The following is a 72,089-nucleotide window of genomic DNA, read 5'->3' as shown; positions in this document are numbered from 1 at the left end:
TTACTCTGCTGAGAGTAACACCCAGTCGTCATGTCGCACTAATAATGAGAGTTCTGCGGGAATAACACAGGAAATACAAGGCTGGTCATGCATTAATTGATAATGCTATAAATTTATAGGGTATATGGGATTTGTTGATACATTCTCCATTCTAGGTAAATTAGCGAAGTGAAGAAGTATTCATCATTTTATTAGTGGATTTATCCTTTGCAGGATGTCAGCGCATAAATTTGGTTTCACAATTTTAGCCCTGAACTAAAATCCACCATCAACATATCAAGTCTGTGATTTTGGGTTGCAGCAACTCTTGGTTGTGGGTGAGATCATCTAAGGGAATCAAGTGCATAGTATCCTGCTGGGATCAGAGGCGTAGGAGTACAATTGTACCTTGGATCGGTGGGAGACTGATTGGGGTTCAACTATAGTCCAGTCCGAAGTTAGTTTGCAGTAGGCTAGTGTCTGTAGCAACTTAATACAGTGTGTATTCAATCTGGACTAGGTCCCGGGGCTTTTCTGCATTTGCGGTTTCCTCGTTAACAAAATTTCTGGTGTCTGTGTGATTTCTTTTCCGCATTATATTTTATATAATTGAAATAATACAGGTTGTGCGTTCATGATCACCAATTGGAAATCCAACCTTTGGTTGTTGATTGATATTGATTGATCCTTGGACATTGGTCTTTGGTACCGTCCAAGTATTCCTTGTATTTATAAAGACTCTCTATTATTTTTAGCTTGAGTAAAAATCAAATCAAGAGAGAGATATTAACTCCTTGATATACTTTTATCTAGATCGAGTCTGACTGTCTAGTTGATTCTCTATCAAAGTATTTCGGAGTTAGTCCATACAGATTGCTAAGCGAAATATTGGGTGGTGTTGTTAGACCCCCGCTTTTTCAATTGGTATCAGAGCAGGTAAACACTTCAAAGACCTCAAAATTCTGTGTTTGTAGCGATCTGACTAGATGGACTATAAAGTCTCAATTGACGCTTCACCAGGTTTAAAAAACAACCGCAAGAAGAAGTTTGACAAACTGGTATCTCTTCAAAAAGGGTTGGATGAACAAATTCGGATCAACCATGATATTGTTGAAGAAATTGCAATTCTTAAGGATTTGATATCTGGAAATACTCCCTTTAGGAAGTTGAGAAAACTCAGTTGTTCCTCTTTCCAGAAAATTCATAGGTCAGATAGTAATCAACGACGGGATGTTGAGAAAACTGATATGACAAGGAACCATTCAGACAATCTTCAAAGCATAGGCTAATGTTGTGATTCATCCAATCATATACAACAAGCGTGTATGTCCTTTCAAAAGAGTCTTAACAATGCAAGTAATCTTAAGGTCCATACAACACTACCAGGAAACTCTAAATTGAGAAGTACTAGTAGTATGGGTGCCTTTGCTTTAAGATCTACATCTCCTTTTCAATGGTTTCTTGATAGTGGATTTAGTCGACATATGACAGGTGATCTCACTTGGTTTGTTTCGTCTGTTGACTATGAAGGAGGTCCTGTAACGTTCGGAGATGGAAGTTGTTGCTACAAGCAAAAAGGGAACGATCAAGCTACCCGGTGTTCCAGAAATCACGATGTGGTATGTTAAAGGTATGACGCTAATCTCTTTCTATTAGTCAAATTTGCGACAAGGGCCATCGATTTTCTTCAATGAATGGATGTGACATTGTTGACAAATCCGGGAAAGTGATTTTCAAGGAACTCGTGGTAAAAACAACTGTTATCTTCTTGATACTCAGTTAGCAACCGCTGCAATTTGACTAAGGTGGAATCTACACATCTTTGGCATGAGCGTTTTGGTCACATCAATTATCGCCTTCTAACTAAGATCATTAACAAAGAACTTTTAGAGGCATTCCCAAAATCAATGCAAAGATTGAAGGTGTATGTGGTGCCTGTCAAAAGGGTAAGCAAACGAAAGTTCACCACAAATCATCACGAGATATTCTCACTAAAGCTCCACTTGATTTAATTCATATGGATCTCTTCGGACCAATTCAACAACCCACTGTTGCCGGTAAGAAGTATGCTTTAGTTATGGTAGATGATTACACCAGATTTACTTGGGTTGCATTCCTATCTCATAAGAATGAAACCCTTGGTGAATTCAAGATTATTGTTAAAAGGATCCAGAACGAACAAGGTCGCAAACTAAAGAAAATTAGAAGCGATCGTGGCACTGAATTCAAAGACACCAAGGTATTTGAGTTCTGTGATGAACTGGGATCATTCAACAATACTCACCACCAATTACTCCTCAAGCTAATGGAGTTGCTGAAAGAAAGAATAGGAACATCCAGGAAATGGCCAGGGTAATGCTCCACAACAAAAACTTACCTTTAAGATTTTGGGGAGAAGTTGTCTTTACACATTACTTGATCAACCGTGTGTATTTGCGGTCTAAAACCCTTAACACTCCTTATGAGTTATGGTATGGAAGGAAACCCAACCTACACTATCTCAGGGTGTTTGGAAGTAAGTGCTATATTCTGAAAGATCGAGAGAAGGGAAATTCGACACCAAAAGTGACGAAGGTATCTTTCTTGGCTGCTTCTGATAGTCGTGGTTTTCGAGTTTTAATCTCAAACACAAGTCATGATGGAATCTGCTAATGTTATCATCGACGACATTAGCAATTTTCGTCAAGTAGTCCTCCTGCTGAATTCCTCCAACAGAGACAATTGAGAAAGTCAAAGAAATTCCAGAATCAGTTGAAGTTATCCCAACTGTTACTGATCCTGACATTTCTAGTGACGAGGAGAAGAGCACTGATCAAGCCATTCCTTAGGAACAAGAACGTGTCCCTCCACGACATCTTTGGGTTCAAAGGAATCATGACCCCAACAGTATTATTGGGGGAAGGGATTCTACAACCAAAACAAGGGGTCAACTTCAAAATATATGCAATTTTGGTTGTTATCTTTCGCAGGTGGAACCAAGGAATATTGATGAAGCTCTGAAACATCCCTTCTGGGTAAATGCGATGCATGAAGAGTTAAATCAATTTGAAAGACAAGATGTATGGGAACGTGTACCTTGTCCTCCAAACGTTAATATTGTTGGTACTAAATGGATATTCAAGAACAAGTCTGATGAATTTGGCACAATTGTCAGAAATAAAGCTAGACTTGTCGCTCAAGGATATTTACAGATTGAAGGAACTGATTTTGACGAAACTTTTGCACCTGTGGCACGTCTTGAGTCCATTCGACTTTTATTGGCTCATGCCTGCTTTCTCAAGATCAAGCTGTTTTAGATGGACATAAAATCAGCGTTTCTGAACGAAATTTTAAAAGAGGAGGTCTATGTCGCTCAACCTAAGGGGTTCAAAAAACCTGATTTCCCTGATCATGTGATGAAGCTCAAAAAGGCATTATATGGATTGAAGCAAGCACCAAGAGCTTGGTTTGAGAAACTCACTACCTCTCTTATTATAAAAGGATTTTCAAGAGGAGGAGCTGATAAAACATTGTTTACCAAATGGAGTGAGAAAAATGTTGTCATTTCTCAAATCTATGTAGATAATATCATCTATGGATCAACCTCTGAAAAATTTTCAAAAGAATTTCAAGTCTCTCTTGCTAAAGAATTCGAAATGAGAAATGTTGGTGAATTAAAATTCTTTTTAGGATTAGAGATTCAACAACATAAGGAGGGTATCTACTTATCCCAAGAGAAGTACGCACGTAATCTTGTGTCAATATTTGGTCTGGATAAGTCGTCTCCTAAGTTGACTTCTATGCCTACTACTGGTAAATTGCACAGGGATGAGAAAGGAGCAAAAGTAGATCAAAAATTATATCGATTTATTATAGGTAGCCTTTTGTATCTTACAACTAATAGACCTGATATTTCTTTCAGTGTTGGTTGTTGTGCCAGGTTTCAGGCGGATCCAAGAGAATATCATCTTGCAGCTGCAAAGAGAATCATACGATATATAAATCACACTGCTGGGTATGGTCTCTCGTACACTTTTGATACTAATGCTGATCTTTGTGCTTATTCTGATGCTGATTGGGCAGGTTGTGTAGAAGACAGAAAAAGTACATCGGGGGGCTTCTACTATGTAGGTCTCAATCTTGTAGCATGGCATAGCAAGAAGCAGAATTCTCAATCCTTGTCTACATGTGAAGCAGAATATATTGCTGCCGGATCATGTTGTACTCAACTCCTATGGATGAAACGGATGCTTGCTGATTATGGAATTGATACTGGAATAATGAGGATCTTTTGTGATAAATCCAGTGCGATTCGAATTACTGAGAATCATGTTGAGCACTCAAGAACAAAGCACATTGATATAAGGAACCATTTGATTCGTGATTTTTATGAAAATGGTATCATCAGTATGGAATTTGTGCCTTCCGAACAACAATTGGATGATATTCTCTCCAAACCCTTAGACACTGCAACGTTTCAACACCTGCGGAAGTCTATTGGTGTTGTTTTGGTTCATTAAAACATTTCATTGACTCTTTACCCTTTTCTTATCCTTTTCTTTTGGGCAATTGAGTCTGAAACTCCAGTAGGAACATTCCAGTTCAGTTTCTGTAGGATTGTCGTTTTTGTCTTTTTAGTTTCTATAGTGTTTCAAAATCCTTATTTTCTTTCGAAATTAAGGTCGCTCTTGTTGTTCTCTCGGGAATGAAATCAAATGGGGGAGAGTTCTTTTGAGCTTGTGCTTAATGGTAATATCTTGCGGGGTGTGCGGCTGTGGAATTTTATAGGGGTTATCTTGTATCTTAAAACTCCTTGATGAATGCATTTAGCTTCGGCTTTATGATTTCATATAAATTAAGTTGGTATGTATTTTTATTTTAGTCTATGAAATATCTCTTGTGGAAATTTCATTATGATCCCGTTCTTGTACCTTTGCCAATTTTATTGACAAAAGGGGGGAGAAATAATGTAGTTCACACTACAAATACATATGGTTTTCGGATCATTGTGTAAGGGGGAGTGGTTTCCATGATCGAGATGGAGTATTGACTAAGGGGGAGTCATACATATAACCGTAGTATTATTGTTAAAGTCGTGATACAATTGGACTTTGATATTATATAATAATACTACGACACTGTATAATAATGATCGAGAATCTCGATTTCTCTCATTGTTATAGCTATGGATCTTCAACAACGGTGATGCTAAACTTACAACCTTTGGGATCATTGGAGTACTTGGAAGGACGAAGATTTCAGGGAATGTTGAAGATTAGACTATGGAATATGAGCCACTAAAGTTTATCTTTTTTGTATTCGATATGTATTAATAGTTTTGTCACTAAAATTGACAAGGGGGAGATTGTTAGAGCATAGCTCGGTCGACCTCGCATGCATTGCTATCTCAAGCATGTTTGTCAATGTTAGTGATCAAAACTATAAGTCTTGATTTCTAGCCTACATAGCTAAGTCTCGTACTAGGATAGAAAAGTGTAGTTGAGCTCAAGGAATTCATGACGATTCATCATACAACGACGAAGATCTATACAAGGAACCGTGGAAGTTCATCAACAAAAAGGTATGTGGAGACTTGAACTTATCTATCACTCAAAAGTCTATCTATTCTATCTCCTACTTCTTATGAGACAAAAGTCGTATGCTATATAGACTAGTTCATACACATTTGATATTTCGAGCTGAGCATTCATTGCTTATATTTTATCTCGGAATCGTGTGTTGGTAAAGCGTTTCGCTTTGATCAAGTTTATCTTCACCTAGTGACGAAAGTCATGAAAAGTTTCAGTCACTTTGAATTGCTCTGACGTGAATCGGTCTGTGAATAACGGCTACATAGCGTCCTCTGAGAATGTATCAATGATTGAAATGAGAGTTTAGATTACATAACCATGTATTCCTTGAACCGAGGTTTTCGAACTTTGTTGATCAAGAGAAATCGGGAGGATTGTGGAATTGGCTTGCTAAGTACGCGAACTTAGTCCTGGAACTGTCGGAAGTTCTCGACCGAGAATTTCTGCTGGATTTTCCAAAACTCGTTTGTGTGCTAAGTCCGCAAACTCAGTCCGCGAACTGGCTGAAGTTCTCTTTCCGAGAATTTCTGCTGAGTTTGGAAAACTCAACCGATTAACTTAAGTCCAGCTAAATTACTAAGGAATACTCTGAACATGAAACATTAAATTACTAAGGAATGTTTTATGCAAACAGTGGCTATAATGTTCATGAGCCTATTCAATTGAATCGAATCATCTTTGTTTCAATTGTGTCTTGTGTAGTTACATAAGATCTCATAGCAATTGAACAACTCTTTAACTAGTTCATTTGATTAAATTGAACTAGTTATGGTGAAGAAGAACATGGTTGATATGAAATGCTCATATGGTTAACCTTTTTGGGTTACGATGTTGAACCAACATACACATACACGTTTGGGAATGGTTTTCACAAACCCAGTAAACGTCTACCCAAGTGTGTGTGACAAGCTAAGTTTTTGATCGGTTGATAAATATTAGCTTGAATCTAAATCAGGTTTTCATCTAACGGTGAATAAGGATTGCTTTGAACCTAAGGCAAAACCCTGATTTCAAGTCTATATGAAGGAAATATCTAGCATTGTGCAAAACTAATCCCCACACGTTTGTGTGCTACTAGTGCCCCCGCTAGAGTCGATCTCCATTAACATTTGATTTTCTTCTCTAAAATCATGTTAACGACTTAAAGACTTCATTGGGATTGTGAAGCCAGACCGATACTACTTTATCGTAGTTGTGTGATCTGATCTTGCATCTTCTATCGTACGAGTACAATCGATTGATTGGCTTGAGATCGTGAGAGTTCTCCGATAGGCAAGATAAAGAAGTCACAAACATCTTCGTCTCACTGTTTGTAATTCCTCGACAAACCTCTTGTGTGGTCAGGAAGGATTGTAGAGAGTTGATTGATTAATCTAGGTTGTTCTTCGGGAATATAAGACCGGATTATCAATTGGTTCCTGTTCACCTTGATTTTATATCTTAAGACGGAACAAAACCTAGGGTTTATCTGTGGGAGACAGATTTATCCTTCGATAGACTTTTTTGTGTGAGACAGATATGTTTATTATCAAATCTGTGATTTTGGGTTGCAGCAACTCTTGGTTGTAGGTGAGATCAGCTAAGGGAATAAAGTGCGTAGTATCCTGCTGGGATCAGAGGCGTAGGAGTACAATTGTACCTTGGATCGTTGGGAGACTGATTTGGGTTCAACTATAGTCCAGTCTGAAGTTAGTTTGCAGTAGGCTAGTGTCTGTAGCGACTTAATACAGTGTGTATTCAATCTGGACTAGGTCCCAGGGTTTTTCTGCATTTGCGGTTTCCTCGTTAACAAAATTTCTGGTGTCTGTGTTATTTCTTTTCCGCATTATATTTTATATAATTGAAATAATACAGGTTGTGCATTCGTGATCATCAATTGGAAATCCAACCTTTGGTTGTTGATTGATATTGATTGATCCTTGGACATTGGTCTTTGGTACCGTACAAGTATTCCTTGTATTTGATAAAGACTCGCTATTATTTTTAGCTTGAGTAAAAATCAAATCAAGAGAGAGAGAGATATTAACTTCTTGAGATACTTTTATCTAGATTGAGTCTGACTGTCTAGTTGATTCTCTAGCAAAGTATTTCGGAGTTAGTCCATACAGATTTCTAAGCGAAATATTGGGTGGTGTTGTTAGAACCCCGCTTTTTCAACATGATAATTCAAGTGTCCCTTATCAAAAAAAAAATGGGAAGTGACAAATTAACCCTCATAATTGATAACCTAGTTTAGTGAGGATAATCAAGTTTAGTGATAATGATTAATTTCACTTATACTAACTCAAAATCAAAATCAAAACCAAAAATGGGAAGTAACCAAATGCTCGATACCAACCATAACTGAGTTACGGTTCGTAAACTAAAATGGTTACCAACCGTAACTAAAGAGAATTCTCAGATATAAGAACATACGGTTGGTAATTGAACTATTACCAACCGTAACAACATCAAAATCTCCAGTTACGGTTCGTAATTGAGTTAAAATAAACCGTAACTCTGTGGATGGGGAAAATTTTTTTGTTGGTTTTCACGGGATTGAGGAGAGGACCGTACGGAGGAGACTCCTTGAACCGAGCGAAATGTTCATCCTCACACAGATGCACTGCAAGAAGGGAGTGCTTTAAATTCAAGAGATAAATGTGTAGTACTCCGGCCTAAACAAAGACAATGACCGTTCCATAGTAAATTCAGTCACAAGAGAGGATGGGTCGATTTGTAGGAGGGAAGCTGTGAAATGTGTGGAATCAATGGTAATCAAAGATTGTGGGTGTATTGTGTATTCTGAATAAGATAAGTTCTGAATGATTGAATCTCTGCTGAGAGTAATTACTCAGATGTTGAGTTAATCTCGTGTTGTCTGTGAGACGTGAGATTCTTGTATCTTCAATCATGATTTCAGAGACTTATTTATATTGCTGGAATTGTAGACACCATGATCCTATGAAGTGTGACAGTTGATGGAATCAAAGAGTGGGGAAATGGAAATCGTGTTTGAAACCAGTTGCTCATCGTGCAGAGACTTGGTCGATTTTCCATCCACTACTTTGTTAACTCCTTCAACTGATTGCACAACTCGCTCACATTCCATCGTGTGTACGAACACACGTGACGTAAACCGCCAGACCAAAACCCTAGTTAATATCCCCCATGTGACACGATTGACGTCTCGTGGTTAATTAGTCAGTTGTTGACTTCATGATTTTATGGGACGATGAGTCCATGTATTTGCTGAGTTGAACATGATTTTGCAAAATGTTCTGAAACTCATGAATTGAACGTGTCTGTTGAGACAAAAGTATAATTCTCACGTTGATAGTTGAGGCGAGCAAGTATTGCTCTGAATTTTTGAATATTGATAGTCGAACCAATGTTCCTTGATTTGAGCAAATATTGCTTATCTGAGCAAGTGTTGCTCGTCTGATGAATTATTGGTAGCGTGACCAAAATAAAATATTAATTAGAATACTGGTAGTTGAACCGAGCATAATTAATAAGAATACTGATCATGAGATCATCGTAAAGTTATTAGTGTTCGAATCTGGAATTATGATCCTTGGACTCAGAAACCCTAATTTTATCAATTGATGACCAATTGATGGTTTATTTCAAAATCAACCATGGAATGAAGGAGGGATCGGCTACATGGGATCATGGATCGACCATATAGCGCCAATATGCTCATGTGAGAAAAATACCAAGGTCTCTTGAAGAGTTGGTGATTTGTTGATGAAAGAATGATTAAATGCTGGTTTAATCATTTATTCGAAAAATGCTCGTCTGAGCCTTAGGTGATAAAACCTAATTAATTATGAAGAGGTGAGGGACCGACCAATGGGTCATGAAACCGACCCTGGGTGGTCACGGGATCGACTGACGATCACTCCATGAAATTCCAAAATTATTTGGAAGAGTTTTGGACCTAATACGTGCAATTGCGCAAATTAGGTCAAATCGTGAAAATACGTGGGACCGGCTTCTTACAAGCCAAAGAGCCAACCTTGGTCGGTCAAGGTAACATGCTCACATCGCCAACACGTCAGTCCTGAGAATTTTGATATTTTCTGGCATACGTTTGACCAACCATTCGAGAAAATATGACAAAATCAGGGTTTTGCTGAAACTGAGGAAACTTCATGAGATGAAGGAAAATAATTATAAAATGAAGGAATGTGAGCGTGGGACCGCTGAGCCAAGGCATGGCGGCCAGTGACCACGGTCCCTGGTGCTTTTCCTAATTTTATATTATTTTTCATGATTTATGAAAATATCATGAAATAAGGAATTTGTTGAAATTAAGGAGTTTCCTTGAAGTGAAAGTTTCCATGGGATCAAGGAAGCAAATAATATTAAAAAATAAAATAAGGGCGTGTGGGCCGGCTGAGGCATGGCGGCCGGCTTGGGCCCGGTCCCACGTTTCCCTAATTTTATGTTTTATGTATTTTTCCATGATTTGAAGGAATTTTCATAATTTGAGAGAAATACCATGAAATCAAGGAATTTCATGGGATCAAGGAAACCTTAAAATAATAATAATAAAATAAAGGGACGTGTGGGACCGGCTAGGCATGGCCGGCCGGCTGGGCCCGGTCCCACGGTTTCCCTAATTTTTATTATATTTTCATGGTTTGTGAAAATACCATGAGATTAAGGAGTTTTCATGAGATTAGGAAAAATAATAAAATAATGAGGAACCATGAGGTGTGGGGCCGGCGGGATCAAGGCATGGCCGGTTGGCCAATAATCACGGCCCCACAATTTTTTCCCAATTTTATATTATTTCCTTGGTGCGAAGGAAACACCATGAAACTGAGGAGTTTCCTCAAAACGAAGGATATTTGTTCAAATGAAAGGATTTTCATAAGATCAAGGAAAATAACAAAAAATATGATAAAATATAAAACTGGCGTGGGATTGGCCAGGCACGGCCGGTCGTGAGCCCAATCCCTCCCCTTGGTCAATATTTAATTATTTATTATTTTCCTTCCTATTTTGCATAGGTTCATCGTTTCGTCGTATTTTGAAATACTCGTTCGTGCGGTGATTGTTAGTGCATCATCGTTGAGTACACTTGCACCTTTTGAGCGGGGCTTACTCAGAGGTAGCTCAGATGCCCGTGCGTTGAATATTTTTACTAACCCATGGAATTCTGCTGGGAAGAACCATAGATTGAAGTAACGAAATATGCGAAAATATTTGAATATTTTCGGAAATTCAGTGGATGAATCCAAGAATTTAAATAATTAACTTATGGCTCTATACTAGCAGAGCAAGCTGTCTAGGAGCATTAATTATTCTGACATGAGCTTGCTGGAGCTTCATATCCTTTATATAGTCAGGGAAACTTGTTGTTTGTATCCTGAAGACGTTATCGCTCTATACTAGCAGAGCAAGCTGTCTAGGAGCCGTCAATCTCGTGATTCTATATGAAAAATTACTGAAGTGTTCAGTATTCATGAGATATGTCGTTGTCCAGCCGAGAGACTACATATCTGCATGTACTCTGAGAGAAAGTATTCTCAGTCAGAGGATTCGATGAGAGACCCGTGTCTCAATACTCACATCTGATTGCTGGATCAGGAGTTCGTATAATTATGGGTTTACGATTTTAGCCTTTGTCGAAAATCCACCATCTACATTAAGTCCCCTGCTTAGTGAGGAAAGCCGTGTTCCTCAGTCAGCATTGAATGGTGATTTTCCGGTCATAAACTATAAGTAATTGAACTTAGTCGTAAGTTAAGACGTTACCGGATTTTGATAGTGCGAGCATACCATGACTTGAATGAAGATCTCAGTGGCATGATAGAGCATCGTTTGATGAGCATAAAGTGGTAGCACCGCTGATTTGGTGATGGAACCTTGGTCGTTTAGGATTCGCGGGCCGGGCCCAAGAAAGGAATCCGTTTTAGCACGGACGCTCGTTCGTTCGTTAGTTTAAGAAACAACAAAATAGACCTGAGTCTAATGATAAAATTTTGTCTATGAGCTTTCACGAAAAACAAAATTTTATTTTTTAAATATGTGAGATTTCACAAAGTGGAATAAACTCTCGTTTCAAAGGTGGATGCTCGTACGAGAGAAAAGTTTTTTTTTTTAAATAGACGTGCGTCTGTTAGTAATAAAATTTTGTTTATGAGCTTTCATGAAATTTTTTTATCTCGAGCTTTCAGAAATCTTTGAGAATATACTCTCGCTTCAGAGACAGATGCTCGTGCGAGGGAGCAAAAATATATAGATATATTTTCCAAATTTACGTGAGTTTCACGTTAAATATTTATATAGTTTGTAAAATCATGTTTTGATTTTGAACAACTGTTGAATGTAGACCATTATACATGGTAAAATAATGTCTATATGTGAGTTTTCACAATCGTAGAATGGACGTCTGTCCAGATTTTGAGAAACCAGTGAATGTTCACATTGTAAAATTTACGTGGGTTGTTCACGGTTTTATGAAAATCATGTCAGAATTTTGCTCGTCTTAGCAGGTTTGAAGGAACGAGCAAGATTTGAAGTATTAACTCATGTACTGTTAGTGGAATCGTAAACAGGTAAGAGTTGAAAGTTACCATTTTTGCAGACGCTGATGTGAGCATCTTTATTCCATGATTCGTTGTTTTGTTGAATCCTGCGCTTTGAATGATGCGCTGAATGTTATGCATCTGTCACAGCCACTTTGCAAGAATGACTGACTCCCATGATGACACTTTCAAAGACGATGTTTCCAGGGATGACATCTCCGCGGGTGCAACTTCAAGAAATGGTACTTCTGGGACCTCTGAGTGATGGTGAGAGATCCTTCATACTGAGTTGTACTCCTGGTTATTTCATCAACTATACCACAGGATGATCGTGTAGTGAGGTTTCAGATCAATGTAGACTCCTCGGAAATGGAAGAAAGTCTTCGGGGCGGAGCACCCAGAAGTAAGGACTACATGATGTTAGCAAATGACGTGCAGTCCCCAGCCGTTTCTTTGGTGAGTTGTTAGCGCTCCTTGTGTCATGATTTTTTCCTTCCCGTGAAATTAGGATCACGAGACCAAGGTTTTTTTATTTCTTTTCAGACCTTTTCTCCATCGATTGACGGTCTTCAACTTGTTCCCAGGCGAACAATTCAGGAATCCAGTACTGACGAAGAAGTCGATGTAAATATATCTTTCGTGCAGGTGATCGCGACATCTCCTTGAATGAAATAATAATATTTTTGTTGATGAATCCAGGAATAAACCATTGTAGATAAGAAGCATGTTGATGAAGCGCACTCTTCTTTGGGACATGGGAATATGGAGAACTCCCGAAATCCCGAGCAGAATGGAGATAACGGTGTTGTCAACGGAGATTCTGGCATTGTCGAGGCTTCAAATGATTTAGAGACTCCCTTAGTAAGTATATCTCCTGTAATTTCTTCAAAGAAGTATGATATCGCTGATTCGTGAATGATGAATGAAAATCCATGTGAATTTATGGATAACTTTGCCGAAATACGTCACCAGAAAATTTCAGGCTTCAGATTTTACTAGAAACGCTGTAGAATCCTCGTCCGAAGTCAGATTTTCTCGGTTTGCATATGTATCTTCAAGCCAAGGAAATTTCTAAGCTTTAGCAAAGAAGCTCTTTGAAGTTTGAGCATGTTTAGGGCCTGAAAAAGGCGAAATAGTGAACTTCCGGGAGACCTTCAGAACTTTTCCAGATTGCATGTTGTCCGATGTTTTGGCCACATCTATTAGCTCGTTCATCCGATTGCTATGAAAGTTTTATATGTTGTATTCAACATCCGTACGAAGATAATGGTATATGACCCAACCTTAAATTCCTTATCAATTGCTCCCAGTTCTCCGTTGAATACATGGAAGTGTAAAATCTCTTCAGCTGAGCTTGTTTGAAAACGTGTTTCATGACATCTACACTATTTGCGCATGTCTTGGGTGCATAATAAGGAACTTAGATGATGTTAGTTCACTTACATTCTGAATTTTATGGTTGTGTTGGGTTTCCACGCTTGAATCATTCTAATCTCATGTAATCTTCACATTAGGTGCCAAATGCTGAAGTTGGGAATAATGGATCCAACAATTATGATTTGAGCAACCATGGAGCCGTTGATAATGAGACCTCCATCCATGTAACTCAAGTTCATGGAAAGCTTGTTGTTGATGCCGTGGAGGTGACTGAAACTCCAATTTTGCGTGAGATGGTGGAACCCGAATCGAGAATGGAAGAAGCTTCTTCAACCGAAGTTGTTCCTATGATTGCTGACGCTGCTCCAGCGACTGAGAACCGGATAATAGTGCATAAGTATCCCAACACGGGGACTGCTTTTACTCCTCCATTTGGTGAGATAATCCCATATCGCAGGTTTTTTGGTGGATTTAGCGTTCCCATTAGATATGCTGCTATGTACAAGAAACCGTGGAAGACGTATGGGCACATCGTCGTTACCAAGGATCCGGAGCATAGTTATTTCTTGACGAGGCAAGTATAAGCCATCTTGCGTGTTATAAATGATATCCGCATCACAGCTAGAAATATTGTCACCCGGGATGTACTCTTTGATTGGTAGTACAACTTGAAGAAAGCTGAAGAACTTGGCTTCAATCTGAAATGGCTTCGTCAAAAGATTGATGCTATCAGGAAAGCAGTGGAAGGTGACACTCCTTTCACCACCAGTGATGCCGTGTTGAAGAAGATGGATGAAGTTGTTGAGCTGACCAAGAAGCTGGAGGCGTAGAAAGATGCTTTGCAAGTCTTGGAGGATGCAGAAAAGCAGAAATCTTATTTTGCTGACTTTCTTTAGTTTTCTTTCCATGATATCTTGAACCTTGGACTTCTGAGAGATGTGAGGTTTTTATTCTGGTCTTGATTTTTTGGTTGGTTTTGGATTGTGAAATCGATCATCTTGACCAGTGGACCGTCAATCCCCAGTATTTTGTTGAATCCCTCTCTTTCGTTTTCCATTCTTCTGGCAGGACCTAAATAAAGGATCCGGGTAGAAAAATTGATGTAAAGGCCCAGGTAGTCGAAATTGGAGGTACCTTGATGAAGGACTTAGCGAAAAGACCTGGTGGATACCGATCGACTGTGGAAGTCATGAATCCCGTCTAAGAATTGTTGCTTGCGTGTTGTATGCTCAGGAAGATGTAGGAACCTCATACGACGTCGGAATCTGATGTTTGACCCCAACTTATTAAGCTGAGAGACTGAGTTATCACATGAGACAAGAATCACTCAATTTGGAGTTATAGAGGTCAGCCAACAAAGCGCGCACATTTGTAATTTGTAATCCCGTACAAATTTTTCAGATTTCGTAGACCTGACGTTAAAGGCCGTACCTTTTAGCTCGTATGTCCAATTTATGCTCCCTTTTGGTATGTTGTAGCAGAGATATAGACGAACATCTTTTGTTGAGGAAGAATTGTCCCATTCCTCACCCATTGGTACGTTTTTGTAAACCCATGGCCTGAAATGTGTTGTATCTCTTTTGTGGAGGCGATGAGAACATCCTGTAGAAGACTTTGGTTTGTGCTCGTATGTCATGTAAGCTTCAGGTCTAAACATTTTGATATGAATCCTTAGGGCTTGAAGAAGTACGTTCCATAGAGTAACGCTTCAGAGAATGGATAGTTGATGAAGCCGGATGTTGCGCCTGAGACTGATGAGATCACAATTGAATTTCCTCCAGAAATTCTTGTTGGTGCTGATACCATGAATGGGGTTCTTCCACATGTCCTTGTTGATACCGATACTATGGTTGGAGTTGCTCTAGAGACCGAAAATGATAATCTTTGCTATTCCATCCAGTGAGCTTTTACATGCACGAACTAGTTGGTGAGTTGAGCATTCCTAAGATGAAGATGTTCTAGGATTTCAACCCAAATTCTCCTGAATATGACTTTACTGTAAAGTGGGTTTGTCAGGGAATCAATGTTTTTGTAGCAGATAACATCGACGGTATCCATTCTGGATGTGAGGAGAAAGGTTCCTTGGTCGTGCAAGGCTTGTGATGTAGAGAGGTTTCGCTGATGAAGTTTCATCGAAATACATCAGATTGTAAATTCCAATAAGATCAAGTCCCTAGTGTATGTTGAAGGAGTTTGTGCCAACGTTGCATCTTCTCCAGAAGTATTATCACGGGATAATGAAGACCTATCGATTGAACTTTGATCGTGTCGGTGTTGAATCAGTGTGTCACCGTAGAGATATTGTTCTGAAGATAGAGGAGCTATTTGTACTCTTTAATTGGGAATACAGTTTGAAGGCTTCTGAAAAATGTAGCATTCAGAGATGAGAGTTTTTTGACTTTCAGTTGGCCTTGGAGAAGTAGGTGATTGACAGCTGTTGTAAGGATTTTCTTAGATGCTCGAGTGTTGAGGCTTCACACCCTTTAAGCGTCCGATGTCGTAGGTTTGATCTTCTCGGCCTCGAGTATCCTCTGTTGATTCAGCATTCCTTTCGTTGCAGTAGTGGGATTCAACACTTGTGCGGACATCAGAGATTTCTGATTTTGTGGTACGCAAGGACACTTGTACAAGGCTATGGAGAAATGCCCAAATTGTTCTTTTCCGTGCTTGAACACCATCTCATTAATGTATGTCTCAGTGAGATGCTCGTTTCGGAGAAATGTCAGATTCAACCACTTGGTAAAATATTGCTGAAGTGAGATTACCCACTTATAGCGTCTCGCAATAGCAGAGATGCCAGCAGAATTGAGTCCCCATGCTAGGATAGCATGTGAGGAAATAAATGACATAGACATGGGAGGGATGAGACTTGCCTGAGTGCAGGACCTTTGGATGAATGTCTATGCATCTTTTGAAGGTTCTTGTTTCAACCTCGCCAAAGTTCGAAATTCCTCCAAGTGCTCTGATGATGGAACGTCCGCCAAATCTTCTGGATCAAAACTTTCTTCTTTGGAGAGATGTGTAACCAAAGGCGCTTTGGAAGTACCCATATTTTCAGCATGGATCCACGCTCGTCTGAAGGACATGTCATATCCTGGATTTTCCTGACTATGTGAAACTTGGCTTCTGTCCAGGTTGAACTTATGTTCACTTTGAGAGTGATATAGCCATAAGTATTTCCGAGCGTTCCTTCAAGGTCTCTGATTGAGATGGGAGCATGAGTAGCTCCTTGTGGAGTGATGCCTGTGGATCCGATGGTTTTTAGTGGAATGTTTTTGATGGCGGTGCCAGCATCGATCAACGTTCTTCCAAATTCGTTTCTTCTGAGATTGACTGTGGTAAGAAGTCCCCAGTCGTACATATCTTGGTCTGTGGCTGGAGGCTCAAGAAGTATTTTCGGAATGGACTTCTTGACACGATGTGGTTCAGTACTGTGAACATGTCTGTCCTTTGTGCCTTCGACATAGAACGCAATAATGTTCGACCAAGGATTGAACTGCCTCTTTGATAGGTTGTTCATAGAGTGTAAAGGTTCTGACTGGGACAGGATTCTTGTGTACTCCTTCAGTCCCCAGTTGAAGCTATTGTGGATCAACCTTCTCTTTGAAAATGTGCTTCAAAACTCCGCAGTCGCTTGTGGGATGATTGACGAACTTGTGGAAGCAGCAGTAACGAGGTTTTTCCATGTCTTCTTCAGTTGGTTCTTTCTTGACATATGGCAACTTGATTGCACCATATTGGACCCAGGCATCCAGGATTTCGATCACTTCTTCAATGGAAAAAGGAAATTCAAGTGCTTCTTGATCAGGAACTCTTGTGTGTTGGTCAGAGGCTTGTGCATCTTGCTTATCCTTCCTTTGTGCTTTTGAAGGATCTGAGGTATGCTTGCACGGCGGTTTGGATTTCCGTTTGCTCCCTTATGCAACAGTGTTTGTGGAAGGCTGGAGGTTTTACTGCTTCTTGATCAGACGTCTGCTACCTCAAGTATCTCGCGGTTCTTCAGCCTTTGTAGCTTTTGTTCTTTCCAGTAAAGCGGGTGCAGTAGTTGCCAATCTCTTCGCCGCTTCATGAAGCTCTGAGAAGGTCTGGAAACAGATATTTTCCAATAAGTCTCTTTAGATCGGGATCATGCCGTTGATACACAAGTCTACCAGTTGCTGCTCCGTGACGTTCAGATCATGGAAATCCAACGCTTGAACTCTGAACCTTTTCACATAATCGTTAGGATGTTCTTTGTTCCTTTGAAACATCCTTCCGAGATCAGAGAGGGTAATTTGATCTGAAACGAAGAAATACTTCCTATAAAAATCATTAACCATTTCTCCCCAACCGTTGATAGTTCCTGGTGCGATGTTGTTGTACCAGGTGTATCCTCTTCCTTTCAAGGATTTTGAAAATTCTTTGAGGCGAACAACATGGTTATGCTCATGTTCACCCAAAGCTTCCAGGAACCGAGAAACATGTTCCCGAGCATTGCCGGTTCCGTCGTACAAAGTAAAGGTTGGAGAGATATAACCTTTTGGAAGAGGAATCCTCTGCGTGCAGCAGGGTATGGAGGCTGGTGACGATGGACATGTGGGGTCTTTTCCTTTCCACGGTTCTCCAGAAGGCGTTTCAAATCCTCCCGAGTGATGAAGTTTGATGACTCCTTCGCCGATGGATCGTCTGCAGCTTTGCAGACTTCATCATCATATACTGTATGAATCGGAATTACCTCAGGATCGGGGTCTGAGGATTTTTCCTTCTCTTTTCCTTTTCCTTGGGTCTTCCCTGACATTGTATCAGTGAGAGCCTTTAGTTGATTAAATAGCTCCTTCTGTGTTGTAGCCATATCGGTTTGATTCTTTGCAAGAGTCTCTTTCACTTTGATGAGATCAGCAATGGTAGGTGGTGGATTTCCTCCGACTTCCTCAGGGTGTCGGCCGAACAAAGGATGAACCTCCGCGTTGACGTGAGGAGGAGTAACATTACCAACGTCAGTGTTAGAGTCCGGAATCATTCCCGGGATATCCTCGTTGTCATTGTTGTTGTTGCTAATGCTAGCGTCGTTTGCGTTGGAACCTGTGACTTACCCATACCTAAGACCGGCCATCTTGTGAAATTGTGAGATTGCAACCGAGAGAATGATCTCCCACTGTGGTCGCCAATCTGTGGATGGGGAAAAACAAATTGCTGGTTTTCACGGGATTGAGGAGATGAACGTACAGAGGAGACTCCTTGAACCGAGCGAAATGTTCAACCTCACACAGATGCACTGCAAGAAGGGAGTGCTTTGAATTCTAGATATCAATCTGTAGTACTCCGTCCTAAACCAAGACAATGGCCGTTCCAGAGTAAATTCGGTCACAAGAGAGGATGGGTCGATCTGTAGGAGGGAAGCTGAGAAATGTGTGGAATCAATGGTAATCAAAGATTGTGGGTGTATTGTGTATTCTGAATAAGATAAGTTCTGAATGATTGAATCTCTGTTGAGAGTAATACTCAGATATTGAGTTAATCTCGTGTTGTCTGTGAGACGTGCGATTCTTGTATCTTCAATCATGATTTCAGAGACTTCTTTATATTGCTGGCATTGTGGACACCATGATCCCATGAAGTGTGACAGTTGATGGAATCAAAGAGTGGGGAAATGGAAATCGTGTTTGAAACCAGTTGCTCATCGTGCAGAGACTTGGTCGATTTTCCATCCACTACTTTGTTAACTCCTTCAACTGATTGCACGACTTGCTTATATTCCATCGTGTGTACGAACACACGTGCCGTAGACCGCCAGACCAAAACCCTAGTTAATATCCCCCATGTGACACGATTGACGTCTCGTGGTTAATTAGTCAGTTGTTGACTTCATGATTTTATGGGACGATGAGTCCATGCATTTGCTGAGTTGAACATGATTTTGCAAAATGTTCTGAAACTCATGAATTGAACGTGTCTGTTGAGATAAAAGTATAATTCTCACGTTGATATTTGAGGCGAGCAAGTATTTCTCTGAATTGTTGAATATTGATAGTTGAACCAATGTTCCTTGATTTGAGCAAATAGTGCTTATCTGAGCAAGTGTTGCTCGTCTGATGAATTATTGATAGCGTGACCAAAATAAAATATTAATTAGAATACTGGTAGTTGAACCGAGCATAATTAATAAGAATATTGATCATGAGATCATCGTAAAGTTATTAGTGTTCGAATTTGGAATTATGATCCTTGGACTCAGAAACCCTAATTTTATCAATTGATGACCAATTGATGGTTTATTTCAAAATCAACCATGGAATGAAGGAGGGATCGGCTATATGGGATCATGGATCGACCATGTAGCTCCCATATGCTCATGTGAGCAAAATACCAAGGTCTCTTGAAGAGTTGGTGATTTGTTGATGAAAGAATGATTAAATGCTGGTTTAATCATTTATTCGAAAAATGCTCGTCTGAGCCTTAGGTGATAAAACCTAATTAATTATGAAGAGGTGAGGGACCGACCAAGGGGTCATGAAACCGGCCCTGGGTGGTCACTGGATCGACTGACGATCACTCCATGAAATTCCAAAATTATTTGGAAAAGTTTTGGACCTAATACGTGCAATTGCGCAAATTAGGTCAAATCGTGAAAATACGTAGGACCGGCTTCTTACAAGCAAAAGAGCCAACCTTGGTCGGTCAAGGTAACATGCTGCCAACACGTCCGTGTCTCAGTCATGAGAATTTTGATATTTTCTGGCGTGCGTTTGAGCAACTATTCGAGAAAATATGACAAAATCAGGGTTTTGCTGAAACTGAGGAAACTTCATGAGATGAAGGAAAATAATTATAAAATGAAGGAATGTTGAAGCGTGGGACCGATGAGGCCAAGCATGGCCGGCCGTCCAGTGACCACGGTCCCGTGGTGCTTTTCTAATTTTATATTATTTTTCATGAATTTATGAAATCATCATGAAATAAAGGAATTTGTTGAAATTAAAGAGTTTCCTTGAAGTGAAAGAGTTTCCATGGGATAAAGGAAGCAAATAATATTAAAAAATAATAAAATAAGGGCGTGTGGGACCGGATGAGGCGTGGCCGGTCAGTTGGGGCCCGTTCCCGTGCGTTTTCCCTAATTTTATGTATTTTTATGTATTTTTTCCATGATTTGAAGGAATTTTCATAATTTGAGAGAAATACCATGAAATCAAGGAATTTCATGGGATCAAGGAAACCTTAAAATAATAATAAAATAAAGGGACGTGTGGGACAGGCTAGGGCATGGCCGACCGGCTTGGGCCCGGTCCCACGGGTTTCCCTAATTTTATATTATATTTTTCATGGATTTATGAAAATACCATGAGATTAAGGAGTTTTCATGAGATTGGTAAAATAATAATAAAATAATGAGGAACCATGAGGTGTGGGGCCGGCCGGGATCAAGGCATGGACGGTTGGCCAATAATCACGGCCACACAATGTTTTTTCCAATTTTATATTATTTCCTTGGTGTGAAGGAAACACCATGAAACTAAGGAGTTTCCTCAAAACGAAGGATATTTGTTCAAATGAAAGGATTTTCATAAGATCAAGGAAAATAACAAAAAATATGATAAAATATAAAACTGGCGTGGGATTGGCCACGGCGCGGACGGCCGGCCGGTGAGCCCAATCCCTCAGCACCTTGGTCAATATTTTAATTATTTATTATTTTCCTTCCTATATTGCATAGATTCATCGTTTCGTCGTATTATGAAATACTCGTTCGTGCGGTGATTGTTAATGGATCATCGTTGAGTACACTTACACCATTTGAGTCGGGGCTTACTCGGAGGTAGCTCAGACGCCCGTGCGTTGAATATTTATTACTAACCCATGGAATTCTGCTGGGAAGCACCATAGATTGAAGTAATGAAATATTGCGAAAATATTTGAATATTTTCGGAAATTCAGTAGATGAATCCAAGAGTTTAAGAATAATTAACTGATGGCTCTATACTAGCAGAGCAAGCTGTCTAGGAGCATTAATTATTCTGACATGATCTTGCTGGAGCTTCATATCATTTATATAGTTAGGGAAAACTTGTTGTTTGTATCCTGAAGACGGTATCACTCTATACTAGCAGAGCAAGCTGTCTAGGAGCCGTCAATCTCGTGATTCTATATAGAAATAATTACTGAAGTGTTCAGTATTCATTGAGATATGTCGTTGTCCAGCCGAGAGACTACATATCCGCATGTACTCTGAGAGAAAGTATTCTCAGTCAGAGATTCGATGAGAGACTCGTGTCTCAATACTCACATCTGATTGCTGGATCAGGAGTTCGTATAATTATGGGTTTATGATTTTAGCCTTTGTCGAAAATCCACCATCTACAGACTCACATAACCCTAGAAATTTCAATTTTCATCTAAAACCCTAATTTTTGATAGAAATTAAACTTAAATCGAACAAAATAAGCCAAATCGTAACTGGGTTTTCAAAACATACCTCATATAAGTCATTACACTACACTTGATTAATTTTCGAATCGTTGATTAATCGAAGACGATAAAATTTTGAGTTTTGATGGAGGTTATGGTTGATGGGAGGAGAAGAAGAGAAGAAGAAAGAAAACAAATTTTCAATTTAGCTTTGATTTAGGTTAAAAAATGGGGAGAGTAATCTAGTCAATTTACAACCCTTATAGGACATCCCCTAACCAACTAAAGGGACATTACTATCACACTGCCGCCCCCATGTCGCCCCTATAGCAGGCTTGTTCCAAAATGTATTGAATTGCATTAGCATTGCTCACATTAGAAAGCTTGAGAGTTTTCTGACATCTCCACTTGGATTAGGCGTGGTACAACTCAATTTAGCTTTGATTTAGGTTAAAAAATGAGGAGAGTAATCTAGTCAATTTACAACCCTTATAGGACATCCCCTAACCAACTAAAGGGACATTACTATCACACTGCCGCCCCCATGTCGCCCCTATAGCAGGCTTGTTCCAAAATGTATTGAATTGCATTAGCATTGCTCACATTAGAAAGCTTGAGAGTTTTCTGACATCTCCACTTGGATTAGGCGTGGTACAACTCATTTATTACCCACCGTTCTCGAATTTTATTCCCATCTTACTTGGTCCGGTCATGTCTACTACTAGTCTACCGTATACAGTGGCGGAACTAGAAATAAACGTTACCCCTGGCTTGGCCTTTTTTTACCCCGGGTTTAAGCCTAAAATTCCAATGAGTTTCATGATCCAACTAGAATTAGGCTTTCTAAAAATGGTGTTTTTGGACTTTTGGGATGGCTTCGGCCAGGGGAAGCCTAGCTGTAGTTCCGCCCCTGAGTCTACCACTCTACTGCTAAACTCCTTTGACTCGAAATGAACTAGAAATAAACGTTACCCCTGGCTTGGCCTTTTTTTTTCCCGGGCTTAAGCCTAAAATTCCAATAAGTTTCATGATCCAACTAGAATTAGGCTTTCTAAAAATGGTGTTTTTGGACTTTTGGGGTGGCTCCGGCCAGGGGAAGCCTGACCGTAGTTCCGCCCCTGAGTCTACCACTCTACTGCTAAACTCCTTTGACTCGAAATGAGTTGGCTCGTTTGGTGCCGGTTTGAATGACTTGACAAATGTCTGCTTCTTATTGCACCCCGAGGTTAACTTCAAACCTTGTAGCATATTATTTACATTTCTATTAACAAATGAAAATACAAAAAAAATCATCAAAATGCTAGCAGCTCCCAAAAACAAGAGTTAGTCCACATTGCTAGCTACAGTCACAAAACAGCTCCATATTCTTTTCAAATACATCTTTTGCCTAGTGCTTGTTTAGATACTCGTTCAAACAACTATTTGGTAATTGGTCAGATTTATTAAAAGTGAAAGAGATGATTATTGATGATGATATAAGATAGAAAGAAGCAAGAAAGAGTATGGGTGTGAGTAAAAAATTCCTGAAAAATTAAATGAAAATGATCTGAGAGGGCCTGTAATTTGTTGAGACTGATTTCTATCTTACTCCATAGCTAAGGTAGGCGCGATAGTAAAAAGTTCTATCTTACTCCGTCTCTATCTCTACTGCGTTAGGTTAGGCGTAATGCAACTCATTTATTACCGACCGTTGTCAAATTTAATTTCTATCTTACTCCGTCTCTATCTCTACTGCTAGTCTTTGATATCTACTGCTAGTCTCTATCTCTACTGCTAGTCAAAGATCTCTACTGCTAGTCTTTGTTTTAGCTAATGTAGGAGTTGAACGTCAAGTCAAGGGCCTGTAGGCTGTCGCTACCTTCTTCAATTCTCCGGATAGCTACCTTCTTCAATTCTCCTTAGATTTACAGCCAAAGGGGCATATGCCATTTATTTGGGGCTATCAAATTTTTTTCCCAACTCTACCAAAAGGCTATGGGGTGATAAATTTAACAAAAAGTCTAATTTAACCTGGCCAAATTGGGGTACACCCAGATTAATTGTGGTATACCAATTTTTAAACTCATCTAAGGTAATGTGTCAAGGGGTGTCTAAAAGATGTTAAAAGACCAAATTGTCCTAACTATTTTCAGCCAAATTTAAACCCTGCCGCCTAAAACCTAAAACCCAACCTCAAATCCCTTATGATTCAATATTTTTGCTAAAAGTCGGCAGGGTATCTTTTGTCGACCTTGTCGATCTTGAGGACTTTTCATCTCTGAAATTAACTCATCTTCTTTCCTATTTTAAAAAATATATCTTTTATTTTTTGAGAACGATACAAAAAGCAAACTCGTGAAATATACATATTAATACAAGGATAAAAAAAGTGTGACGGTTATTTCGCCTACCTAGTTTGAGGCCTAGGCATTTTATTTGAGGTCTGCCTCAATGACACAGAAACAGACGTTTAGAAGTAAAATGGAAAATTTCTTATCCAACTATTTTACTTAATGACTAATTCGCCCCTGATTGGTTCGCGTTATTTCGGGTGATTAATTGTTGTTTAATCATGTTAACCTAAAAATCAATTAATCTCAAATAATCATCAAAACATGAAAAAAATCTGAACCCAGAATCGGTATACGTTCATGCACTTGTAAACCGATTCTAGGAATCGGTTTTAAGACTTAGAACAGAGGCTGATTGTAAGAATGAAGAGTGTTTCTGTGATTTTTTTTTACTACAATCAGTTTGCATAAATCCCCAATAAACAGATTGTAGATCTGAGCATTTCTTCGACTGTTTTGCTCATAATTTCTTCGTTCGATGTCGGAATGACCTCATTCTTTTTGCGTTCACGTGCTCTATAATATAAAGACAAAAAATTTCAGGGTTTGTGAAAAATTCAAACATGGTTAATGAATCGGTTGATATATGCATCAACGTATACCGATTGTGGTTGATGTTCATCACATCAACCCAGAATCGGTTTATGTAGGTGTATTATATTTACCGATTTTGGGGAAAATCAACAACAATCGGTTTATGTTAATGTCTATATCAACCGATTCTAGTTGAGTTTAAGAAAATTTTAATGAGAGATTTCAGAGATTCATAGTTAAATTATTGATGAATCCCTCTTAAAAAGAATGGATTAAAAGGATTTGACTCAATCACTCGAATTGTTTGTTGCCGAGAAATATTATTTGAAAACCCAAAGAAATGGAGAATTGAATTGTTTTGTGATTATGTTTTAGTTTTTGATTATCATGGAAATTGAAATTTTTTCAGGTTTTTATTAAAGATTGTTAGTAAAAATGAGTTAGGTTTTTTATTTGGTTTAGATGATTAGAATTATTAAGTTTGTATAAAGGTAATTTAGTATGTTTAACACACTTTAGATACCCCTTATCCTTCTTTATTGGGTGGATGAAGAAATCTATAGGCCTCAAATACAAGCCTTACGCCTCAAACTAGGAAGGTTATTTCGGGGCTGATAGAATCGTAATAGAGATATCTTAGGGACATAAAAAGATGAAGTTACTCGAATAACTTTTCACATTATAAAAAATTCGGTTTCATTTAGATATTTTTATTTTATTTTCTCGTACATTCTTATCCTAGCCGATTCTTTATTCTTCTTTAGTTGATTAAGTTTGCTTCAAATAAAATAAATTGCATGTAGAATTGAAGACCAAAATACGCGAAATAAAGAACATATTATAATTTTCTGTTACGACTTACCCGACTTTCTCACAAAAGCTTATTAGAATTGGCTAAATTGTTTGAAATGCCTGTTTTACGTTTGTAATCGTCTAAGTTTTTGTTGGAAAATATGTTTTGGTTTCGGTTTCTCGGAAATCGCTAGCAAAAATAAAAGTAACAAAGTAAGAGTTAAAATACTTATCGAATTGGGTTGATCGAAGTGAGGATCACTCTTTCCTTAAAGACTAATACGTCCTAGCACACGGTGCTTACGGTTTCTCGGACGTAGCCTTCCAAGATAAAACGATCATACCTTATGATACGGCACAGCGGAAACGATTTAGGATAAACCGACACGCGGAGAATGCACTCCGATAAACAGGACCGAAGACATAGCTATAAGTAGACTAGAAATCAAGACTATAGTTTTGATCACCTAAACTTGACAAACAAGCTTGAGATAGCAACGCTTGCAAGTTCGACCGAGGAATGCTTTAAGTAAACTAGAAATCAATACTATAGTTTTGATCACCTAAACTTGGCAAACAAGCTTGAGATAGCAACGCTTGCGAGTTCGACCGAGCAATGCTCTAAAAATAAGGGTCACTCAAAATAGATCAAAGTATTGACGGGATCTTTATAACTGTTCGTAGATCGAAAGATAACTTGGATCATCCATTGTTAATATACTCCGTTATGTGCGTGATCGATCATAATTGGATTCAAGTTTGTGTTGTGCAGGTACAAAAGAAGGAAATTGAAAATTTGAAGACAAAAAGATTTCTCTTATTAGTTTTCGTATCTCGTAATTTATGCACACATCTTGATCGGATAGGATCCGACTTAGATCTGATTTATCTTTGATAGATTTAGATCATAAATTCGTTTAGATCGAAAACTATCATTTGGTGGTATTCTTCAATATCCGAATCAGATAGTTGTGAATCTGAATCTAAGTTATTGATTTGGATTGATCTTACCCAAAAAAGGATGGAAGAGCCTTTGTCGAAACTCAAGGAAATCTTTTTAAAAGATAATTGGAGTACTTACCAAACAGATCTGTTCCTTTACTGTTTGGAAAACGATCAAAAGGAGTTGAGTGCTTAAGACTTTACATCGATAAAGCAACTCAAGATAGTGATTTCTATATTGGGCTTCAAGTACGTGACCAATAGGTCGTAGACGCAGAGATACTGAGGGAACTAAGTGACTAGGGGTAAATTACTTGGTCTCAACTATACGAAGTTGGCTTTGTTCATTGTATAACGGCTTAATTCTGAGAGTATTTGAAACTGGACTAGGTCCAGGGGTTTTCCTGCATTTGTGGTTTCCTCGTTAAGAAAATCTTGCTATGTCATTTACTTTAATTCCACATTAAAATTGTTTTATTATAATTATTATAATTGTTTTATTATAATAAAGTAAATTACACTTGTACGTTAATTCCTAATCACTTGACATTGATCCTATATTCAATCGGTTCTGAACCGTAACTATTGTCAAGTGAGTATCTTGGATTTGTATTGTCTTAACTTAGTCTATAGACGATCACTCAAGATATCAAACTTATAGGTTGAAATGAAAAAATTGTGGTGTACTTGGGTACCCTCCTCATTTCAGCTGCGGATAAATCCATGGATTTTATTTCTCCTACAAAAAAAAAATAGAAATTAAGTTAGGAAATAAAATATTAACACTTTTATACTTTATAAAAAAAAATTAAAAAAAAAGGTTAGAAAATAAAACATTACCACTTATATAAAATGGATTTCATTTCTTTTAAAGAAAAATCGATCTTAACTCTTAAGGTTGGGACGATGTTGTGTTGGTTATTACTTATGACCTGTTGCAAGAGAAATATTTATATACATTTATGAACATTGGCACTTATATAATTTATAAACTACAAAAGAAACCTTATATATTTGCTAAATTTTCTCGTTTATCCCTAACTTAAAGGGTGCAGATGTTCAATGAATTTTTAGACTCGCATAATATGGGAATAAGTTAGGCTAATCATGGTATTCCAGTCCAGTTGGCCAGGAAATTGACTCTCGATTTCGTCCAGTTTGATTGGAAAGAGACTCTTATATCTAAATTGCGATGAGAAATGCTAATATGTAAATAATTTGGGGAGCTACGACGTTCGTTCGAGGCTACTTGGCTAGGAAACCGATTTTCATATTTATGATCTATAGTTTGGGTTTTTCGTGGCTACCGCTAGTTGGCCACAAAATATAGTATATAAGTAGACTAGTCTTTTAGAGACTAATTTTCGTATTTGAAGTCAGTAATTTATATATATTTGTTTATCGCTTCAAGTAAAATTTTCAAAATTATCATTATAATTGATTTTTTAATTCCAAAAGTACAACTAATTACTTTTCAATAGAACCCTTCTAAAATATACCGTTAAGTTAGTTGTGAAAATCATATCATTACTTTAACCGACTATCATCCCAAACAAGAATTTTCTCAATAAACCTATAATTCAAAGTAACTATGGAAAAATAAAATTACAAGTGCAAAATTTTCACAGAAAAAAAAAATAAATCAGTAAATTACAAATGTACAAATTATTTAATGAATATACACCCAAAATGTCTCCAATTTGACCGTGCCCATGCGAGATTGATACTGGTGCACTCACATTCTAAGGATTCTTGCAGTACTGGAGAATCCAGCTACAGAAGAACCAGGAACAGAGAGCTTCCCCCCCCCCCTCCCCTTTCCGCCCGACTCTTTGGTCTTAAGAATGCTGGTTTTAAGAATAAGTGATTGCCCTTCCCAGACCCTTACTGCCCAATCTGAGAGTAAGCCTCCCCGGACCATACAAGGGCGCGAAGGGCCCATGCAAAGGGTTTGGTTAAGATACGCCAGATTCCACCAAATATAAGCGTGGGAGAAATGACAAGAAGATATTGGAACATTAATTTGGAAGAGATGATGGAAGCAAAAGTTCATTTTGGTCATGGTACTAGGAAATGGCTGCAACAGGAGCTGAATATGCGACAACAATCCAAGGACGCATACCCAGACGGAAACTACTAACTTGGTGATGACCGATCTGATGGGCCAGACATTCCGGATGAAACTACACCAAATTTAACGTTTAGCAACAGCTTAACTTTGTTGCTGACCTGGCTTGCAACAGATTTTGCCGTTGCTAAACACCCCGTCGCAGTTTCTCGCAACAGCTATAGCTCTGTTGCTAATTTCAGTCAGCAACGGAGGTATCTGTTGCGAAACAAAAATTTAGCAACAAGCAGCAGCTGTTCTACTCTGTTGCTAATTTTAGAGTTATTCTGGGATGATTTTTAGTAGAACGGGATATAGTTGCTCTGGTTCAGATTTAGCAACATATTCTCTACATTGCTTATATTTGCAACAACAACAAAAAAGGGTCAAGTATTCGTTGACCTAGTCAACATCAATCTCCCTCCCAATTTATTCTGCAATTACCCTGATTCTCCTATTCTGATGATTCAATTCCTCACATTCAACATTCAATTATAATTGATTCATCAGCTGTAATGAAGCAATCTAATAACCCACAAAGATTCATAAGATTTCTTCAAAAGAAAAAAAAAGATTCATCAATGTGAACTCAAGTATCATAGTTGGAGATATGAATGTGTATAAGTATCACAGGCAACTACTGAGATGATGAAGAAGATTAAATCTTGTAATTGACATATAATGTTAAATGTTGAGATTCATACATGGATGGGTGACCTAATTTATCATAACCAAGTATAAGCATACAAAAGTTAACCTGAATCGACCAAGCTCATCAAAGCCAAAGCCGGAACTTAATAGACTGCTTCTCATCACTGGTAGGACAAGCATCATCAAACTACAAATTACACAAACAGTAAAAATTTAGAAACCCGCGTAAAATTGAAGCTTGTTCTGGGTGCCATTTTCCTTAGCAAGAATGGAGAACTATATATAAATGGAGTGATGTGGTCTAAACTATAGAAGACACGGAATTGTTGTGACTGATGATTGTAGCCATTGACGATCTAAAACGAAATGCCAGACTAGGTTTACCTGGTTCAATATTCAACTTCCCTTCTTGTATTTGGCAGTCTGAAAGAAAAGAACGTATTCTGTATAAGTAAGAACCATTTCAAGATATAGATATATCAAATTCCTAAACTCAACTCTGTAAGACAATTATTTGAAGCAAAAACAGAAGAAAATGCCAACTGTATAAGCTTAGAGCAACTGCAGTGGACGACTAAACCCAAATTTGGTGTCGAGTGGGCTGGCGTAGTGGGACGGACCATCGATCAAAATTTGATCAAAGAGTAAAACTCGGACCAAATTTGGTCGGCGATTAAGACCAAATCCAAATATAGTCGGACGTTTATATAATGTCCGCCTACCCGACGGGCATTGGTATAATGTCCGCCTGTAGCCGCGCGTTCGTAAAGTTAACGCCTGATGCAGGGCGTTGGTATAATGTCCGCCTGGATGGGGCGTTGGTATAATGTCCGCCTGGATGGGGCGTACGTAAAGTTAACGCCGGACACCCAGGCGTTGATATAGTCATGATCCCAAATTTGAAAAGTTTTGAAAACTTTGCTTGGGGCGTTGTCTTTATCAACGCCCCATTTTTTTTTTTTTTTTTGAATCCGTGCGAACGTATAATCTCCGTCCCACACACCAGGCGTTGCTATAGTTCACGCCCCATACAGGCGTTGTCTTTATCAACGCCCCATACCAGGCGTTATCTTTATCAACGCCCAATGCCAGGCGTAATCTTTATCTACGCTGGACGATGAAGCGGACTTTATATCAACGCGCGATCAAATTTACTCGTCACCCGCTACGCCACAGGATGGACTAAACCCAAATTTGATCTTTTTTTTTAGTCTTTGGTCTTTAGTTATGCTCGCACCACTGTGGACGCTCTTAGAGACTTCAATATTACAGAAAGCAACACAATTTCAACAGTTTAAAAGTAACTGAAGTATCACCACATGCTGAACAGTCTTTTCGACATATACTGGCAATGCTACTGAGTCGGATAGCTCTAACTAGCCATTAAACTTTAATGTCTGTACAAGTTAGATATAGCTTTCTATGATCATGTGATCATATTGTATCTACAAATATTGATATGAAAATCCTTGCTATGTTCTAAAACGCCAACCTGTGAATCCTAGTCCCAGTCTACAACTACCATATTTCTACTATGATGTTGATGTTAACAAGTCTTTTGTAAAATTACTCAAATGCAAAACTATCTTAATATCTAATTTCAGTATTCAAATTCATGCAAAAGAAAGGTAACTAAAGCAGGACTCAGGAGGTTTTCTATGTATCTTACCTTTATAGTGAGGATAATCAGATTATTGTCATAGCCTTGAAGGTACCTAAAACAACACAATAACAAGAAGTGAAATTTATCGTGTTCATGGCAATAAATTACAAAAGTTTTTACAATAGATACATGAAGTATTTATTGAAGAAATGTATATAAATTGTAAGCACATTGCTACAGAACGACAGATGTAACTTACCCAGCAACTTACCTTTATAGTAAGTTATTGAAAACAAGTGACCTCATGTTCACTCCCAATATATAGTACACAAATCACGGTATCCCTGAAAAGCACATTCTCTTCAATGCCCGCACCACCTTTTTCAGTTTACAACCCCTACTCAATGCCAAGATTATATGATTTCAGGAAACAACTAATCTAACAGACTTATAGTTCAGTCAGAATTCAACAAAGCTGTAGAGTTCAGGATACCTGAATATTAGTGCTCTGTATCCACACTCCATAAGGTTCCCGTGATATTTAACCATACTTGCAGAAGCCTCTACACAAATATCAAAACCCCAAAGAATGAAAAAATTAAACCTAAGGCTACAGTAAATTCTCATTACAGATTAAAGAAAACTAAACCTGATGTTGTTGCTGCATCTGTTGTTGTGGGTTCCCAGGTCTCCTCGCACTCATTCTTTGTCCAAGATGCCATTGTTGCTGGAGCGGGTATGGCATCATAAAGTTTGGGGAAACACTTGGCCTCATCCCAGGCAATAGTTGGGTTGGAAACGATAAGTTGCATATTATCGAACAAATACAGGACCACCTTAACTAAAATACATCTATTGAGGATGAGGAGGTCAAGGTCCTCCAAGATGATATGATATGTCGCAATACCTGGGGGTAGAGGTGTCACCGCAACAGGTGTCCGAACTTGAGAAAATTGAGTCTGCAGCACCATCTTTTCCCTAAAACAGATAAGAAACAAAACAAAATAGAAGTCAGTTTGTGAAACATGAGCAGGAAATAAAATGTTTCAAGAGAAGTGTGGGCTCAAACAATGGAAGTGGCTAGTTTTCATATTAATTTTAGGGAACAAACAATTTCTACACAAATTAAGGGGATATAATTTTGGATAAGACAGCACCATTGTGTCATTCGTTGATCTCTTTCGATGTCTTTCAGTCTCTCCTGCCAATCCGAAAAAGGAAAACACGAATAAATTAATCAAACTTACACTCAACAAAGAAACAACTTATCAAGGATGTTCATGGTCCCTTGCACATAATTATTATTATTATCTCTACAAGACTACATCTTCCTCTTATTTAACTTGTGTTTAACAACAACGGCGTTGTAGGACAAGAAAGTAACCCCGTCTTTTACTTGCATCAGTTATTCAAGACTGTAAGTTCGAACGATGTAACATAACACGTGGTCTATAATTTAAATAAACTAGATCCACTCGCAGAGTCAAACAGGATATAATAAAGTAAGGCTCACCAATTCTCAACTAGTAGGGTATACACTGATCATATTCCTTGTTAAATTGCAGCTATATGAAATAAAAAACAAAACAAATAACAAAAATTACTCCTAAGAACTTCATCAAGGAGTACAAAATCACCCTTTGACTGCAATTATCAGATGGACCCATACACAACAAAAATACAACATAAACCAAAATTTCATAATCAAATCATAATAGAATTTGTAGACCAGATGTAAGATGAAGACAATACCTTAAAGCTTGCATTATCGATGAGGGTAATAAGAGGAACGAGCTTTAAGTAACGATCAATCTCACTCTGAGCCTTTCTAAATTGATAAACAATTTTCCAACCCATTGCCAAAAGATAAAGATAACTCTTATCCTGACAACTATTCACAAGAATATAATACCTTCTCAATGCATCTTCAAGTTGTTCTAATGGTTCTCTAGTTTCTGGATATCTTTTCAACTCAGAGATTTTAAGTTATTGTAACAAATTCCCAATCAATTTTAATTTTGATACGTAGCCCTAACTGATATATATCGAATTAGATTTAGGGATTTTTTCTTGTTACACCAGGAAAGAAATCTTCGACTAACTTGAGCAGCAGTAGAGCTCTCACAACATCAGAAGTCCCAATTGCAGACCATAAATATACTATGAACATCATAAATAATTTCACAAAGGAAACCATATAGACTCAGCAAAGAATAAGCAACCCATTTCTTCGAACTATGCCCAAGCATTTCTGAATGTGCACCTGCACCAAAAATAAGATTTCAACATCAATTCTATGCAACCAGAAACTGAAATAAACATTTAGCTAAGGGGTTAGAATCAACAAATAAAACCTGAAGTTTACGATTGCTCGAAAAGATTTAAAAGCAAAACAGATGATCAATAGTAGCTAATTGAATGAGCTTCCCGTCGATTATTGTTAAAGCCATCTCTTGTAGTTCCTACAAAGTTTGAACCAAAGTAAAAGAATCAAAAATAGGGCCTGAAATTGATGATCGCTCAAACTTGAATATCGTCCTCGTATCTATGAGTTCAACAAATCGATTTCAAAAGCTCTAAATTACAGAAACCCTAATTGAAAATTTTGTGGAAAATAGATAAAAATAGAGAAGAGATAGTTACCCATATAACCCAGATTTTGGTAATCGCCAGCCATTGATGATGATGTTTGAAGAGGGGTCCGTCTTCTGGGTTTTGGGTATTCTTTGTCGCTTCAAACAAACAACATGAGTCAGAAACAAAATCAAAACCTAAGTATTGAGAGAGAACAAAAACAGAAAAGGAAGAAACTGAGAATAAATAGTAAGAGATAGAGATCAATAGAAGCGTAAAGATTGAGAATCTGTAGATCTAGAGGAAGAAAGAGAAACGAGACTTGGGGAAGAGAGGGTCTCACGGCTGCTGAAGGTTCAAGTGAGGGAGTTCGTAAAGTGAAGAAGAAAGAGATAAGTATAGGAATATGGTTAAAGGGGTGGAATAATGTTTCAGTTCCAAAACAACTCCAGTTGACTGGGCGAAAAAATACTTAAAAGTGTTTCCATCCACACGAACTGCTGGCACGTCTATTTTCTCCGCAGTTGCTAATAGCAACAGCAAAACGACAGTTATGATTTACAAACAGAAATCAGCTGTTGCTAAACTTTAGCAACATATATATTCTTGGTTCCTAATTAGCAACAGCTCTAGCTCTGTTACTAATCTGGGTTGCTATATCATGAATTTGGTGTACCTGATCCAAGATCACTAACTAAGTTAGCAAAACCAAGAGTTTCAACATACTATTCTGTCCACTTTTCCTAATCACCAGCTCAATCAAGATGACTAAGAAGACCGGCAGAGATAGCTTTTTTACAATCTTATTTGCTAATTGTGAAATTAACCTCATACGACTCAACAATCGACCCTATCTAACTAAATAAGATTTTTCACAAATCTATCCCATTTTTGTTTCTCGGGTTAACCTTGACCGCATTTATAGCAGTACCCACCCATGACCCACCCTATAAAATACCTCCAAACTTGCAAGATAATATCGTGCTTTCTTTCAAACTTGCTTTCTTCTCCAAACAATGCTTTCTTTCTTTAACTTGCAGAAAGTAGTTTTTCTCTCTTCTCCACACACTCACCATGGGGAAGTTTGTTATTCTGATTTTTGTGTTGGTTTCTTATGTTACACATGTATCTTCTCAACAAACAACAATCCCTGGAAGCCCTTTTGTTTCTGGCAATGTTACTTCTCCTCCTCCTCTTGTTAATCATGTGCAAATTCCCAAAAAAGAAGTTTTTCAGCTGGGGAAGACAGTTGTTTATGCAATAATCGGGGCAATAACGTCTTCAATTGTATCTGCCATTGGGGGGATTTTGTGCATGAAGTATAAAAGGGGAAGAAAACCAAAGAATCAAGACTTGGAGATGGGCTATTTGGGTAGTCTAAGAAGACAATCAGTACCCATTCTTCTCAATCAAACCATAAGAAATTCTACTGATTTTGAACATGCTCGATTTTCATACGAAATACCTCATTCTCATCCATATCCATATTATATAGAAGCACCTCCAGCAAGGTTTCAGTAAAGATTATCTTTGAGATTGATTATGAGAATCACTTAGTTGTTTGTTATTTAAGAAGATGTTAGTATGTTTCAGTTAGTTTTAGTTTAAGAAGATGTCTTTGAGATTGATTCTCATCCTATTAAGAGTTTTAGTTTTAGTTAGTTGTTTGTTGTTTGGGCTTTAGTTGTTTTTTAGGGAATTATTTTGTCGGGCAAGCTTACAATGTATGTAATCACCCATAATATAATTCTCTTTTTTACTATTGAATCATAAGTCTCATTCTGTTTCTCTTTTTTCTTAAATCCACGGAAATAGAAAAAATTAATTTGCATTGGATATTTAAGAAGCACATTCTCTTCTAAATTAGTTTCACACATCTTATTACTTTTGTGGGATTTATCTTTCTTGATTTCCTTTTTGCTATTAGTAACCTGTAGAGAACTACTTCTGAAGAAAAGAGGGAAATGGAACGCCTTGAAAAACCTATCTATACAATATTGTTCGCCAGGCAGCTGAAGTTCACCGACAGGTTGAACTTTTCTTCATTTAGGGATTTGTAGAATAGTTAAACATCATAATTCTTCCGTTTTGTATAATATGTAGAACATAGATGTGGTACTGTTTCATGAAGTTACAGAAAGTGTAGAATTGGTGAGATGTTGTTGCAGGCATGGAGCTGGGGATGGATGCAATGGCACTGTAATGCAGGCTTGAATCCGTGTTGGTCTCGGTTTGTGTGGATGTTAAAATTGCAGGAAAAGGGTTTTGATGTTGCTGAGTTTGAAGCAGGCAGAGATGCAACTAAAATTATGAGTAAACAAGTCAGATACTGGAGGAAGAAGTTGTGTAAGGAGGGATGGCTAGTTGAGACCAAGCAGCAAGGAGTTGTGGTTAGCAAAGATGAAGTTGTAGCAGGTGAAAAAGCGGGGGTCTAACAACACCACCCAATATTTCGCTTAGCAATCTGTATGGACAAACACGAATATACTTTTAAGAGAATCAACAAGACTCAATCAACTAAAAGTATATCAACGATTTTATATCTCTTTCTTGATTTGCTTTCCTCAAACAGAAACTGTGAGTACTAATCAAATACAAGAACTAACTTGGACGGTACCAAAGACCAATGTCCAAGGATCAATCAATATCAATCAAACAACCGTTAGGTCGGACTATCCAATTGATTGATCTAAACGCACAACTTGTATTATTTATATTATATAACAAATATAATGCAGAAAAGAAATAACACAAACACTAGTGATGAGTGCTAAAAAGTGCATATTTCTATATCTTTTTCTTGGCAATTAACTCATCTTTTGTGCTCTAGTTCTCCATTTTATCCCATATTCTGTATTTTCATTGTTTTCAAGAATAAATACTTTTCTTAATTAATTTTGTATTTTTAGGTTCTAAATAAAGTTTGGATGGAATTACGGAGCGAAAAGAGCAGAAAGTGGTGGAAGCCGAGAGGAATTACGCAAGGAAGCCGCGAGGAATGTTGTGCACAAGACCAAAAGGCTAGAAATGGGCTTAACAAGGAAGAATTGTTCTTAAAGAAGATATGGGCTTGGCATACCCAAGGTCCAAAACCCTTACCCAAACCCATTTCCTATATCCATACCCGTTTCCCTTTCTAGCCGTCAGATTGGATCACATCTGAATCCAATGGTCGCAGCATCGCCAGTACATCAAAGTCTGAAGCTCTTGTCTAACACTACAGCACCTAACTCCATCTTGAGCCGTCAGTTTCGTTGTATCAGGCATCCGACGGTCGATACCAGCCTCTTCACTTGTAGCCGTTAGATCAATCTATCATTTCCGCATCCCACGGCTCAGCTTCGCGAATCATCGAGACTTGATGAAAACCGCTCAACACCCAAACACCTAACACCTATACCCGCAGAACCAAACACACCCCTATCCCTAATTCCATCGACTCCACCTCCATCTTCTCCACTCCGTCTGTAACAGCCTCACCTTCACCACCAACTCCGCCAACTCCACTGCCTCAACCACCACAATCAACCACCAAAAGCCATCATGGCTATCCCTCACCGAAACCCATCATTCCCCTAAACTTCTAGCCATCTATTCTCTCGATTTCTTCCCTGATTTCTCTCTGAAACCCTAGGTAAGAAATCAATAGAATAGGTCGAGTTAGAAACGCAATTGGAAGGCATGGAGAGGAGCAGGAGATTCAGAGAAGAAATGGATCGACCTTCTTGAGTGATTTGTCACGTCAAATTAGGTAAAGTCGAACCCTAATTTCAACTGTGTAATTTGGGGAATATTTGTAAGAACCCTAATTTTGTATCTTGGGTATAAATAGATGTTATGGGTGTTGTAGAAACCATGCCTGGGCTAGCCAGAGCTTCACCCAAGGGGCCTGGAATAGCCAGTTCTTCCAAGTTGTTTTCAGTTCATGTTTTGAAGTCAATACTATTTCAATTTCATCTATTAATCATTTCCAGCATGTTTTAAGTATCATGTGCTAGGGTTTAGATGAAACTCTTGATTGTATGTTAAGATAGTTAGTAATCATGTCATTGTTCTTGTAGTGCTAAAAATGAGTTAGGACTGCTAGTAGCCATTTGAACAAGTAAGCCTGTGATCAGTTGTGTTGTAGAAAGACAGTTGATGCTAGGGGTAAGTGAGTGATAATGGTTAAAAATTCAGTACATTAGAAGGATTGTGCCCAAATGCCTTAGAGTTGATAGATTAATTGGTTGTGCAAGTAAACCTGTGATCAGCTGTGCTGTAGAAAGACAGCTGATGCTAGGGGTATGCTAGTAAAATTAGTTGATAAATCACCCATTATAGTATTTCCTGAGATGAAACAAGACATGATTCGATTAGATGCTGCCTTAGCTTAGGATCAAGAAGCAGATTCAAAGACCCTAGTACCTTCATTCTATACTTCACTGCCTTTGGCTCATTGCCATTGTAACTGTCATTTGCCACTGTCACTCTTTGCTTCATTAGTTCACTGCTCAGAGAATTAGATTAGGAAACTTCAACTCACACCCTAGTCCCTGTGGATTCGACCCGTATTTTCACAAGCTACAACCGACACCGTGCACTTGCGGTATAACCATGTAGGCTTCTCTTATTCTCTTATTTTACACACATTCCCAAGCCCACCAAGTTTTTGGCGCCGTTGCCGGGGACTGGTGCTGTGTAGTTGAAAGAAAAAAAAATTACTCTTGCCTTTCTGTTTTCCACCTGTAGTGTAACTTAGTATAGCTTTAATGTTGCTGTTTTAGTGTAGCTGTAATTTTGTATCTTTAGCTGTAACTTAGTCTAACTGTAACTTAGAGCATCTGCATCTTGCATTTAGTATAATCATTTAGTGTAAGCATTTATCTCATCATAACTTGCATTCATTACTGCATATTCATCTTTGCATTGCATACTCATTGCATCTTGCTGTCCTGATTGCATATCATATTTGCATATTAGTCATCTTTACATTCTTGCAGTCAATCTTGTGTTACAGTTCTTGTTCACTGCCTTTCTTTGCTGTCCTTGACATTTTTGTTGAGTGACCAGGTATTGTGACCTTGCTGTGAGGCTGAGAACAAACCTCTGGTGATGTTGTGCTGCTGTGAAGCCCAAATGGTGCTGTTGTTGTTACCTGTGGTGCTGCAGCAGAGCTGCTGTTGCTGAAGCTGTTGCCCCTACTGTTGTTGCTGTGACCTTGCCACAAACTGACCTGGTGCTGCTGCTGTTTCCTGCCAGGCCAAGCCTATTGCTGTTGCTGAGTTGATCTTGTGTTGTTGTCTGCTGCTGCTGTAACTAGACCAAAACACAACTGGGCTACACAAGCTTAGCTCCAAAGCCAACTGGGCTTTTGCAACCAAACTGAACAGCTGGGCTGTGCTTAAGCAAGTAAGCCTAAACCCATTAAGAGAACCCAAACTGTGGGCTTCCATTTTTCTTGTGGGCTTGTAATATTAAACCCAACATTTGGGCTTATATTTTCTGTTGGGTTTGTAACTAATTTCTTGTGGGCTTGTTTGTTTAATTTCTTGTGGGCTTGTGGTTTTAGATTGATTTGGGCCTGTTGTTTTAATTAAAGAAAACTGAACTTTTGAAAGCCCAGTTGGGCCTCATATTTTAGTTAGTAGCTAGCCAAAGCCCAACTAAATTTCTGGGACTGTGGGCTTAACATCCATTTGAAAACTAAACATTTACACTGTGGGCTTGACCCAAAAACAGAAAACGTTTTCAAAGCCCAGTTGGGCCTCGACCTTTGGCTATTTAAGAGCCCAAATTTCAAATTGTTACCTGGGCTTGTTTCTGAACTGTGGGCCTGAACCAAAGTTCGAGTGGGCCAAAATTTCAAAATTCCAAAAACCAACAGTGAGCTTTACTCACCAGCAGTGGGCCTGTTTTTCAAAAACGTAGCTGGGCTTCGCAAAACCCAACAGTGGGCTTGGTCTCCTTATCCCATTAAAAACCAAATGTTTTTCTCCCATAAAAACCAAAGTTTTCCAAATGTTTCCCTGAAAACCAGAAATTTTCTTTTTCCCATCAAAACCAAATGTCTCTCGACAAAACCAAATTTTTCCCAAAAAGTCCAATCCCATTAAAAACCAAATTTTCTTGTATAAAATCTAGTAGATAGTTTCTTAGTTAAATCTTTTGTTTCTTTTGTATATATAGTGCTAATCCAATATGATCTCGGCTAAAAAAATGTTGGATTTTTGCCTTGAATAACGGAGTTCTAATCTTGCTTTCGCCGAAATCGGGTATTCTCTTTCCTTCTTCTCTACTCAGCATAATCCTCTCCATATGTTGTATTATAATTCTTTACATCTTTTGAAACATTGAGGACAATGTTTAGTTTAGGTTTGGGGGTATAGAGTAGATACCACAATCACATGCCATAATTGAAAACAAGAACTCCTTCTTTTTGAATTCTTTTTGAAAAAATTGAAAAAAAAAATGAAAAAAAATGAAAAAAATCATAAAAATGGAGCTCATTTACCTTGAAATGTTGACTCTTGTGCATGTATGTAAACATAAGGATTCTTAGTCTAGATATTTAGGCACCCTGATTCTAGCACAATTCACATGTGATAAGAAACTTGCACGCGCACGATCTACCAATACATGTATAGCCTCGATCTTCAAGGTGTTTGATAGGAAGTTAGATTGCCAATCACTTTAGAATACTGAATGAGACTTTACTAGCTTGTTCTTTGGTTGGCTGGGATAGAAGTTATAGGATACGTTAAGAAAAGCAACCATAGAATTTGACCAGATGCATTCGATAAGGGCCACCTCTTGCTAAGAGTCATGTAATTATGTTTTTCTTTTTTGTTCATGTATCAAAAGTGTCACTATGTTGTAAAGATCAAAGTTATTTCTTCAAAAAAATAAAAAATAAAAAATAAAAAATAAAAAAATCAATCAAGTATTTATTTATTCCATGTTTTGTCATGTTAAAGACAATATTCTCTCTTGTTCCAAAAATAAAAGAGAGTAATCAATGTAAATAAGAGTCATGCAAAGAGTCATCTTTTTGTTGTAAATAGTCTTGTAATAAGCAAGGAGGGTGCAGCCATCGATGTATAACGCGGGTAAACTGAAATATCACCAACTCATTGGGTGAACATTCACAATTCTCGTAAAGCCGGACAGCTAGCTTGGCTTAGAATTCGGTTCTTAGCCTAAAAACTATCTCTTGGTGATTAGTAGTCATAACTTCAGGTCATTCTAGAAACATGTGTAGATACACTTTACACTCTTATCACGTTTCTTTAGTTGTTATCAGTGCTAGGATTGTGCCTTTGATAGCTAGATTGACATCTCCATTTTGCTATGAGCTTCTATTGTCTTGCACATGTCACATTTCATGGAATCTGAGCTTATATTTTGGCCTAGAACTTTGTAGGTACGTTCTAAGCAAACCTTCACGAGACTTCACTCGTCCACTAGGGACACTTAGTGGTTTAAAAGGCTTAGTGCATACGCTAAATGCATTCGAGAGACCAGCGACAGTGGTATAGGTAGGATTTCCTTAGTTTTGTTTTACTTGAGGACAAGTAAAATTCAGGTTTGGGGGTATTTGATGAGTGCTAAAAAGTGCATATTTCTATATCTTTTTCTTGGCAATTAACTCATCTTTTGTGCTCTAATGCTCCATTTTATCCCATATTCTGTATTTTCATTGTTTTCAAGAATAAATACTTTTCTTAATTAATTTTGTATTTTTAGGTTCTAAATAAAGTTTGGATGGAATTACGGAGCGAAAAGAGCAGAAAAGTGGTGGAAGCCGAGAGGAATTATGCAAGGAAGCCGCGAGGAATGTTGTGCACAAGACCAAAAGGCTAGAAATGGGCTTAACAAGGAAGAATTGTTCTTAAAGAAGATATGGGCTTGGCATACCCAAGGTCCAAAACCCTTACCCAAACCCATTTCCTATATCCATACCCGTTTCCCTTTCTAGCCGTCAGATTGGATCACATCTGAATCCAATGGTCGCAGCATCGCCAGTACATCAAAGTCTGAAGCTCTTGTCTAACACTACAGCACCTAACTCCATCTTGAGCCGTCAGTTTCGTTGTATCAGGCATCCGACGGTCGATACTAGCCTCTTCACTTGTAGCCGTTAGATCAATCTATCATTTCCGCATCCCACGGCTCAGCTTCGCGAATCATCAAGACTTGATGAAAACCGCTCAACACCCAAACACCTAACACCTATACCCGCAGAACCAAACACACCCCTATCCCTAATTCCATCGACTCCACCTCCATCTTCTCCACTCCGTCTGCAACAGCCTCACCTTCACCACCAACTCCGCCAACTCCACTGCCTCAACCACCACAATCAACCACCAAAAGCCATCATGGCTATCCCTCACCGAAACCCATCATTCCCCTAAACTTCTAGCCATCTATTCTCTCGATTTCTTCCCTGATTTCTCTCTGAAACCCTAGGTAAGAAATCAATAGAATAGGTCGAGTTAGAAACGCAATTGGAAGGCATGGAGAGGAGCAGGAGAGTCAGAGAAGAAATGGGTCGACCTTCTTGAGTGATTTGTCACGTCAAATTAGGTAAAGTCGAACCCTAATTTCAACTGTGTAATTTGGGGAATATTTGTAAGAACCCTAATTTTGTATCTTGGGTATAAATAGATGTTATGGGTGTTGTAGAAACCATGCCTGGGCTAGCCAGAGCTTCACCCAAGGGGCCTGGAATAGCCAGTGCTTCCAAGTTGTTTTCAGTTCATGTTTTGAAGTCAATATTATTTCAATTTCAGCTATTAATCATTTCCAGCATGTTTTAAGTATCATGTGCTAGGGTTTAGATGAAACTCTTGATTGTATGTTAAGATAGTTAGTAATCATGTCATTGTTCTTGTAGTGCTAAAAATGAGTTAGGACTGCTAGTAGCCATTTGAACAAGTAAGCCTGTGATCAGTTGTGCTGTAGAAAGACAGCTGATGCTAGGGGTAAGTGAGTGATAATGGTTAAAAATTCAGTACATTAGAAGGATTGTGCCCAAATGCCTTAGAGTTGATAGATTAATTGGTTGTGCAAGTAAACCTGTGATCAGCTGTGCTGTAGAAAGACAGCTGATGCTAGGGGTATGCTAGTAAAATTAGTTGATAAATCACCCATTATAGTATTTCCTGAGATGAAACAAGACATGATTCGATTAGATGCTGCCTTAGCTTAGGATCAAGAAGTAGATTCAAAAACCCTAGTACCTTCATTCTATACTTCACTGCCTTTGGCTCATTGCCATTGTAACTGTCATTTGCCACTGTCACTCTTTGCTTCATTAGTTCACTGCTCAGAGAATTAGCTTAGGAAACTTCAACTCACACCCTAGTCCCTGTGGATTCGACCCATATTTGCACAAGCTACAACCGACACCGTGCACTTGCGGTATAACCATGTAGGCTTATCTTATTCTCTTATTTTACACACATTCCCAAGACCACCAACTAGAAGTTTTGTTAACGAGGAAACCACAAATGCAGAAAAACCCCGGGACCTAGTCCAGTTACTGGGTTCGTGAAAACCATGCCCAAACGTGTACGTGTATGTTGGTTCAACATAGTAACCCAAAAGGTTAACCATATGAGCATTTCATATTAACCTTGTTCTTCTTCACCATAACTAGTTCAATTGGCTCAAATGAACTAGTTAAAGAGTTGTTCAATTGCTATGAGATCTTATGTAACTACACAAGACACAATTGAAACAAAGATGATTCGATTCGATTGAATCGGCTCATGAACATTAGTGCCACGGTTTGCATAAATCATTCCTTAGTAATTTAATGTTTCATATTCAGAGCACATCTTTAGATCATAACCTCTTAAGTTCACAAACAAGTTCGCGGACTTAAGTTAATCGGTTGAGTTTTCCAAACTCAGCAGAAATTCTCGGAAAGAGAACTTCCGCCAGTTCGCGGAATTGGTTCACGGACTTAGCACACAAACGAGTTTTGGAAAATCCAGTAGAAATTCTCGGTCGAGAACTTCCGACAGTTCGCGGACTTGGCAAGCCAATTCCACAATCCTCCCGATTTCTCTTGATCAACAAAGTTCGAAAACTTCGGTTCAAGGATTACGTGGTTATGTAATCTAAACTCTCATTTCAATCATTGAGACATTCTCAGGGGATGCTATGTAGCCGTTATTCACAGACCGATTCACGTCAGAGCAATTCTCAAAGTGATTCAAACTTTTCATGACTTTCGTCACTAGGTGAAGATAAACTTGATCAAAGCGAAATGATTTACCAATACACGATTTCGAGATAAAAGATAAGCAATGAATGCTCAGCTCGAAATGTAAAATGTGTATGATCTAGTCTATATAGCATACGACTTTTGTCTCATAAGAAGTAGGAGATAGAAGAGGTAGACTTTTGAGTGATAGATAAGTTCAAGTCTCCACATACCTTTTTGTTGATGAAATTCCACAGTTCCTTGTATAATCTTCGTCGTTGTATGATGAATCGCCATGAAGTCCTTGAGATCAACTACACTTTTCTATCCTAGTCCGAGACTTAGCTATGTATGCTAGAAATCAAGACTTATAATTTTGATCACTAACATTGACAAACATGCTTGAGATAGCAACGCATGCGAGGTTGACCGATCTATGCTCTAACAATAATGAAATTTCCACAAGAGGCATTTCATGACTAAAAGAAAGGACGCACATCATCTTAATTTAGATGCAATCATATAGCCGAAGCTAATAGCATTCATCAAGGAGTTTAAAGATAAAAGATAACCCCTCTAAAATTCCACAACCGCACACCCCTCAAGATATGACCATTAAGCACAAGTTCAAACGAACTCTCCCCCATTTGATGTCATTCCCAAGGGAACAACAAGAGCGGCCTTAATTTCGAGAGAAAAGAAGAATTTTTATTGTACACAACAATTACACTAACAAGACAAAAACAACCCTATAAAAACTAAACTGAATGAGATCTACTAGAGTTTTAGACTCAATTGCCCGAAAGATAGCATAGGGGCAAGAGTCATAGAAGCGCTTTTAATGAACCAAAACAACACCAATAGACCTCCGCAAGCGTTTGGAAAGTGGCAGTACCTAATGGTTTGGTGAGAATATCAGCCAATTGTTGTTCAGAAGGCACAAAATCCATACTTATGATACCATTCTCATAAAGATCATGAATAAAGTGGTACCTGATGTCAATGTGCTTTGTTCGTGAGTGCTCCACGAGATTCTCAGTGATACGAATCGCGCTAGAGTTATCACAAAATATCTTCATTACTCCATAATCAACTAGCATTTGTTTCATCCACGGGAGTTGAGTACAGCATGATCCAGCAACAATATATTCTGCCTCACATGTTGACAGGGATTGAGAATTTTGTTTCTTGCTATGCCAAGCAACAAGATTAAGTCCTACATAGTAGAAACCCCCTGATGTACTTTTTCTGTCTTCTACACATCCTGCCTAATCAACATTTGAATAAGCAGAGAGATCAGTGTTAGTGTCGAAAGTGTAAGAGAGACCATACCCGACAGTGTGATTAATATATCGTATGATCCTTTTTGCGGCTGCAAGATGAGACTACTTTGGATTTTCCTGAAACCTAGCACAACAGCCAACACTGAAAGAAATATTAGGTCTAGTAGTTGTAAGATACAAAAGGCTACCAATAATAGATCGATATAACTTTTGATCCACTTTCGCTCCTTTCTCATCTCTGTGTAGTTTACCGGTAGTGGGCATTGGTGTCAATTTTGGGGAACACTTATCCAATCCGAACCTTGTCACAAGATCTCGAGCATACTTCTCTTGGGATAAGTAAATTCCATCCTTATGTTGTTGAATTTGTAGACCTAAGAACAATTTTAATTCACCAACATTACTCATTTCAAATTCCTTAGCAAGAGAGACTTGGAAGTCCTTTGCAAGTATTTCAGAAGTTGATCCATAGATGATATCATCTACATAGATTTGAGCAATAACCACATCTTTCCCACTCCATTTGGTGAACAATGTTTTATCAGCTCCGCCTCCTGAAAAACCTTTTCTAATGAGAGAAGTGGTGAGTTTTTCAAACCAGGCTCTAGGTGTTTGTTTCAACCCATATAATGCCTTTTTAAGTTTTAGCACGTGATCTGGGTAGTCAGGGTTTTCAAATCCCTTTGGTTGAGCGACATAGACTTCTTCCTTTAAAATTCCGTTTAGGAACGCGGATTTTATGTCCATTTGAAACAGCTTAACCTTAAGAAAACAAGCATGAGCTAACAACATACGAATGGACTCAATGCGTGCCACAGGAGCAAAAGTCTCGTCAAAGTCAATCCCTTCAATCTGTGAATATCCTTGAGCGACAAGTCTAGCTTTGTTTATGACAATCGTGCCAAATTCATCAAACTATTCTTGAATATCCATTTGGTACCAACAATATTTACATTGGGAGGACAAGGTACCAGTTTCCACACATCTTGTCTTTGAAATTGATTTAACTCTTCATGCATTGCATTCACCCAAAAGGGATCGTTCAGAGCTTAATCAATGTTTCTTGGTTCTACTTGCGAAAGATAGCAACCAAAATTGCACATATTTTGAAGTTGACCTCTTGTTTTGGCCGTATAATCTCTTCCCCCACTAATACTGTTGGGATCATGATTCCTTTAAACCAGAGATGTCGTGGAGGGACACGTTCTTGTTCATCAGGAATGCCTTGATCAGTGCTCTTCTCCTCGTCACTAGAAATTTCAGGATCAGCAACTGTTGGATTAACTTCGACTGATTCTGGAATTTCTTTGACTTTCTCAATTGTCTCGGATGGAGGCAATTCATCAGGAGGATTATCATGACGAAAGTTACTAATGTCGTCGATGATAACATTAGAAGATTACATCATGACTTGTGTTCTGATATTAAATACTCGAAAACCACGACTATCAGAAGCATAGCCAAGAAATATACCTTCATCACTTTTGGTGTCGAATTTCCCTTTCTGTTCTCGATCTTTCAGAATATAGCACTTACTTCCAAACACCCTGAGATAGTGTAGGTTGGGTTTCCTTCCGTACCACAACTCATAAGGAGTGTTAAGGGTTTTAGACCGTAAATACACACGGTTGATCAAGTAACATGCTGTAAAAACAACTTCTCCCCAAAATATTAATGGTAAGTTCTTGTTATGGAGCATTACCCTGGCCATTTCCTGAATATTCCTATTCTTTCTTTCAGCAACTCCATTAGCTTGAGGAGTGATAGGTGGTGAGTATTATTGAATGATCCCCAGTTCGTCACAGAATTCAAATATCTTGGTGTCTTTGAATTCAGTTCCACGATCGCTTCTAATTTTCTCTAGTTTGCGACCTTGTTCGTTCTGGATCCTTTTAACAATAATCTTGAATTCACTAAGAGTTTCATTCTTATGAGATAGGAATGCAACCCAAGCGAATCTGGTGTAATCATCTACCATAACTAAAGTGTACTTGTTACCAGCAACAGTGGGTTGTTGAATTGGTCCGAAGAGATCCATATGAATTAAATCAAGTGGAGCTTTAGTGAGAATATCTCGAGATGATTTGTGGTGAACTTTCGTTTGCTTACCCTTTTGACAGGCACCACACACCTTCAATCTTTGCATTGATTTTGGGAATGCCTCTAACAAGTTCTTTGTTAATGATCTTAGTTAGAAGAAGATAATTGATGTGACCAAAACGCTTATGCCAAAGATGTGTAGATTCCACCTTAGTCAAATTACAATGGTTGTTAAACTGAGTATCGAGTAGATAACAATTTTTTTACCACGAGTTCCCTCAAAAATTACTTTCCCAGTTTTGTCTACAATGTCACATCCTTTCGCATTGAAGACAACTCGATGGTCTTTGTCATAAATTTGACTAATAGAAAGAAGATTAGCAGTCATACCTTTTACGTATACCACATCATGGATTTCTGGAACACCGGGCAGTTTGATCGTTCCCTTTTTGCTAATGTAGCAACAACTCCCAGCTCCAAACGTTACAGGACCTCCTTCATAGTCGATAGACGAAGTGAACCACGTGAGATCACCTGTCATCTGTCTACTACATCCACTATCAAGAAACCATTGAAACGGAGACGTAGATCTTAAAGCAAAGGCACCCATACTATTAGTACTTCTCTGTTTAGAGTTTCCTGTATGACCTTTCAGAGTATCATGAAGTTGTTCAGTTTTCTTACAAAGATTACTAGGAACATTCAAACTCTTTTGAAAATACATACAACCTTGTTGAAAGTGATTGAAAAAATCGCAACAACAATATGGGCCACGGCTTTGAAGTTTGTCTGAGTGGTTCCTAGTCACATCAGTTTTTACAACAACTTGTTGTTGCTTACTACCTAATTTTCGACTATTCTTTAAAGAGGAACAACTGGAGTTTGTCGGATTCACAAAGGAACCGTTACCAGATATCAAATCCTTAAGAATTGCAATTTCTGCAACAAGATCAGAGTTGATCCGAGTTTGTTCATCCAACCCTTTTTGAAGAGCACCCAATTTATCAGACTTTTTTCTCCGGTTGGTTTTTAAACCTGGTGAAGCGTCAATTGAGACTTTATGGTCCATATAGTCAGATCGCTACAAACACAAACTTGTAAGGTCTTAACGTGTTTGCCTGCTCTGATACCAATTGAAAAAGCGGGGATCTAACAACACCACCCAATATTTCGCTTAGCAATCTGTATGGACAAACTCCAATATACTTTTTATGAGAATCAACTAGACAGTCAGACTCAATCAATAGAAAAGTATATCAAAGAGTTTATATCTCAATCTCTCGGTTTGATCTTTACTCAAGCAAATAGAAATCTGCAAGTCTTTATCAAAGAGAGATAAACTTGGATGGTACCAAAGACCAATATCCAAGGATTAGTCAATATCAATCAACAATCGTTAGGTCGGACTATCCAATTGATTGATCTAACGCACAACCTGTATTATTTCTATTATATAAACAAATATAATGCGAAAAAGAAATAACACAGACACCAGAAGTTTTGTTAACGAGGAAACCGCAAATGCAGAAAAACCCCGGGACCTAGTCCAGATTGAATACACACTGTATTAAGCCGCTACAGACACTAGCCTACTCCAAGCTAACTTCGGACTGGACTGTAGTTGAACCCCAATCAGTCTCCCACTGATCCAAGGTACAATTGCACCCCTACGCCTCTGATCCCAGCAGGATACTACGCACTTGATTCCCTTAGCTGATCTCACCCACAACTAAGAGTTGCTACGACCCAAAATCGCAGGCTTTAACAATAAACAAATCTGTCTCACAAAGACAAGTCTATCAAAGAATCAATCTGTCTCCCACAGAAAAACCCTAAAGTTTTTGTTTCGTCTTTTGATATAAAATCAAGGTGAACAGAAACCAATTGATAATCCGATCTTATATTCCCGAAGAACATCCTAGATTAATCAATCACCTCACAATAATCTTAATCGTATGTAGCGAAACAAGATGTTGTGGAATCACAAACGATGAGACGAAGATGTTTGTGATTACTTTTTATATCTTGCCTATAGGAGATATCAAATCTCAAGCCAATCAATATGATTGTACTCATACGATAGAAGATGCAAGATCAGATCACACAACTACGATAAAAGTAGTATCGGTTTGGCTTCACAATCCCAATGAAGTCTTTAAGTCGTTAACCTGGTTTTAGAAGAAGAAAACCAAAGGTTAAAGGAGAACCGAATCTATCATGCAAACTAGTATCACACGTAAGGTGTGGGGGTTAGTATGTAGAGTTGCTAAATGTACCCTTATATAGTCTTTCAAATCAGGGTTTCGCCTTGCTCACAAAGCAAACGCTATCCACCATTATATGAAAACCTGATTTAGATTCAAGCTAATATATCTCAACCGTTAGATCGAAATCTTAGATTGTTATACACAAATGAAATGCACGCTTCTAGGTTTGTTAACCGCACCCAAACGTGTACATTGTTGGTTCAACAATAGTCAACCAAAAGGTTAGCCATTTGAGCATTTCATACCAACCACTTTCTTCTTCACCATAACTAGTTCAAATGACTCATATGAGCTAGTTAGAGAGTTGTTCAATTGCAAGGAAATCTCATGTACTACACTAGACACAATTGAAGCAAAGATGATTTGATTCACATGAATCGGTTCATGAACTTTATAACCACGGTTTGCAAAAGCATTCCTTAGTATTTATAAGTTTAAGTTCAGAAATCATCTTCAGATATATAACCTTCACAAGTTCGCAGACTAGGTTCGCGGACTTGAGGTACTGGATAGAGTTTACAAACTCCAGCAGAAATTCTCGGGATGAGAACTTCGCCGGTTCGCGAACTGGGTTCGCGGACTTGGCTTACGCAACAGTTTGTTAACTCCAGCAGAAATTCTCGGGTTTGAAAACTTCGGCAGTTCGCGGACTTGGCTACTAGCCATTCTCCAGTATAGGACTTATGCACATATGTGTTTCCACAACATACTTATGTCCATTATGGTTATGTAATCTAAACTCTCATTCCAATCATTGAAACATTTTTAGAGGATGTTATATAGTTGTTACACTATTTCTCGTCAAAGCAATTTTCAAAGTGACTGAAACATATCATGACTTACGTCACTAGGTAAAGAAAAACATGGTCGAAGTGAAACGCTTACCAACACATATTTCGAGATATAGATAGACGAGGTATACTCGTCTCTAAATACCAAATGTGTATAATCTAAGTCTATATATATAGCATATGACTTTTGTCTCAAGAAGTAGGAGATAGAATAAATAGACTTTTGAGTGACAGATAAGTTCAAGTCTTCACATACCTTTTTGTCGAGAAGTTCCACCGGTTCCTTGAGTAGTCCTTCCACTTGTATGATGAATAGCCATGAAACCCTTGAGCTCAACTACACTTAATATCCTAGTCTGAGACTTAGCTATAATAGACTAGAAATCAAGACTTATAGTTTTGATTGCTAACATTGACAAACATACTTGATATAACAACGCATGCGAGTTCGACCGAGCAGTGCTCTAACAGATGGTATGACAAAAATTCCATTACTGGTCATGTTCCGCCTAATATTTTTCCAAGTTTTTATTATGCGTCTTCTAAGTAGTAGGCTTAGCAGCCTGAGTGTTGTTTTCCTGTCACTATGTGTTAGATTTTAATAAGTAATAACTTATTTGAACTTTATTGTTTTACTTTGTTCAGGACATATAATCGACTGTGCATTCACAGTGGCATTTAATCCCATGTTTGATCCACTTCTGAAGGCCACACAAGATGCAACAAATACTGGAGTGAAGGTAGTTTGTACTCCCTTCGCAGGCTTGCTCTCATAGTGTTTGACTTAATAAATAGGGTTTTCATTAAAATTTTGTCTACTTAGCAGTTTAACATATAATGCCTCTTATTTTATCATTGTCAAGCTGCAAAAATGTTGGTAAATTTCTAGAGGTACCAATGTGGAATGCTTGTTGCAATTTAAGTTTGTGTTTGGGTGTGTCCGTGTAGGTATGTTGGCCTATGGGAGTGCCATTTCTCTATTCTCACTCTTTAATCATCTCTTGCTTAGGAAGCTGGAATAGATGTACGCCTTTGTGATGTTGGTACTGCAATCCAAGAGGTCATGGAGTCATATGAAGTGGAAATAAATGGAAAGATATTCCCGGGTAAGATTTCTTATACCAGTTTTTTGTTTAAGAAAGTTAAGCTTTTTCTTTTTGTGTTGCTTTATTTCTGTGGGAGTATTGTCATGCTTTTTTGTTAACCATCTGTATATTTTTCTTTGCATAGTGAAAAGTATCCGAAACTTGAATGGACATAGTATTGGAAGTTATCAGATTCATGCTGGTAAATCAGTTCCAATTGTGAAAGGAGGAGAACAAACGAAAATGGAGGAGGGAGAATTCTTTGCAATAAAAACATTTGGATCCACGGGTAACCTCTATTCTCTTGAGCCATGGTATTAAAAAGTTAAGGTTTTTATCGTTGTTATTGACTAAAGCAAGCAAATCTATCTCTTAAAATCGCAGGGGAAGGGTATGTTAGAGAAGATTTGGAATGCAGTCACTATATGAAAAATTTCGATGCTGGGCATAAACCACTAAGGCTACCTAGAGCGTAGCAACTTCTAGCAACTATCAACAAGAATTTCTCGACATTGGCATTCTGCAGACATTACTTGGACCGAATTGGGGAATATAAGTACTTAATGGCATTAAATAACCTTTGTGACAATGGCGTTGTTCAGATACTTCTTGTTAACTTTGACAACTTCTTCATGTTTTTGGAAGGTTCTATTGGTGTATCCTTTCACTATCTTGTTTTTAGTAAGAAATGAATTGAACATGACATGGTTTTTTCCTCTCTTTTTTACCCTTAAAGGATACCACTCTGAATTTTGTATTTGCTTCTGCCATAGTGAACATAACTCAACAAATTTTGTTTTTTGTTCTGAAGGTGAGAACTTCTGGCTGCAAGCATCTCGAAACGGTTTCGCATTCAGCTCCCCCATCCGTTTAATTCCAATATTATGACGCTTATTTCCAGAGTCATCCAAAGCCTTTAACACAAGAATAATTACTTAGCTTTCCAGCAAATAGCAAAAGTACTTATGGGGCATGAGGAAGAAGTCATCCATAAACTTCTTACCTCGATCAAAACTTTGCGTGGTTCCTGTAGATCACGGTTACTCTTGTGCTATTTATCAATAAGGGTTCGATTCAAGGTACGCACACTATCCAATTCATAATATTTCTCTTCAAATTCTTTGCGCAATTGATCCGTCTCAATTTGGAGTTGGGCATTGTCTCCAGTATTCACACCTCGAGTCAAGGTACGAAACACTGATTCCCTAAAAAGACATAGACCAAAATAAAAATGTGATTGTAGCTTCCCAAGCTTAGTGCTGATCGATGTAGTTTCGGACATTATCTATGAGATCAGCATCGCACTCAAGTGTAATGGGTAGATTACCATTTTTGTAGATATTTCCTCCGAAGACCTTCATAGTTTCAATCATGCATTTTTGGAATGTCACGAAAATACAATTGAGGCTTTCAGATGCTAAATTTTCAAAAGAGTCCTCTACTGCCTGAACTAATTCATCAATTATGCTGGATGCTTCCATATGCTGCAGTGATTGAATAACCAAGATCTAAAACATTAAAATCTGGACTATTTGGTGCTTCCATGGGCTGTAGTGATGGACCTCAAATAAAATGACAAATTTCAAAATAGACGTTCCGCTTCCAAACAAGTCGTCGTATCGTTGTAGTATAGTGGTAGTGGCAAGTATGGTAAGTGTTCGTGCCTGTCACCCGGGTGACCTGTTGTTTTCTTTGATTCCCGGCAACGGCGCAGTGATTGAATAACCAAGATCTAAAACATTAAAATCTGGACTATTTGGTTCTTCCATGGGCTGTAGTGATGGAACTCAAATAAAATGACAAATTTCAAAATAGACGTTCCGCTTCCAAACAAGTCGTCGTATCGTTGTAGTATAGTGGTAGTGGCAAGTATGGTAAGTGTTCGTGCCTGTCACCCGGGTGACCTGTTGTTTTCTTCGATTCGCAGCAACGGCGCTCTTTTCATTTCCATTTTTTTTACCAGGTTTCTGAACATGGATATTATAGTAATTCTCCCTGAATAAAGTGTTTTCCATATCGACACTTCTTTCTTTACTTCTTCTTCTTTTCTATCTTACATCACATAGCGCCTGCAACTCCCCTAAAAGCCACCACCATCACCATCACAACAACCACCACCGCTCAGCTAGCAGAACAAGGTAATACCTCCTCTATCTATTTCTCTGTACACTTCCCCTCTCCATTAAACCCTAGATTAAAGTCAGCTGTTTGCTTGACCTTTATATGTACAATTTCTCCTAGGGTTTTAAATATTTTCATCGCTTGGATTTTCAACTCTATTTTACTTAATGAACTAAAACAATCTTTAGATTGAATCTTTGTGTAATATTAAACATTAATTTGATATACGCTATTGATTGTATTGCGATTCAATAATCTGTTGGTTTTTTTTTTTTTTTTTTTTTACTAATGGCAAAAATAAAAAAAAATTAAATGAAAATATTGATTATAGGTATTATTGTTTAGATAGGGTTTAATATTATTCGGACCTTTTGTGAGACTGTCCTGTTAATTTTTTCGTATCTGGTTGATTTCTGGATTACAGTAGATAAAGAGAAAGTAAAGAGGAAAGGAAGAATTTTTAAGCATGGTAGGGACTGGGACGGACTCTCAAGCTGTTGAGGTAGAGGGAAATGCTGGGGTTTCTGATCAATTGAAAAGCCTCCAAATTAACAACAATCAGCAAGGCGATGATAATCATGTCTTGGTATGTATGATAGTTATTTTTATTTTCTTTGTAAAAAAGAACTTATGGTATGTACTGGGGTTGAGAACTATGAAGTGATCTGTACACGACCATTACAAAGAGATTTATATTTGCAACCAAGACCGTGCAGCAATCATATAAATTATATAGTTAACACAGTATCCAACAGAATGATGAAGATTGTCAAAGTTATTAACTTACTTAGTCAAGTATCTTGTCACTTACCAACTTACATGACTTTAATATGAAACTGACGAGAAACTAGAGAGAAACAATTCTATAGGAATACGTTTCATGCATATTATGTTCTTTTGTTTTTGTCTTTTGCTTGTGGCTGAAGCTGTTATTGACTTATCGTCACAGAATAGTTTCTGTAGATAAACATTGCTCCTGTTTGTTTAGATTAGGATGTCAGCAGGTCCACAAGTTTGTGCTGTATGCTAATTTCACATTTGTCTCAATTAAAACTCCAAGATGCCTTCAAGTTTATACATGGATATGATTCATCTAAAACACTGTCTTATAAAGCGAACCTTAATTCTGTAAGTGAAAATTTCTGGAACTATTTTCTGAAGAAAGTAAAATTTGCAGTCTCAAGATAGCAATGGTAAGGGAATCTCTCCTACTGAAAAGAATGATGACGACGGTGAGCAAGGGGATGAACAAGCAGTAAATGAATCACAAGGTCAGTTTCAAAGGATAAGTCAGATCATTATTATGTGTTTTGATTTTTGCTTTCCCATAACATAGTTACTCTTTTTTGCATGCTTCTGTATTTTCTCTGCATTTGAAATATCAGGAAGTTAAATGGAATAAAGCACGTACTTTTAGATCGTCTGCTTGTTTGTCAAGCTACTAATACATCAGACACTGTGTAGACCGATTTGTGAACAAAATTGGGCACAATTTTGATATGTACGTTCGTTAGTGTACTCGTTCGGTTGCATCGCATCAGTGATATCCCTCAAAACATGTGGTACATGAAACAAATTCTTTAATGTAGTTGTACTTATACACCACCATAGGTACTTCGGATCTAATAACCATTTTAAATTTATTATAATTTCTTGTTGCACCAGTTAAACGTTTCTGGTCTAAATGGAGCAACTTCGTCTTTTCTATGGGTTTTTTTTCCTTCCATTTATCTGTTGAAACTCATATCTCGCATATTTGATGCGTTGACAACAGGGGTGTTTCAGGAATGCTACATTTGTTGAGCTATGCATGTAGCAAATAATTTGTTGATGCTTCATTCTACGTGGAGGGGATTATTTATCTTGGATAAAGGGCCTTGATATTGTCTGTAGTAAAGTTATTTTCCGAATTTGTCAATAAACTATAGGTGCCTCTTTCAAAGACAGTGTCATGAATTCTGAATCCAGATATGGTGATCTTGTTAATGTGAAACCAACAATGGGAACCAATGAAGGTAAGGGAAACTACTTAACGTATATCATTCTTTTCTTATCACTCTTACACGTTAAAATAATAATAGTGATTTATACTCAGGTAAACGACGAGCAGAAATAGTGGAGTGATTACATGAAATGGTCCCTGATTCAAGGCTCCCATTGGAAGCTTCTGAAGAGGACCTCAGAGAATATCTGATCAATGGGGCTGTTTTTGATAGCATTTTGAACAGGCTGAGTCTGGAATCTGTTGATCAGGTTAGTCTCGCCCAATATAATATACAGTTCTGTCGTATTGTTGGATACAAAATTGAGATTTAAGTTTGTTGCAGTAGATGAGATTCTCAGGTTTATGTATTGTCCACTTTAGGTTGATAACTCAAACTTCTCTTCCGAGTCACATTTGGAGAGTGTTTCAAGGTTTCTGGAGGCCGTGTATGAAATGGGATTGCCCAAGTTTGAGGTGCAAGACCTAGAACAGGTACTCCTGTTGTTTTATGAACTAAATTTTTTGTACTCCAGTGTTTTCTTATCCTTTAGTAGATAAATCTGTCAAGTATATTCAATTTCATGCCAGTAACAACACAAGGCTTGCTTCTCATGGACAGTGAAAATCCTTGTTCATACGTAGTTTGTTCATCTATCTTACAATTTACTTCAGTATATATGTTCTGACATTACGAAGTTAGATAACTGATACAGTTCTATTTTCCTGAATTTATTCATCTTCTCACTTTTAATTTTTGACACTCAAGCATCTCACTCTCTGATCTTTCCATTTCTCATGGATAAAATGCAGGGATCTATGAAACCAGTTTTGGAGTGTTTCTGGGCAGTTAAGGAAAAGTTTAGTTTAACCCCTGGAGAAGTCGCACGTTCATCTTCGATCAGAAGTCCAAACAATGGAAGGAGGAGCTGGAGCTTGTCAGGAGCAGAATTTGATAGTTCACCGGATATTTTTCTCCACCAGGACATAGTTCTTTGGGGTCTACGGATGAGAGACGGAAGAATACACAAGACTCAAAGTTCAAGCGTGTTTTGCGAAGTCATGTTGCATCAGGTATTTCGTTGTAGACTCGTGTCTGAAGAAGTAAGACGTAATTTCAATTAAAGAAAAACTGAATTTTGTGGCAGCATTAGAGTTTTTATGTAACCAGGGTATGTTTGTGTATACAGAAATAATCTGTGCTCATTATTCGACCTTGTCTTCTATTTTCTTCTGTAGAACCATCAGCTGCATTGATACATCATGTTGGACATAAGTTTCATGAGGTGTTTTAGTTGAAAGAAGGACGTTATATCTGAAATGATGAAATCAAATAGTTTAGATGTAAGTATCTCGTCTCCTTTCATGTAATTAGGTTTCATATGTTTCTTAGTTTTATTTATGTTTGAGAGCTGTTGAATGAGTTCCTAATTTGTTTTAGCGTCTTCATTGCAGAATGCCCCAACTCAATCGCTTTTGAGTGTCATTCGCGGAATCTTAGATGAGTGCATCGAAAAGAAAAATGGGGAAATACCTCAAGTATGCCAGTGAGAAGATACTTTAATGTTTTAGTAAAGCATGCACAAGAGTTGATATGTTTTCCCCTTTCTTCATTGAAATACAGGCCTTCTTACAAAATCTTTAACCTGAGGCATTTGTTTTTTTGTTTTTTGCGCAGCGTGTATCAATCCTTTTGAAAAAAGTTATGTTAGAAATTGAGCGACGACGTGCAACTCAAGCAGACCACATTAGAAGTGTAATATACCTACTTACAAACTTATTTTTCTTCTCGTACTGGAGTGATTTCATTGCTGATTAAAATAAAAAACTTGTGATGTTGGCATGCAGCAAAACAATCTATACAAGTCTCGCGAAGATAAGTATCAGTCTAGAATTAGAATACTTGAAATCCTTGCAACTGGGACTAGTGAAGAGACCCAGGTAATTACCAAAGAGCGAGTCTTATATTCAGAAGGTTATCTGTTATATCATTATATCCCAAATTCCGTTAGTATACTTTTCATTAATTGCCTAATTTTTCTTGTTGCAGATTGCTATGAACAGGCTTTAGCAGTTAAAGGTCCATTTAGCCATTACTATGTTTTTTTGTTAAGTATGATACGTAAGTATGGTTGTCGAGGTATGATCGCTGTCGTATGCGTCAAAAATAAATTACACTTTCTCACTACTCAAAATATATAATATAGCAAGGGTAAGAAAGGATCGTTCCCACACAGAGGACTATGGTTGTCAAGTTGTTTCGATTTCCTATAAATAACAGTGGGGAGTTTTCTGATTTTTATATACTAAAATAAAATAAAAGCAAAACAAATAAATAAAACAAAATCATTAAGATTATAATATTGGTCAAGGATTGGTTTTCAGTCACAAACGTGTATTTGAAACAATAATTAGAATTGATATTTAATCTCAACTTTTATCAAAAGTCCTAGGATACCTTGATCGCAAGAATATCCCGCTAATTTCCTCTTGTCATCAACAAACACATTAAAATATGCGAGTATGAGTTCTACCTTAGAGAACAACCTAATGTGTAAAAGCACTAATCAAGTTTAATTCCCTAGATGCATTAAGTTCTATGAAATCAGGCCAATCAAAGCAATCGAACGTGTAAAAGCACTAATCTGATTTAACAAAGGTTATGATTCATATGTGACTACTATGATGCATCACTACAAGCAATATTCACAATATGCTACTTGCAATCAGAAATTTATCACTTTTTCGTATAATAAACTCTAATCTAGCAATAGAGATGAAAACAAACTCAATCGATTTTAAACTCGACCAGACAAGCATTCAATTCACATAACAATATTAACGATGAATCATAAACGATAAAGTATGGAGAGAAAACTAATTTATTGAACACAACCCATGTTTGGAAATCCAACTTATTCCTTTAACCAATGATGAAAATTAGGTACTCATATTCATGGAGTTCATAATAAGGAGGAGAAAACCTATCATGTTTCTAAACCCTAAAAATACAAGTAGGAGTAAAGATATATGCCATCCAACCCCTTTTTGTTGTGTGAATAAGTTTTTTTTTATATCCTAACTTGTTCCAAATCTCAATCTCGACCGACTCTGCCGCTCTCCTCTTCCATACGGCCCATAAATGAAGCTCAGTCAGAAGGTCCATTACGTGATATGCTTGTCAGTTTTGTGACACTGACAAGCAACTCCAGTCCAACAACAACCTGTACTCGAGCCACATCCATCGCATCACTGCTTCAAGCACACTCCAATTTCAGTTCAACTCCATTCCTAGCTGCAACTACACAGACTTCTATTCACAGCTCAGTTCTGCATTGATCTGCTCAGTACCACCAGTAAACACTTCCACTGCTTAGTCAAAACCCATTGTCACCTGCAACTTCAATTCCACTAGCACTTCCCAACTGTAGTTCACTTTCCATTCAAACCCATTCCAACTTCAACTGCAACCTCTTCTTTCACCAGAATCACCAACTCTTGCACTTGTTCTCCACCATTCTCTCCTTCCTACATCAGCCATTGTTGCAGCTGCAGCAGGTCATATTCCTGCAGTCTAACCTCTACCAAATCTCCACTAGCTTAAACTCCAGAACTGTCTCATAGCATCACCTTTATAATCTCCAGAGCCACTACCACCTGCAATGCCATCAACCTGCAATATCAGTCCACAACTCCACCTGCAATCTCTCAGAACACCACCTTCACTTTCAGCTTAAGTCCATAACCATCTGCTCATTAACCAACAGCTTCACCACCTGAGCCCTCTAATCTCTGCTCTTGACTGCAGAAACCAGCACCATCCGCATCTGCAACAAGAACAACAACTTCTCACTGCCTTCTACAGCCTTGTAATCTCCATGGCATCAGCAGTTCCAGTTCAACCCAGCATTAGCAGACACAACCTCAATCCTGTAATCCATCTTCTCCTTTCACAGCTCAGCATCAACACCACTTTCATCACAGCAGCAGTCTTAGTCATTCTCCATTTCAGCTCAATTTCGATCACCTGCAAAAGCATTCTTTTCTTCGTTCGAGCCATCCCAGTTCAAATAGCATCCCAACATCTCTCAATGATTCAGCTGCTCAGCTGCAACTCATTCTGTAACAGCAACCAGTTTGATTTTATTGCATTACAGCTCATACTATCACAACCTACAATTGCCTGCATCTGTAGTTGCACCTCAATCCCCTTGTGAGCAAGTACATCCACCTGCAACTGTATATGATTTCATTTATTTTAGTTCAAGCCACCAAAACTGCACCATTTCCTGCATTCTGCAGCTCAAAACCCATTCAGTCCGAGTTCTCAAATCGACACTTCCTGCAGTGCATCCATTCCCAGAATCTACATCTTCTTCGCAATCCACCTGCTAACTCAGCTGCCAGTCTTGCATTCAGTCTCTAGCCTCCATCAGCTAACTCACTAACCTTGTAATTCTTCTTCCCTGTAATCTCAGCTAAACAGAATCCCAATACCAGCAAAACCATCTTCATATTCACCAAAACCCCACTTAATCCTTCCTAATCCTTGAGCAGCATCAACAATTCTTCCTTGCAGATCACCACTTCAATTTCATCTGCTAGACAACAAATTAAATCTTCACCACCAGCACTTTCTCATCCACAATTACCACCAGAGACTCGATCTTGAGACAAACCCATGTCTTAATTCACCACACACCCATCATTTCATCATTCCTCAACTCCAATTCGAACCATCAGCTGCAGCTCATTTCCTCCATCTTGAACTCCATCGAACCCATTAACAATTCTTCCTCAAAATCGACAAGAACTTCAGCCGTTAATCCCCTGAATTTCATCTTCAATCCATTCAAACACTAACTTTTCTGCTGTTCAACTACGAATCTGAAAAACAGATCCATCTCTTCTTCGTTCGCTGACCTAGACTGAACAACATCATCTTCTCAATTTCTCCCTGAGTTCTTCACAAATTCTTCCATCACAAGAACCATCTCTCTCCCTGCATCTCTCGATCTCTTTCTATGATAAACAGTGGAGCCGCCATCGGTTTACTCTCATCTGAATTTGAGAAGTAAAGTAAATGATTGAGAAATATCTCAATTTTAGGGTCATGTAGGAAACAAAACTGCTAGCGGCACCCATAAATAGGATAAGGGATGCCCAGTTAATTTGTGGCTTGTCGGTTTCAAAGAACCTACTGCTTGTTTGCTTCCTTGTTCAACTGTCAGTTGCGGGGAACTGACAGTTCATTCTTGCACAACCTAGCTGACTCCAAGTATAGCTCGCCTGTGAATTAATCTTTTTGCTCTTTTCGCTCCAAATGAATGATTTCTCCTTCTTTTGCTCCCAAGGATTCCATTGCACCTAATAACTCAAAACTAAACATAAGAGATGCAATTCACAAGGATAATAGCAAAGAAAGCATAAATACTAGATATAAAATTAGGTGTTTTATAACACCTATCAAGGTACTTCCAAACAGACTTGTAAAATAAGTTATCCCGGTAATGGCAGAATGAGAAAACCAAAATAGAAGAGCGGAAGAAACAAGAAGAACATGATGTGGTTAGATTGATGAAAGAGAAGGATCAGACTGAGGTTGAGATTTCAACTCTGAGACAAGAATTGGAAATAACCAAGAAGAACTATGAACAACGTTCCTTACAATTGGAAGAACATGCGAAAGAAACTCAAGCTGAGTTCGATCAAAAGTTGAATAAACTCGAGTCTCTTTTGGCGGAGTCCAAAAGTAAGGAGACGCAACTAGAGGCATATTCTTTATCCAAAGCTCAAAAGTGGAACAAGAAAGAACAAAAATACCAGAGTTTCATGGATTTTCAGTTCCAAGCTCTCCAGGTAATTCCTTATTTATCATTTCTCAGCTTTTGCACTACGATTGTCGAAGTCTGGTACCTCATTCAGGCTTGTGAACTCTACAGGTAATCTGTGCTCTGTTAGTTTCGCTATTTTTATCTGCGCCTCCATTTAACGAACCCGTTAATGGGTTTGTAATTGGGGAGCCAAAAACTAATGGATTTGTTTACGGGGCACGGAGACAAAATAACATGTTTTTTCGCTGATCAAAGATTTGGATCCTCACATTTTTGTTTAACTTGGTCTTTTATCTGAGCTTGACTTATACTTGTCCATTATTAACAGAGGAAGTATTTTTAGACACAACCGTTAATACGATCAGTTCTCGATGGGTACAATGTATGCATATTTGCCTATGGTCAAACTGGGTCAGGGGAAGACATACACAATGGTACATGAACTTTTTTTTATTGTTCCACGTGCAAGATTGTTGTCGACATCATTAATTTGTGGTGTGTCTGAGTGTTGATTTCATTCTTGCAGACTGGGCCTGATGCATCATCCCGGAAGGACTGGGGTATCAATTACTGTGCGCTAAATGATCTTTTCCAAATATCTCAGAATAGAAGAAGCTCTTTCTTATATGAAGTTGGTGTTCAAGTGGTTGAGATTTATAATGGACAAGTCCATGATTTACTCCAAACGGGAGGTTCATGATAGACGCATTTATGTGTCTATTTGTTCTCATTTACATGTATTGTTAGTGCTCGTTTTTGTACTTATTTGGTTATTTTGCGCTTTTGTAGGTGTTTTTGGAAAAATAAGCTTTTGCGGCGAAATGAGCTCGAAAAATGGTATTTACACCCCGAGAGGAACTACCAGAAGCACCCCAGAAGTATGTTGGAGACACCCCATAAATACCCCGGAGGAACCCCGAAAAAGTGCGGAAAACATCCTAGAAGAATTGCTAAAGGCACCCCTAAGTTGGATAAGGGGAACCCCATATCAGGGCATGTACTAAAGGGACTCTCGAAATGGATAAGGGGAGGTCATCTACATAATTCAAATACAATTTTTGACGGGAAACTGGCAGTAGCGAGGAGCAATTTTTGTGTGAGAATCTTTGGGCAGTTTTAAAGAGATTCAATTGTGGAATTCGATTGGGCTGGACTTACTAGAGAAAAACAGGGTTTGTGTGTGCGTTTGGATCGAACATATTGGGATAGAATGTCCGGGAGAAGTGAATCAAAGTTCAACAGGGATACGTATTCTTTCTGTTTATTTTCAAAGATTTTGTGAAGAATTTTGGGAGAGTTTTACGCTGGATAAAGATGTACCTAGTCTTGTTCAAGTCAGAGAATAGTTTGGATACGAGAGAATAGCCACTAGTGGAAAATGCATTTTTAAATACTTTCAAGTCTTCACGAAAACCACTGTTTCCGTGCAGCTGTAACTATAGGTACTGTGAGCCACAGTTGTTTTACTAAACCTTCTCTCTGACACAGTTGTTTTTTTAGGGGGTATATTTGTAAAAATATAAAGCTCTAATTGGAGTTGAAAAACGTATGTGAGAGAAAGAAACTTCTCTCTTATCTTATCTCTATCTCTATCTCGGTCTTACTCCTTCGGCCTCCTTCCTTCTTTCTTCCTTTAACCCTCTCTCAGAACTCTATGTTTCAGTCGATTTTCGTTCTCAATCATAACAATAAATCGCATACGAATCAATGTTAGGTTTTTCTTCCTCTTCTTCTTCTTCTTCTTCAAAGAGATCCATCACAAATGAAACTCTCATATGTATCTTGTGTGAAGAAATCTTGGGTTCTTAGAAAAATTTCTCTGTTTCGTGAGGTTAGTTCTCTATAATGAATAGGTTTTACTTATGGGTTTTATTTAGTTTCTGTTTTTGGTTCTTAGATTTTTTTGAATGGTCTTTTGAGACTGAGCTTGTTTGGGTGTTTTTCAAAACCCTAGATTTGAGAAATTTTTCTAACGAAATTGATGTAACTTTTGTATTTTGATTGATTTTGCCGGAATGTAGAAATAATTTTTTATGAAATTGATAGTGATTTTGGATTTATGAGATTGATTATGTTTTTGGTTTTTTCTTAAAGCCCTAGAAATTGGAATTATTTTTCGATTTCTGGTAGTATGTAAGGAATTTTAAGGTTTAAAGTTTGAGGCTAATGTGAATCTTTTGTAATAGTGCAGGGGGTATGTTGGAATGTACAGTTCTGGACTCAGAGATTTTTATTAAAGCAGTGGTCGATTTGGGATTGAGCATATATCCAATTGATTTTTATTCACTTTATTTTAGGTAGTTTTATCACTTACATGTATTGTGTGCACAGATTTATAATTGTGTCATGTTGTGTGTTGTTTCGTTCATGTGTGTGGATAGTTGGAGACTTGAAGGTTGCTCAGGTAGTATATGAATCTATGAATTTTTATGTTGTGTTGGTGAAAAATTCATAGTATGAAAGATTTCGTCTGGTTCATCAGAATATCAAAACTAGGTACTAACTGAGAAGATATAAGTCTTCATGTTGTGGGACAGAGAGTTGCTTTGATCATATAATAATTTTGTTCCCATATAGTTCACGCCACAAGATCTGAAGGCAGTTTTGTGATTTAACGTAAATTAAAGAGTAATGAAGTCTTCTGGGATCTTTAGTAATCAACCTTTTATATTTTTGCTGCATTATATTTTCATAGGGATGGTAAATGTCCAGAATACAGTGGTGAGGAACAAGCTATCATATATATTTTAGTCGTTTCAACTCCCTTGAGGTTTCTCTCATCTAAATATGGTTTTTCATCCCTTGTATTTATCTTGGTGTTATGTGCAGCTAAATTAAATTGTCTATATCTCTTAACTGAATAATTAAAGGTAGTTCGTATTAGATAACTTCCTCAGAACTTCAACTTTTATTCGTTTCCTTATTAGTGTGTTTAGATCTAAATAAGGCTTACTCCATGACTCCACGTATCTTTCTAGTTATAGTGACCATTTCTTTTCTTTTTCGTTTGTTGTGTGATTTTGTGTTCTATACAAAGGAACAATTCCACTGTAGATAGTTTGCAGTTTAATAGTAATACCGAGGCTTGTTTTGTGCTGTCCCATAGATAGTTTTTGTTAGTTAAAAACTTGGACTTCTTTGGTATTGTATTTCTCTTTATGGAAGAGCCTAATCCTTTGGAACTTTTGGTTGTCAATCAGTTCAACATGAATGAAGCTATTTTTGGTTATGGATGTTATCTTTCAAGCAAAGTCTGGGATGAGAAAAACTATTGTCTTTGGCCTCTTGACACTGCAGCAAATTGAGCATGTGGCTGGATAAGTTGCTGTTATAATTTTGTGTTCCCACGCCAGGTTGGATTACAAGGTTTGCAACTAAACTTTATTTTGATCATTTTATGTTGATGCTTATATATAAAGTTGAGATCTTCCATGAGTTTGAGCGGTTCAACACTTACCCCGCCTGATACTAATGTTGTTGTGTTCAATGGTAGTTTTAGCATCAAGACCCACAAGGAATTACTAAAAAAGAGTGCCTCATGTTCAGTGCAACTTCCCATCAATTTGCACCCATATTGGAATGTCCCAGGAAGAAAGGTATACATTCTCTTTTTTCTTATATTTTATCTAATTACATTCGGTCTTGTTGCATTGATATTTATGCATGAAGGTGCAAGTGCCTAGTGAATCTGCTAGGGATTTGGTTAATGTACAAGTATACTACTGTAATTTATTTTAAAATAATCTTATGGTTAAGTCAACATAATACTGCCTTTACTGCTGAAGATTAAATCACTAAGAAAAGCGAAGGCATACCCTGAAGGTGGATTTTTTTTACATTTCATAGGTTGACTCGCTATAAAGGTTTCAAGGATTTGGTTAATACAGGAATATACATTGAACGCGTTAATATTGTGATCAATTATGATATGCCTGATTGTGCTGATACTTACTTACACAGGATTTTTTCTGAGCTCTTGTTTCTTCTTCATGCCTTTAAGTTTGTACTTAAATGGGTCTTTGTTTCTACGACATTGTAGTACTTTACGAGTTCAGTATAACTTAGTAGTATCTCTTTGCAGGTTTGGCAGAGCAGGTTGATTTGGTATGAAAGGTATTGAAATTTAATTGGTCATTTCATGTGCAGGTTCAAGAGAGGTTTGAAGTAAGAAGAATTACGCTGATATTAAAGAACATGTAGTTTATCAGTTTTATAAATATTCAATTCTCTGCATGTCTTTTTTATCGTGTTCGTTAACTAAAATAGGGAGACTCTAAGGATTCTTCTTTGTACAAGAATGCAGGTTGACAACTTCTCATTGAAACTAAGCCACCCAATTAAAATATTTCAGCACCCCTGTTGGTTTTCAGAATGCAGTTTTAGTTTAAATGTGTATATGTTGGCAAATGGTTTACCAGATTTGCATTGTTTAAATTTAAGCATGGTCTACTTACAAATGGACTGTTGGTTCCTAGCCGGCATACCATTGGAATTGTTGTGTTATTTAATCTACCTAGAATATATCCTATCATATCCTTAAACCTCCTTGTTGTTTCAGTGTTGGAGTTGAACAATATATGAACTCTGAATGGAGAGTAGTTGCAATGAGGAAAAAGGATGTTGCAGAATCGTGAACATCTTTGAACAACCACTAATTCAAAGGTAAGTTTCCATTTCTTTTTGTTCAACCCTTTACATAATATCTGTATGAAAATCTATGCATTTGAGCTCGACAAGAACTTAGGTAGATTTAACATAAAATTTGATATCTCTGCGTTTTTGGTAAGATCCATTATAACTTCAGATAAGCATCAGCAGCTTACTGTTTTACATCCCGGCCCTATGAGTTTTGATCTTTCTCCATGAAATAATATAGCTCATAAGCATATATCTTGGATTACCTCATAAACATGTATCTATGAACATTAACCTTGAAGCATTTAAACTCTGAAATTGTGTATGTTGTTCATAAATATTAAGCTGAAAATGTGCAGGTTCTGAAAATTTCCTTCTACTGAACTGAGTTGTGGAGCTACAAAAGAAAGAACGATAGAATTTGTACAGTAGTCAAAGCTTGCTGCAAGACAAGATAAAAAGAGTCATGGTGAATAGCTTTTGAGCTTCTTGGCTGTCAGAGGAAGATTCTGATGAACTGATGGTAGAACCTTGCTGCTTAGTTAAGCAATTTCATTATCTTAAGCTTGCAATATGAATATAGGTTAAGGTTCTCCAACTTAGTATTAGAAGTTTTCAGACTTGGAACTTGCAGTATTTTTGTTAATTGAAACTGTAAACTGAATACATATTTTAATATAAAATGAGTTTTAATGCCATTATCAATTTCATTTTTAAGTTTAAATTCAGTTTTGAATTCATTATTAATTTAATTGTGATTCAGCTTTTAGTTTTTGATTCAGTTGATTCATCTGAATCAATATCAAATTTTTTTTATAAAATATCTTCAATAAAAACTACTGTGTCTATCAGTACTTGTCATTCAACTGTTGAAGAAAGTAGTTTTTTTAAAGAATTCAACCTTTGCCATACACAGTCGTTTTGGAAAAAACCACTTCTAGATTACTGTTGATGGACACAGTCGTTTTTAGTGATATAACTTCTTGTCCCGACAGTGGTTTTATTTCTATTTTCCACTAGTGAGCCAACAGAACCACGTGAATCAACTGGAAAGTGATTTTTCTCCAAACTGCCCGAGAAGAATAATAAGATTATTCTCGGATTTAATCGAGTTTCTAGGGAGTTGGATGGCTATAAATAGCTGTGTTTTCATCATAGAAGGGTTAGAAACCATTAGGAGAGAGTTTAGAGGTCTGCAGAGAAGGGAGAATCGAGTTACAGAGAGTTACAGTGTTGCTGCTGCTGCTCGAGGAGGAAGAAGAAGACGAAGAACAGACTAGATAAGACAGTCGTTCTTCAACAGTCTTAAAAGTGGAACCCAGTGTCGTTGTTTTACAGCACTTGAGTTGTATCGTTGATTTTCAGCCCTTTCTCCTTTGTAACAGTGGCGCTCTAACACCATTACAGCGTTGCAAATTCCTGTTTCATCTTATATTCATCAATAAAAACACCTATTTTAGCCATGAATTTTTATCTTGTGAGTGTGTTTTTGGGATGAGGAGCTAAACCCAATCTCAGGGGTGATGGAGGAAGCCATTCTTCCAAAAGTTATGTGGTAAAATTCATTTAAATTTATTTATGCAATCCTTTTATGATTAATTGCACCGAATGAAAATTGAATAAATGATTTTTATTAATTAATTGTGCTTTCTCTTGATGAAATATGCTTGGTTTATTGCTTTTGATATTTCATGCTTGCGATTAACAATGGATGTTTTGAAAATCTGATTTAAGCAGTGATTAGAATCACAATTATAATGTCTAGAATTGCATGATAAGAATTATCATTGAATCACATGAATTTTGGTGTATGGTGAAATCCTGAACCCTGGTCTTTCCATAATATTTACTTCACCTTTGAATTTAATTTGTTTTATTTTTATTTTTATTAAGTCTAAAAATTATTTCCTTCACAAGTCTGAAAAGAAACCAGTTTTTACCACAACTACAACATCATTTGAAAAACCATCAAATTTTTGGCGCCGCCGACGCGGATTTGTGTTTAGGTAGCATTTTTTTTAGATTTATTATTTATTTTTTTTGTTTATTTTTATTTGTTCCTTTTTACGTTTCTTTTTATCTTTGATTTACAGGTTTGAAGTGAACACTAAGGACTTGGAGAAAAAAAAGCTTAAAGCGTAAAGAGAAGACAAAAAGAAGATTTTTTTTTAGGATTTAGTTTTATTATTATTATTTTTTAGAATTGTATTAGGAAATATTTTGTAATTTACTTTTTGTTTTTGCACTTTATTTTTTTGGACTGTGGATTTTAAACTTTGGACATTTTTATTTTTATTTTTATACCCTACAAAAGGGTAGTTTAAATATAATTGTTTGCAGGGAAGGACGACGATTAAGATATCGTCTCGGCCTCTCGGGTTCGCACACTGACAACGGAGTCAGTGGCCCGAGTCGATTTCAACGGTTCTTCGCCCGTCTGGTACGGGAGGTAAAATTCTAATCACCCGTGAATCTCCAGCAAGCGGGTTTACTGTTTTCCTTAAGGTGAATATATGCTGAGGACTTGAATATGGACTGTTTTTAAATTCCTAGTAAAGGGCAAGAACTGGCCATATAAGATAAGGGTTCGGATTTCATCACCGTTCCTTTCTTGCCCGCCTTAGGAAAACGAAACCTAACGCGAACCCAAGCTTTAAAATCTGATTAGAAAGATACCTATAGGGTATCGAGCTTGTTAGGAAATTTTTTCGAAAGATATTGGTCACCTTTTAAGCATACTTCGAAGTTCTTGATGGTTTCTGTGAGTTGAATGCGTGACTGCGCCGCCTTATACCGGTGAGGCCTTGGGTATCAAAGCTCCACCGAGCTTCCCTCACCTTGATTCAACTTACTTTAACTCGGATTGATTCCATAGGGGTTTTCTTAAACTGTAACGAATTCCCCTTCGAGAGATAGAAACTAGTCTACGAACAATATAAGTGGAGCCATCATGCTTGTTGTTTGCTAGAAATCTTTAGGTTTGTTGTGGTAGAGTCGAGTCAGCCTGATGTGTGATTGCTAGAACCTTCCTGTTAGGATTTTTATTTCTTTTTGATATTTTTAGTGTATGCCCGATTTTGTTAGGGCTTGGAAAAGAGATACTCTAGGTCGATTGATTAACGAAAAACCTAGTAGTTTTTCTGATATAAGCAGGGAGCTCGAAGACTCTTCTTTGGAGAGCCCTGTTTTGGAAACTTCAGTTTTGAGAATCTGTCTCTTCGTGAGGAAAGTACCCCTAGTACTTCTGTTTTGCCAGCGATGAAAACTTTGAAAGATTACATGTTCCCAACTAGGACCAACCGAGCTTCGTGCATTAAATTTCCAGCCACTACGGCTAATTTCGAGATAAAACCTAGTATTCTTCAGATGATACCTATATTCTTAGGAAAAGATGATGAGAACCCTTATTTCCATATTAGGGACTTTGAGGAAATCTGTGGGACAATTAGAATAAAAGACCTTACTGATGAAGTCTTGAAGCTTAAGATGTTTCCCTTTTCCTTGAGAGATAAAGCCAAGACCTGGCTGAACAACCTACCATCTGAATCCATTGAAACATGGCAGGAACTTATTGCTGCTTTCTATATGAAATTATACCCTAAGCATAAAACTGCAGCTGTTAGGCAGAAAATTAGTGCTAGTGTGCAACAAGAGGGAGAGTCTCTTTATAGGTTTTTAGAGCGATTCAATGATCTCCTATATCAGTGTCTTCACCATGGATTTGATAATATGAAACTCGTACATATTATTTATGATGGTTTAGACTATTCGACCAAAGCCATGGTTGAGTCTATGTGCGCTGGTGAATTCACTAGTAAAAATGCTGATGATGCTTTTATCTTCTTAGGAGCTATCGCTGAAAAATCCCAACAGTGGGAATCTTGTGTTGAACCCCCTAAAAGACTCTTGATCAATAGAAGTAGCACCAATATGGTAGATACAAGTTTTGCGTCAGATGCTAAGTTTGCTGCTTTGTCCAGAAGGTTAGAATCTTTGGAAATGGGTCAGTATAAAAATAGGTCCCTTGTTGAACCTAATAGAGCCTCTCAAGTCTCTAGTTGTGTAATAGAACCCGATAATTCATTTTGGGAAGGTCAGGTTAGTGAAGAACAAGCCCATGCTGTCTATAACAACGCTAGGTTTGAGAACCGTCAGAAGTTTGACCCATACTCAGAAACCTACAACCCTGGTTGGAGAAACCATCCTAATTTCTCTTGATCTAAGGGCCAGAGTCAAGGCCAGTCTAGCAATTCTCAGCCTCCCCCAGGTTTTGCTTTTAAGAACTCTTCAGGTCAAACCCAGTTTCAGAACACTTCTGAGAAAAATATCTCTACCTTAGAGGAAGCTATCACTATGTTAGTAAGTAACCATGACATGCTATCAAAGAACCACATGAGCTTTCAACAATAAACTAGGCAGGAATTGAAGAATACTTCCCAGAGTCTTGCCAAGTTAGAACTTCAAGTAGGACAAATAGCTAAGTTTATAAGTGAGAGAGAAGATGGAAGGTTCCCTAGTCATACCGATCCTAACCCCAAAGGAGAGAAATCGTACAATCATGTGAATGCTGTCACAACCCTGAGGAGTGGAAAGAAGGTTGATAACAAGGTTGCCATGCCTGATAGTGAACATGCTGTAGTTCACCCTGCTGAGCCAGAGAATGAAGAGACTGATAGAGTCTCTAAAGAGACCAATGAGGGTCCTGTTAAGCCCGGCTTTATTCCCAGAGCCCCGTTTCCCCAGCTGCTAGTTCCGACTAAGAGGGAGTCCAACTTTAATGATATATTGGAGGTTTTTAAGCAGGTTAATATCAACCTTCCATTATTAGATGCAATTAGGCAGATTCCCTCTTATGCAAAGTTCCTTAAGGACTTGTGTACGCGAAAGCGTAAGCTCAGTTTCCAGAGGAAAGCCTTCATAGCTAGTCATGTGAGTTCTATTATTCAGAATACCACTACTCCTAAGTATAAAGACCCAGGGTACCCGACCATTTCTTGCACAATAGGTAAATACCGTGTTGAGAAAGCGTTGTTTGACTTAGGAGCCAGTGTGAACTTAATGCCATACCATGTGTACCTTAAGCTAGGACTTGGTGAGATGAAACCTACCCAGATGACACTTCAGTTAGCTGATAGGTCCGTTAAAATTCCTCGTGGTGTGATCGAGGATGTTCTCATAGAGGTCGACAAGTAGGGCTGTCAATGGATACCCGAATATCCGCTATCCGTTCGAGTTCGTTTGAATCGTTAGGATATTATCCGAAGTTTCGGATATCGGTATCGGTGTCGGATAATCATATCGGATAATCACCTATTAATGTAACGGATTCGGTTGTGTTAGTATCCGACGGATAATTATCCGTATCCGATAGCGAGGGTATATATGTAATATACATATACCCATAACCCTATTGACTATCAGGGTAAACTAAAAGAAATTCTAGAAACTATGAGTCTAAGACTGAGACTCTAACTCAGAGACAGAGAGTAGAGCAACTGGTTTCCATTCTGAGTCTCAAAGAAGATTTGATTTTTTCCCGATTCATTTCAACATTTTAACTGTTTTTTAATTTATTATCGGAAACGGATAATTAAAGGATATTATCGAATATCCGTTACTCTTAACGGAACGGATAGCGAATAAAAATTTCAGTATCCGTCGGATTTTATCGGATAACGGATATCCGATAAAATTAACGGTAACGGATACGGTATAGAAATTATCTGTTTCGATAGCTACCGTTGACAGCCCTATCGACAAGTTTATATATCCGGTGGATTTTGTTATCCTAGATATCCAACCTGTCCCTGGCCCAGTGAACCAAATACCAGTGATTTTAGGTCGCCCGTTTTTAGCTACATCCAATGCGATCATTAATTGTCGAAATGGTATAATGAATTTGTCTTTTGGTAATATGACTATTGAGCTGAACATTTTTAATATTAGTAAGCTACCCTCCGAGCTAGATGAATCGAGCGTAGAAGAGGTAAACATGATAGGAACCTTAGTTCAGGAGTCATTACCAAACATCGTATCGAAAGATCCGTTAGAGAGTTGTCTATCCCATTTTAGCCTGGATTTCGAAGATGGTAGTAACATTGAACAAGTAAATGCTCTATTAGATTCCATTCCTATGTTAGGTATTGATATATGTAAATATAGGTTTGAACCATTACTAGCTTCCGAGTCTACCTTAATACCTTGTTTAAAAGATCCTCCTGAGTTGGAGCCTAATTATACATTTTTAAGCCCACCCAAGTCTTTTCCTGTGATTGTAGCATCCGATTTGGATAGTGATCAGGATAATAGGCCAGAGACCGTGCTTCAAGAAAATAAGGAAGTTTTAGAGTGGACCATAGTAGCTATGAAGCAAGTAGAGGATGAACAACCTGATTATAACTTAGAGAAAGCAATTGACCTTTTTCAAGAACCCGATGGTCTAGAAATTAGGAACATTGTGACTAGCCTATGTAGAGGCACCCAGAATTCTAAGTT

The 72,089-nt window shown here is 37.9% G+C and overlaps 2 protein-coding genes, 2 long non-coding RNA genes and 1 pseudogene across 9 annotated transcripts; 4 read left to right on the top strand and 1 right to left on the bottom strand.

Annotated features, from left to right (window-relative positions):
- Window positions 1–29,128: 29,128 nt before the first annotated feature.
- On the bottom strand, window positions 29,129–33,711 carry LOC113293346. 4 transcript variants are annotated; one of them, XR_003332246.1, is made up of 10 exons: window positions 33,432–33,711; window positions 33,143–33,250; window positions 32,541–33,051; window positions 31,946–31,989; window positions 31,438–31,766; window positions 31,282–31,351; window positions 31,048–31,185; window positions 30,855–30,900; window positions 29,570–29,608; window positions 29,129–29,372 (listed from the first exon to the last, which is right to left on the bottom strand). XR_003332246.1 is itself a non-coding variant. In XM_026542003.1 (7 exons), exons 3-7 carry the CDS (start codon window positions 32,643–32,645, stop codon window positions 31,122–31,124), a joined length of 612 nt encoding a protein of 203 aa, XP_026397788.1. In that variant the 5' UTR covers window positions 32,646–33,051; window positions 33,143–33,250; window positions 33,432–33,711; the 3' UTR covers window positions 30,333–31,121. The 4 variants fall into 4 exon arrangements, 1 of the variants encoding a protein (XP_026397788.1); XR_003332245.1 differs by having other exon boundaries at window positions 29,570–29,628; window positions 31,060–31,185; XR_003332244.1 differs by having other exon boundaries at window positions 31,060–31,185.
- A 725-nt stretch (window positions 33,712–34,436) lies between these two features.
- LOC113295927 lies at window positions 34,437–51,715 on the top strand (annotated as a pseudogene).
- A 1,359-nt stretch (window positions 51,716–53,074) lies between these two features.
- On the top strand, window positions 53,075–57,417 carry LOC113299541. Of its 2 annotated transcripts, none has more exons than XR_003335106.1 (12): window positions 53,075–53,161; window positions 53,569–53,730; window positions 54,322–54,415; window positions 54,919–55,159; window positions 55,240–55,397; window positions 55,510–55,620; window positions 55,939–56,199; window positions 56,365–56,469; window positions 56,581–56,664; window positions 56,804–56,881; window positions 56,974–57,066; window positions 57,176–57,417. It is a non-coding gene; the product is annotated as an uncharacterized LOC113299541 (long non-coding RNA). The 2 variants fall into 2 exon arrangements; XR_003335107.1 differs by having other exon boundaries at window positions 56,581–56,672.
- A 428-nt stretch (window positions 57,418–57,845) lies between these two features.
- Window positions 57,846–62,457, top strand: LOC113299540 (kinesin-like protein KIN-14P). Of its 2 annotated transcripts, none has more exons than XR_003335105.1 (3): window positions 57,846–60,984; window positions 61,288–61,393; window positions 61,486–62,457. XR_003335105.1 is itself a non-coding variant. In XM_026548574.1 (3 exons), exons 1-3 carry the CDS (start codon window positions 61,331–61,333, stop codon window positions 61,961–61,963), a joined length of 444 nt encoding a protein of 147 aa, XP_026404359.1. In that variant the 5' UTR covers window positions 61,047–61,330; the 3' UTR covers window positions 61,964–62,457. The 2 variants fall into 2 exon arrangements, 1 of the variants encoding a protein (XP_026404359.1); XM_026548574.1 differs by lacking the exon at window positions 57,846–60,984 and having other exon boundaries at window positions 61,047–61,393; window positions 61,486–61,651; window positions 61,749–62,457.
- A 2,059-nt stretch (window positions 62,458–64,516) lies between these two features.
- LOC113299542 lies at window positions 64,517–66,058 on the top strand. The gene is made up of 3 exons (XR_003335108.1): window positions 64,517–64,555; window positions 65,518–65,621; window positions 65,954–66,058. It is a non-coding gene; the product is annotated as an uncharacterized LOC113299542 (long non-coding RNA).
- Window positions 66,059–72,089: the final 6,031 nt, after the last annotated feature.

This window comes from Papaver somniferum, chromosome 7 (assembly GCF_003573695.1).
Source record: "Papaver somniferum cultivar HN1 chromosome 7, ASM357369v1, whole genome shotgun sequence".
NCBI classification, from domain to species: domain Eukaryota; kingdom Viridiplantae; phylum Streptophyta; class Magnoliopsida; order Ranunculales; family Papaveraceae; genus Papaver; species Papaver somniferum.
Note: the sequence above shows the minus strand (reverse complement) of the source record. Positions and strands in the feature narration are given on the sequence as shown.

Coding starts and splice junctions, on each gene's coding strand:
- LOC113299540 (XM_026548574.1), top strand. CDS start 61,331: ATGGGTACAATGTATGCATATTTGCCTATGGTCAAACTGGGTCAGGGG. Junction 61,394..61,485: donor AGGGGAAGACATACACAATG/GTACATGAACTT, acceptor TCATTCTTGCAG/ACTGGGCCTGATGCATCATC. Junction 61,652..61,748: donor TGATTTACTCCAAACGGGAG/GTTCATGATAGA, acceptor GCGCTTTTGTAG/GTGTTTTTGGAAAAATAAGC.
- LOC113293346 (XM_026542003.1), bottom strand. CDS start 32,645: ATGGGTTGGAAAATTGTTTATCAATTTAGAAAGGCTCAGAGTGAGATT. Junction 31,352..31,437: donor AGATGCAGCAACAACATCAG/GTTTAGTTTTCT, acceptor ATATTTGTGTAG/AGGCTTCTGCAAGTATGGTT. Junction 31,186..31,281: donor TACAGAGCACTAATATTCAG/GTATCCTGAACT, acceptor GGCATTGAGTAG/GGGTTGTAAACTGAAAAAGG.